This window comes from Gasterosteus aculeatus, chromosome 18 (genome assembly GCF_964276395.1).
Source record: "Gasterosteus aculeatus chromosome 18, fGasAcu3.hap1.1, whole genome shotgun sequence".
NCBI lineage: Eukaryota > Metazoa > Chordata > Actinopteri > Perciformes > Gasterosteidae > Gasterosteus > Gasterosteus aculeatus.
Genome location: NC_135706.1, coordinates 4,139,266 through 4,211,354, shown reverse-complemented (window position 1 = coordinate 4,211,354; position 72,089 = coordinate 4,139,266). Strand labels below are relative to the sequence as shown.

Below are 72,089 nucleotides of genomic sequence, written 5' to 3'. Positions count from 1 at the left end.
GCACTAACTTGCTCACAATAAAAAATATGGAAGATCTGGCCATAACGTTTTGATAGTTTGCCTTATTGAATAAATAACAAAATGAGAAAAGGACGACCACTTGTGTTGTCCTGTCTGTCCAAGAATCTACGCTGGGCAATCGAGGAAGCAGACAGAGGCCTTCAGTTTACAATAAGTATTTTGCAAAGACATCTTAGACCAAACACTCATCAGGTATACTTCTATATGGGCATTGGTGTAGTGCATGTTCAGTCAAAGACGTGCCTCTCTGTGAGACTGTTGTCCAGAATAACCCTTATAAACAGCCCATCCATATATTCAACAATGCATGAACCATTTAAATATATGCAGCTCTGACATCTTTTCTTTTGTATGCACTTCAAATAGATTTGAAGACCTTTCCGCCTGTAATTCCGTATGTAGAGGGAGAAGAGAGAGAGCACAGGGTTTTGGTGTGATGAGGCCAGTGAGGGACACAGCTGTTATTCTAAAGGAGGGTGATTTATCCATCCACTCTGTGTTGGCAAGTCCATCCCAGCAGCCACTACGTGGATGTGTATCTGTCCAAGTTCAAAATCAACTCAAAAGAGGACAGATTCAAAAATACACACAGTATGAAACAAAAAATAATGCACTGAACTCAACTCAGAACTGTATGATTCGCCTGGAGTTTGACGTAATAAGTTGGCTGGTATTCATTATATTTATTGTGTCAAGAGAGGTAGCTAGGGTGGGGAAGTGCACATCTATCTGAAAAACAAGGCGATATTAGGTTTAAAAGAAGGGGAAGTTTTATTCTTCCACAAAAAACGTTCAACTGTCAAGGTACTTTCTTTAAACAACAAAGAAGTCCATCGCCAAGGTAAAGTGTCCGAGGTAAAAAAACGATTCCTTAAAACAAAAATCGTGTTACTAGCTCCTCCCATTCTTTTCCGGGTTCCTTCTGCTTTTGCGTGTTCCCAGTCTGCTCTTCCTCCTCTCTTCCAGACAGCAATGTGTCCTTCTTCAAACTCCCCAGCCCCGCCTCAATAAGGTAACAGACCTGCCATTTCTTATTATGGATATCCCAGTGTAAGAATTAAATGGGACAAAGCACCTCCTACACGGTCAATTTAGCCTTAAACATGGAATTAACACCCCTGTGCGCAATCACTATGACGCAAATTATTAATCGCAGAAACTGTTCCTCTGGCAGTGGTATCAGAATATGAAGAAGGTAAGCCTTATCAACTCCTCAGGCCTGTGCCAAATGGACTGCCGTACTGGCAGCAGCCCAGTGCTGTCTGACTCTCCAGCCTGTTCAGCACAAGATTCCTGCTGAGGATATAGCCAAATAACAAATAAGAGATCACGTTGACCGCTGGCTAGAAGAGAGTTGCAGTGGGATTGGAGGAGTTTGGTTTTGTCGGGGGAATTTTGTGTACATTTTCTAGACAATTGGCCATGCATTTGTTGTACAGCGCAGAGCTACTTCAGAAAAGTGTGTTTCATGTTCAGTTTAGTATCTTCACTTAAGCATGAATAAAATGTAGCTGCCAACCACAACTGTAGAACTTTGCCTGGCATTTATTAAATGTCAGAAAATAACCCCTTTTTCATGTTAATTTAAAGCGAGGGTTCATAGTAACAAGCCCGAAATAATATCATCACCAATTCCGCAACTATCTTTCTCGCTTTATGGACAACTTATAGTTTGGGTTTTGCAGCCTATAACGTCACCGTTTTTGATTCAAAGTCTCATTGCATTCCTCCTCCCCATTTTCTTCCACAACAGCTAGAGGAACCGGTATTTTTCTCCAGAATTGTTGGAGGCCCAAACAGAGCAAAATCAAAAAAAATATTTGTCATCAACTTAAATAGCGTTACTACTGATGCTAGTGGACGAGTCAACAAGTTTTTAAGAATAACAATGTTTTTACAATAACCTCTTTTTTTATAGCATGAGGCTATAGTGTTGTATTCTCTAAAAGGTTGTAATCAGGAACCATAGTAGTGGCATCAAGCCTCAACCACTTGCTTTACCATGAGGATGGGATGGATATGCATTTCAGTCAGGCTTCTAATCCCCCGCCCCTCCTCCCACTCCCACTTCCCTCCTTCTCTGCTAAAATGTCACATTGCACGTGATCTCAACCCTCTTTATATGTTACTGCTTGGGCAAAAGCCTGGGCGGTTGTGTGCTATTTTGATGCTGGATTTAGTTTTGCAGGTGGTTGATACTGTAAATGGTGGCAGATGGGTGTACAGTGACTAGAAAGTCTGGTGCATCTCTAAGAACATAAAACGGTGTAAAAAGCAGGCTGTGTAGTGTCATGAAAAATGCACTTAATAATAAAGAATTAAATCATTGAAATCCTCACATGTGGATTGCATTCCCCCTTTTGCCACTCCCTATGCATGGTGTCAGTGTCTGAGTTGCCACTTGGGATTGTCTGAGGGATGAGTTTGCCCAACACTTTACCATATGGAGGTGAGGTGTGCCCCCTCTGCACCATCACTGGATATTTGATACATGATGGGCCGTGTCAAAAGGGTTAAAAAAAGGGGGACATTCAAACACAGTAGCTTCTTTTGAATACACATTTCGTAGATTCAACTTTCTGACAGAGAAAAAAAATAGCTCTGTGATATCTTGTGAAGTTTGTGATTATTAGTCCTGCTAATGTCTAATGAGAAACAAAAGGTTGAAAGCAAGGCAAGGCTTCTTTGCATCTGCATTCCACTCTGCCAGTAATAAATCATACCCTGAAAGACTGTCTTTATTATTGTCAGCAGCCGGTGAGATTTGACTACGGGGTGTGAGATTATTCCTGTGGCATTGTCAGTATCTCTCCCCTCCACCAATCTCCAGCTAAAAAAAAAAAGCTTTTCCCACAAACACCATTCAGGCAGAACAAAGCGGCGAACTGATCATTCAGAAGCGGCCCTCGCTTTCCTCAAGAGATCCGACAGGGCTCGATGCAAAAATCTGTTAAAAGAAAATAGTTTTTGAGACGCTGCTAAAGGTCAAGCAGATGGATTAAGTGATAAAAGTCTGATTAGATAGAAGTCAACCACACGAAAGCAATATATCTGGGGTGGAGGCCTCGTCTCCATACAACCTTCTTCGGAGTCACACAAAAGGACAGACAGGCACTCAAAAAAGTGCAATCCAGTTCGTCCTTATACAGAATGTTTTCTGCAGTTCATCAAAGTGGCTTACTTTATAGGTCGGCTGATAAGACTTTAGATTCTAATAGGGTTCCCTGTGCTCCTATCAAGGCTGCAGGAAAGGACCAGGAGAGTTATGCTCTGAAGATCTGTCCTCTCAATACTGAGATCAAGAGCAAGCTTGTCAAGTTGACAATTAAACGTTTCTACATGATTGAACCAGATTGAACCTCTCTTCAAAAAGGGGGACCAGAGAGTGTGTGCCAATTACATGGGTATTACACTACTAAGCCTCCCTGTTAGTCTACTCCAAGGTGATTGAAAGGAAGGTTTGACCAATAGTCGAACCAAGGATTGAAAATGCGTTTTTCATCCTGTTTGTTAAACGATGGACCAGCTCTTTACTCTTTCAAGGATCATGGAGGTGGGCTGGTAGTATGCTTATCCAGTCTACATGTGGTTTGTGGACTTGGAGAAGGCGTTTGACCGGGTCCCCCCAGAGTGAGTGGTGGTGCGGGAATACGGGGTGAGGGGTTCGCTACTTGGGGCCATTCAATCCCTGTACGTCCAAAGCGAGAGCTGTGTTCGGGTGCTCGGCAGTAGGTCGGAGGCGTTTCCAGTGGGGGTTGGCCTTCGCCAGGGCTGCGCCTTGTCACCAATCCTTTTTGTGGTTTTCATGGACAGGATGTCAAGGCGTAGTACGGGGAAGGAGGGTCTACAGTTTGGGAGGTTGTCCTTTTAGAGACAGTAAAGAATAGACAAAAAATAGGGGGAATATTCAAATCAAGGTTCGACGAGGAGACTGGTAAAAGATTCACTGACTGCTGCTTGTCTCACTGCTGCACAAACAAGAAATGTCCACCACAAATTGCGCTTATAACAACAGGTTCAATATGACAACTAATACTGCAACAAATTCCAGATTTCACACATCAAAAGTATCCAAGCTGTTAAAATGAAAATAAAAACTTCTGAGATATCAACAATGAATTGAATTTATATGTATATATATATATAGATAAATATTTACTCTCCTGTCACTTTTCTGTTTACACAGGGAAATGTGAAAACTTATTTTCAAACCCTGGTTGCATATGTCCTTTAGCTATGTTTACGGTTCCCTGACTTTCAGTTTTGCAGTCAAAGAGTGTTACAGGTAACACACTAATGCAAAGTAACAGGTGATTCAAATCATCCCCTGAGTTACACTCCAACAGGATGTCACTATTGTGAAGAAACACATGGGATTACATCTGAAAATCACTGATCACTGATCTCAGTTACACATGAGTCCAAAATATGTGACATTAAATTTGCAGTTGAAGCAAAAATCCTTTTCCACTGCAGAGTTGTGGGAAAAACACAATGTGGAGACTCACCATGGGACGCCGTTTGTAAAATGTTGCACGTTCTAAAATCCTGCTCAGTTTTGGTACATTTAGCATTATCAGATGAAATAAAAAAGACAAATATTCATATGTCACTTTTTCAAACACATATAGAGAAATGTACGTTTGGCAGTAACACACAGTTGTTAAATAATATAAATGTTTCATCGAAATGTAAATGTTAAATAAAAATGTAAATGTTACATTTCATCTAGAGTATGCTGGAATAGCCCCCACAGAGATCTCCCAGAACCCCCATAAAGCACTGATATGTCTCCATAGAATTGCATAAATCCAGCAAAGGTGTTCGGAATTCAGATCTGTGGTCTTCTGTGTGTGTAAGTATGTGTCGGCGTGGACTCACGCACCTGTTCTCCCTTGGCGCATCCTGTTTCCCACCCTCGTCTGCTAATGACTACTGGTTGAATGAGAAGCTCTAATGGAATTACGCTTTAATCATGTTATTACAATGGTAATTAATTAGATCAGTGTAACCTCCTTTTACCAAAAATATTCCCACGCAAAAACCATAAGCACCAACAGTGCTCTCACAGCGGAGGACCCTCAACCGTCGGAGATGTTCGTAGACCAATTACATGACGTCTTCCTCTGCATTTTGATTTAAACTCTTTAAACTCTTCTGCTTCCAGACTCGGCCTGATTAGATGTTCCCAAAGCACGTCTTGAGATTGAGCGCTGCACACAAATGAATACTCAAATGGGCTCTTTACAAGCTTTACGCCGTGTCGTCAAGATGGCAAAACCGTGAGATCATGAAAGAAAGCACACAGAGAGTTGGAGGAGAGGAACTATTTCCTGAGATTTGCAGAGAAATACAAGGCTTTGATGTGAGGCGACAAGGTTTGAAAGCACGGTTCTGTTTTGAAATAGGTCATAAGCCGACAAAGACTACAGTGACAAATACAGTATTTGGTCTCAGATTTTGGAGAGCTCTACGGGTGACTTTTCATCTGATTTCTTAGTTGGCGCACACAGGAGGACACATGGGCCTAAATGCGGCCATTGCATTTTTCCTTTTGATGGAAAACGGTTATGGTGATGATGATTTTAGATTTAGTAAGAAAAGAAAAATCTTGGCCTGAATAGTTTTAATTTTGTGTTACCGGCTACTTAGCGCACTTTAACAAAGTTAAACAGGTCAATCAACTGTAATTATTTAAATAAAACCGTTTTCAATTTTATATGAACACATGCTGATGGTGTCAATTTTTCACCTAATACCTGCATCATTGAACTAACTGCAACATGTACACGCTCGCCTCCTGCTAATTTCAACATTGTTGTTGAGTAGCATTGTGAAAAAATGGAAAAAGTTCTAGTTTTCCCGTGTGCTGTGTCAGGGCAGGATGTACCGATCCATTAGTGCGTGACGTGTGATGCAAATCCGTGCAAAGACCCATATCACTAGCATATCTGAAAGGGGTGTGGCTATTGGAACAACTCTGCCTTCTGTACTATTGGATAGTTTAATCTAAAATGTTCATATTTAATCAACTGAAAAGGAATAAAAACAGATTAAAGCTGTCAGGAAGGAAGTGAAAAGTACAACATTTCCTAGAATATAGTGGAGTCGGACTAAATCAGTTTTGTACTTTAGTACAATACCCAAAGATTTTCTAATGTTAAAATAGAGCCTCCTACCTCGGGGTAAATGTAAATACGTTTAGAAAAAATAAATTCACTCTTATTGAACTTTTATAAGCACAGAATAAATGTGATAAAAGGATTGACATAGCTGCTTTCTCAGCACTGGCACATATTGCGACTTCAGACATCCATACAGCGTGGGTATAGTAGATGCATAGGGATTCACGGTCTCCTGTTTTCAATTTGCATTTACAATGTAGCCATCAAGTAGATGGTCACCGAGGGAAAGTAGAATGTCTGCCCCTCATTCATGCAATTGACATTGCAAGTCCCGCGCCAAGGCAGGTGGAAACAAACACTGCAAATGAGCAAGACACGTGGTAAGAATGACCTTGCTTTATGACTTTAGTGCTTCCCGCCTTTTCCTGTCTGATCTGCCACTTCCATCTATCAATCTAATGATATGGCGAAGGGCCAGGTTAATCAAGCTCAATTACTTTTGCTCTCATTTGAGAATGACACTGATGCAGCAGTGCATCAGGTGCGTACAGGTTTTAGGGCAGAGGACCTTCAGGGTCAGGATGGTGGACGTTGGAAAGATTGCGCTCAGGATTTTTGGGAGTGATTATATACGTTAAAAAAAATCAATAAGTGATGAAATACATTTTTTCTGCCCAAGAAAACAAATGGCTCCATTTTGTCCTTATCATTAGAATTAGCTCGGCAAAAGATCTTGACTCACTAGTTTCGATTGTGCAAACTCCCTCACCCGATCGAGTAGGGCAAAATGTTAAAAATTTAAACAAACAAAGCGTTATTTTCCCTTCCGTGTTATGCTACATTCCTGATGATCTAGTATCATGATGATGATGATGATGATCTATGATCTAGTATCTAAGTATGGTTACATGTATGGTCAAAGCAACGGGAATCCTCCACCCTGAGCCTTTCTAACCTCCTATAGCCAGTGAGAGCATACATGCAATGATAAGAAGCAAGATCAATATCAAGATGAATGTATTACTTAAAAGAGGCGGTTGGAAGCTCGAGATACAGCAAGTAAGTGTACCTTGAGTCGAGGGGTTGTGTATTTTTTTTTAAAGAAAGTAGGTTGAAAAATGTGTCCTGTAGCTCTGCAGTTCTGTCAAGTCTGAGAGAAAGACCTAGGTGATGTCATTTGGAGGTGAGGGGGGGGGGGTCAGAAAGGATGGGAAGAAAAAGCCAATCAAGTTGCATTATTGGAAATTGAGGATTCAGCTTGTAATTGAATCCAACACTCCACTCCAGCATTCTCATGATGATCTTTCCATTATATCAATGTGCAAGACTTGGACACGCACTATTTTTGAATCTTTCAACACTCTGACACTGCTTTAATTTTCTACTTTTACTTTCTTCTCCTCCCGTTGACCTCATTAGTCACAGTAACGGGTGACCCTCCTAATGAGCATTTTGCTGCTACAGTCTGCAAGCGGCAAGTGCACCGAGGCTCCCATCTGATCATTAGTGAGCCGCTCACCGCTTTCCCGCCCGTACATCTCAAAACATCTCTGCCTCGGTCCTTGAGGAGGGCGAGACAAGGGGAGCATAAGGTTCAATAAATATTGCATTGCACTGTGGGAACACCTTGAAACAGAAACACAGATCGCGCTTCAAGCACCGGTGGTGGTCAACAGATGTTCATTCAGACACTGGAAGCCAGATAATCACGTTTTTTGGGACGACGTCTTTGGGGCGAGAAATTGTTGCCGTTGTAGTTTTGCACTTACCAGAAAATGTCCCATGTCAAACCATGCAGTCATGGCTCCACAGGGCTATTTCTTTATTTGTGAAACTTTTGTAGGTTCCTCTCTTCTTTCAAACCACAGTTATGGTCTGGCTGTCATTTTCCCAAATAAATCACCTTATAGTTACTTTGACATGAGGTCAGAGCATATTTTTGGTTTCCTGTGTAGAAGGTAGTGTACACCAGCGATGATAAGATTTGAAGCAGTCATTTGGCATAGCTTAGCACAAAGACTGGAAACAGTTACGCAAACTTGTTTTAAATATACAGCCATTTTAGATATTTTTATTTGCATGTTTTTTAATTCTATTTGTATTATTTATTTAAATTGTTTGCACGTTTTATCGTCGATTTGATCTCAAAGGATTGTGAAGGGAGTTTTTACAAATCTGATGACCATTTGGCTTTTGAATTAGTATTGCGTTGTCCTTGTGGCAGTAATACCCATTTTACCTCTCGGCCGTGCTGGCCAAATTTGGTGTCCTTTTTTTTAACTTGTCCATAGAAGAGGTTCACCTCTTTTATTGGGTTTTACAGATGTATGAGATCTCTGGGAGTACTTTTAGATTCATTCATTTTAGATCGTGTTTTATATTGAGTTTCACTGTAGTGGTGTGATGCAGAGTATAGATAAATTATCTTGCTTTTAAATTCATTTTGGTTTCGTCTGAATTTGTGGCACGCACACACTACCTCACTGAAGGACCCTTTACACTGGAACAGTTGCCAGGCAGTTAGAGTAGACTGACAGAACTTACCTAGTGAGGGGAGGAAGGATTCTGGAGATTGTCACGGGAGGAGTCAGGGCGCACCAACACGGAGAGTGGAATTAGTCCCCCGACGGGGTTAATTGACATTCGTTGAAAGTACCAAGTAAAGCAGTGTCCAACACATGCAGGAGGACGGTAGTGCTCCTCTTGCGGTCGTTCATCGGGTGGGTCGTGGGGTCAACGACAACCTTGAGCTTCCACGTTGTGCGGGCTGAGCGTCAGGCGCTGGTGTCTGAAGACAAAACAAAAGGGGTTAGAACACGTCTCTCTCACTCGCCTTCCTCTTTTAGTGTAAGCCTGCCGCTTAAATGGGGTTAGGTTAGGTGGCACCATCTGCCGGCATTCAATCCGTGATTGCCAGGCCATCCGTCTGGGGATGGTAAACAGAGGTCCGGAGCTGCTTCACTTGGAGGAGGTGGCAGAGGCCCTGGTCGGTCAGGAGCTTGGTCAGGATGCCAACCGAGGAGTGGTACAGCAGGTAGGGCATGCAGCACAGAACCTCTTCACATCTCCCTCGAAGGCCAGGCCAATGGAAGCGATCCCGGATCCTTTGGACCGTGCTCTGGACCCCGAGGTGGCCGGCCATTGGGTGGGCGTGCGCCAGTTCCAGGACGACGTCGGTTTTCGCTCTCGACACCACTAAGAGGTGTCTTTCCTCCCCCCGTCGTTCGGCGATGCAGTATAGCAGACCCTCTTTCACAAGAAAGTAGGGGAGGGGGTGAGGTCCGGGTTGTCGGGTCTCCTCTTCCACGATGTGTACCTTCCCCCAACAGTGCTTGAGCCGGTCATCCTCCCTCTGCTCACGACCAAAGGATCCGCCTGTAGAGACCTGTTGGACAAGATCGACAAACCTGTTAGCTGTTTCCAGGTAAGACTCACCCCCTCTTTCGCGGTGAGGAGTACCGCTCTCTGATCCCTTCGCTTCGTCGGCGTCCCAAGGTTGAGCGGGGGGTTTGCAGAGCCCCGGTGAGCTGCTGCTCCATCCCCAGCCAGTCATGGCCCAGTAGGAGGGGCAGGAACGGCAGATCCGCGACGATCCCGACCTCCAGTGCCTAGGTACCATGAGGTGTCTCGAGGATAGCCTTCCTGGCTGGCACGCTCCGGGTGTCGCCGTGTCTGTAGGTGATCGGGATGTAGCCCTTGCTGTGGGGTTCTGGGGGTAACACCTTGTGGTGTGCCAGGGTCACCACGCTGCCGGAGTCCACAATCGCCTGGACCCTTTTCCCATCGAGGTTTACCGTCAATAACGGGGCTCCCGGTGGGGTTGCGCAGTAGAGGATGCAGCAAGCCGACCAGGCCCGAGCGGCCGCTTTGGTTGGCTCCACCACCACTTTAATGTTCCGGTGGCATCCTTATTCCTGTCCTGCCCGTATTCTCCACCAATTTGTCAGGGGAGGAGTCAGGACGTAACAACACGGAGCGTGCAATTAGTCCCCCAAGGTAGCTGATAAAACCAGCCAAATGAGTCTTCTCCTTTTGCCGCGTTCACCCCAAACGCAGCGCCACAGAATTACATAAAAGGCTATGCGACCCGATTACACTGGAGCGGCACAAATCTGTGATAGCTTGGCAAGCTTGCGACAAAGTTGACGCAATTCATTAAATTTAATTAAATTTAATTTTAGATGTGATTACACAGTTGTGAAAACTTGCGTTAAACAGGTAAATGCAGCAAACGCGAAATTTTTCCACTTTTGGCGTGGCGCTGCGGCGCAATATCCTATTAGCGTTTAGATGCTCCCCCTTGCGTTCCTGATGTCCTGCAGTCAGTTTCGGAAACAGAGGAAATGGATAAATTAATAGTAACATTAGCTATATGTGTTACCATGAGCTACATCCTTGTACCTACATTACTACTGGTCCAGGAAAGACCTCACTCTTTTAACAAACTGGATACAACCATATGTACCTTTTACAACATCCCATTACTGCACTGAATACATTATTGTGTAGGATAACGTTAATTGTACTCTTTAAGCACACAATACTACTCAATATTCAGTAATATTGCAGGAAGTTTGCCTAATAATAATAACCTGTGAGTGGCTCTTAAAAGAGCCGTTTGGATGTGTCTTGCCATGGGACCGTTCCCTCAGCAGAGAAGTAGCAGAGGAGTATGATGTGAATGTCTCCGGTCTGACCAAACAGGTTATTAAACTGGCTAACGATTAGCCTCGTGGCAGTGATAAGCCACGGCCCGTATCCGTCGCGTCTAGCGTGAGTCATGCAAAGTGACCAGAAACGGTTCGCCCAAGAGTACACAGCTCGTACCAACTGGTAGAACCACGCTGGAGGGTTATATCTCCCAGCTGGCCCAAGAGCCCTCAGAATCTGCCAGTAAGAACTGTGAAATATTGCAAGTGAGAGAGTAGTCTGGGAGAACCTGCTGGGCTGCTGCCGCAGCGACCCGACCCCGGATAAGTGGAGCAAAACAGATGTATATAGATAGATAGAAGATCTATATATATATATATATATATATATATATATATATATATATATATATATATATATATATATATATATATATATATATATACACTCAAATGTAGAATAATAAGACCTCTAGTTCTAAAGCATTTAACAACAAATTGACTATCTTTGTAGAATCTTAGACAAGCTAAAGATGCGATGGCACACCTCGGGCCGGCTTTAGTACAGCTATGAACTAAGTTTCCGTTTGGCTGATTACTTAATACCAGGGTAAAAGAGCTCTGTTTTGACAAGGTGTCATGTAGAACGTTAACCGGTTTTTGGTGTTTCAGTTGCTCTTAAGCCTAATATTGAGAGAGATGGATGTATCTTAGTACTAGTTGAAACCATACTCAGTTGCTGGCAGCCTCATATTTATCCTAAAGACAGAATAATAATCATTCTGCTCTTTCAGAAAGCTTTAAAGCACTGTTCACAAAAATGTGAAATCATTCCTTTACAATAATTCCAACCAGGAAAATACATGCCGCTGGATTTAGAGGCACATGGGCATTTATAGAACAAATTTGACTTTAGTTATCTCAAAAGGACTTAAAGGAAACTTGTATGCATTTAATTTCGGGACATTTGGAGGATGTCAGTGAGGTCTCAAAGTGCAGGACGACCACATTAATCAAAATGTAAAGGTTAGACTCTTGTTGTTTCCGAAACATTAGCATCACCTTAGGTAATCAGTGTTCCTCCCACTCCACTTGCTGCATATATTTCTCATACTTAGCATTAATGAAGTGACCCTCACCTGCGACACTTCACATATACCACCATTTAATATATACCATAGGAGGGGGGGACTGCCTGAAAATACATGGGGATGGAGTAAAACATTTAAAAGAAAAAAAGAGCCAACTTTATTGCAGGTTGCCCTCATTTTACACGTCCTATTCTCGTCTGGTCACATTAGTTATATACATGGTTATGTAATGTGTGCTGGTCAAATTCTTCATTAAGGTTGTGCGCTTTTGAATCCCCTCTGTGCCTCATTTAATGGATGCGGTTGGAAATGATATAAGACTTATTCCAGCTGGGTCCCTGTTCCGTCAATTATGGCAAAAACATCAAGCTAAGCCTCTCCTAGTAGACAGTGACAAGACAAATAGAGACAGTTTAAAGCACTCATACCAAAAATAAGTTAATTAAAAATGGAAATCTTGCTGGGGATTAGGGAGGGAAAGCTACTGGCACTTTCTATGAAAACACTGTTTTTGTGTCAATGCTGTTAATTGCCGAAAGGTCCCTGTCCCGCTGTGTGTCTCTCAACTGCCTCTCAGCTCCAACTGATTAATCCACACGTGGTGTTAATCGGCGCCTCTGCAATGTTATAACAAGTCAAACTCTGAAAACCCACTTACAGAGATGACTTTATATTCCCTTTATATGTGCTGGAGCTCTAGAGGAGGAGTTGTTCAATTTAAATGAACCTAAATGAAGTAAATCCAGTGATGTGAACACAGAGACGTCAGAGACGGGTCAGTCATCCACTAGGTTATCAATGAGGCGGCTTTTCAGGAGCGCATTTCATAACATGAAATGTTATGATGTGAAGCACTTTGAGTCTGCCTTGTGTATGAAAAGTGCTATACAAATAAAATTGCCTTGCCTTGCCTTGCCTTGCCTTGCATATATGGATCAGATATTTAGGAATTGTTTAGGAAAGGTTGGTTTTCTCGATTGTCACTTTGCTGCTTCACTGCTGGTCTTCGCTGATATTTGACGGGTGTCAGGTAAAGGTAAACTGCCCTTCAAATGTTTAGGGATATGTAGTTGTTTTTCCAAACATACATAAAAGAAGTTCTAAATAGCAAAAAGTCTTATTCCATAAGTTAGAAAAAGGTAGACTTTTTTCTCTAAATCCTCCATTTACAGCAAATACAGACTTTGAGACTTGTGGCATTCTAGCAGTCACTTTGTTAAGGTTATTTGAAGATATTTCCTATGTTTCCTGAAGAACCTTCCACAAGTTGGATCGGCTTAATGGGAACGTCTTCTGTACCATTCGGTTAAGCTGCTCCCACAGCAACTCCATAGTGTTGAGATCCAGTGACTTCACGATAGATAACATATTAGCTTACTGCTTCGTTGCTAAATAGTACATATTATTTCGGAGCTGTGTTTTAGGTCATTGTCCTGTTAAAGGAGGAAGTTTGCTCCTAACAAATGCTATGCACAGGGTCTGTCACAGCGTTGCAAAATGGAGTGATAGCGCTCCTTCTTCAAGAGCCCTTTTACCCTGTACAAATCTCCCTTTTTAGCAGCAGCAGCAAAGCAGTCCCGGACCATCACATTGCCTCCACCATGCTGGTGAAGACGTTAAACTATCAAAGATACTTCTTTACATACTCATGCATGGAAAAAATGTCTGTAATGAAGTTATTTCAATTCAAACAGGTTGAAAAGTAGATTTATCTGACCGATTTGTGGCACTCTGTCCCATGCAGCTTGGCAGCCATAAAATAATGCTTCACCCCAAGAGAAAAGGTCACACCCACTTTGTGCACTCATTTGATTGGACACACATGTCTGCTGACATTATAGACATTGTTTTTAATTTTAAAAATAATGGGGTAGTGTAAGGTCCAAAAAAGACAAGGGCAACAGTATGCCATAGAGGGTTAGGCACTCAGCAACAAATATTCGTCTTTGTGAAACCTCAAATGGAGATTTGTTGGTCGATAAAACTTTTTCTTACTCTGTCCAGTGTTTGTGTTCTTTGACCATCTTACACATTTTTATTGGCAAGTCTGAGATATGGCTTTGTCTTTGCAACTCTGCCTAGAAGGCCAGCATCCCAGAGTGGCCTTTGACGTTGGTGTTTTGCAGGCTATGGTTGCTGGGAATGGGCCTCTGTACGCAGATGTTCACAGCTATAGTAGTCAAAACATTAACATTAATGTCCACAAAAAAATCTGATCAATTTGATGTTATTTTAATGGACAAAACATGTGCTTCTCTTTTAAAAAAACAAAAAACTTTTGAACAGGAGTGTAGGTACTTGACGCAAAGTGACCAAATTGATTTTCGTTTGTGACAGAGAATATCTCCCAGATCGTTACAATTCTTAAATATGATACAAAGAATCCATTCTTTTCTTTCAATGTGTAATTTATCAAACAGGTTTAGTGTGGGCTTAGTCATCATGTGCTCCAGTTAAGTGGTACGGGCCAGAGGAAAACAGATGTGCGTGTCCCAATATTATCAAGCAGGAGAAAAGGCATAGGAAGCCACTCGTGTGAAAGGGACCCTCTGCTGTATTACGGAAGTCAAATAATTCATCCCATTCTGAGCCAGGAACCATTTGTCAATGTCAGAGTTTATACAATGCTCCCAAACACTTTGCCTAGCCCCCCCCAACTTTCCTGTCTCCTAACCTTGAAAGCAAAATCAATCAAGCCCCCCCATGCAGGAAAGTGCGGGAATAAAGAGACAATGAAGTGGAATGAGTGGAAGCAAGATTGATAGCATTAGAAGGATTTAGGACGTATTGTGAGGAATGTTACGCTGAGGGGTTGTTTTTTTGCGGGCGGGGGGTGTAGTAGCATGATCCTGGGCCACACTGCTGAAGAAGAGGTATGCGGATAAATGGAGTCAGAGCGATGTAATCATACATTCACACCCTAGGAAGCGGTCGCTGGTCTGATGGATGATTGCCTATCTTCTTCTCTGGGAGCCTGAATCGATCACTTTTCTCTCCTCGCTTGCAGGGACGGGGCGGAGGCCCTCACAAACTGTGAATACAGATTGTTGAATGTTTCTTCTTTTAATCATGCTCGAGGGGGTTGAGGTTTCACTTTAAACTTCAAGACAAAGACATATAAAATGCATGTTTCTCATCAAGCTTTCATGTCGACAATACCGTGTTGCGTATCCATCAAATCACCAAACAAAGCTACAGTATTTGATTATATTGTGTATTTGATCAGGTCAGCTTGTGGTCCTACAGCCAAAACAGGCGGCAGATGGTTTATTAATTTTACATCAAAGCACAGGCCCATGATTTGCGACAGCAGCAAGTGTGTTAAAAGCATCTCTATTTCTGTCAATGTCACATTCGGCTCACTTAACTCGGGTTGAAGGGGCAGGCTCTTTTTCTAATATCAAGAGTCACAAAGAACCGGGGAAGATTAGAAAATCCAAGTGCTTTCTTGGCCAGCTTTGACAGTGGTCACGGCAGTCCTTGAATACCATTTGATAGACTCGTGCATCTGGACCAATGTCAAATAGTACTTGGCAACTGCAGATATTTATTATTTAGAGGTAAAAAGGGACTTTTTTCAGGTTTCTTTGAGAAACAAGCATCTGTTGTCAAGTTAATTTTTTTAATTGGTAGAAGGCGATAAGGACTTTTTCTAGAGAGCCAGTGCATTTAGAGCTGCCCTGTCGGGCTTTCAGATTTCAGCCAAGATTGGTTTCAGTAATGTGAATGGTTACTTTGATGCAAATCAGAAAGGAGGAGGAAGAAAAATATAAAAATAATTCTGACTTTGAAGCCGAAGGTGTGCAAAAAATCGTATTACCATTTTTCTTCAATTCTGACCAAAACAAAGCTTAGCTGTGTCCCGTCTCTCTTCCTCCCCGTATTACCGACTTCTATCTGTGGTGGTTTTTTGCCTTTGATCTCAAACAGTTAGAGGCAGACCGCTCCTCCATGTGAGCCTCTGACAAAATGGGCGAAGCATATGGTCACAAGGTGGGATTCACGGTGATCGCCCTGCATGGGGATGAAGCCTTGACAGAAGAGTTGAGATAACCGGGCGGCACTGACTCGCGTTGATCCAACGTGACTGTCATTGGACACCGGCATCCGACTGCACCGCCGCGACCTCCAACACTGTGCAGATCTGTAAACACACCGAGCGCTCCTCTCATTGCTCCATACTTACATACTTTTATAGACTTTTACATTGGAATGTTCAGAATCACCATCATCATTATCATCCTTACGAACAGTTAATGAGAACAGCTTGTGTGGCTCGCTGAGAAGGCAACAGGGCAAGCGAGAGGTCAATTTAAAAGAGCAATTGATGGCTCTTGAGATGGAGAACAGGCTATGGCGTTTATTAGATTTAGTATTCATATAAATCATTAAAAAAACGAGGCTTTTTTTCTCACGCTCAAATGATAGTTTGGATTTTAAACGAAATGTGACAGCTCTATTAGAGAGTGTTGTCCATGTCATGGGACTAACGACTAAACAACAAGAAAAACAGAATTACAACCCCCTGGGGGCCCCCGGCCTGTGGATGCTCAGTGGCCCGTGGATGGAGCAGGTGGCCACCGTCACACGTTAAGGAAACAGCTTGACTCCGACCTCAAGAGCTGGGAAAGTGTCACCGCAATCTGGATAAATTATACTCTGTTGCCCAGCTGTGATCTCATCCTCTCTCCTTTTCATCCCGAGACATATTTTTAAACAAGATATATCCTCTTTTCAAATGGCAGATTTTACAAAACGTTGTGGCATTGAATTGGCAAATATAATTCCAATTTAAATGCAAAGATTGTGTCTGGAATCGAGTGAAAGAAGCCGGATGCTACAAAATGTAGATGTTTAGGGGGAGATAAAAAAAATGGACTTCACGCTCATTACTTTTGTGTCTGTCTTTATCAATTAGAGCAGTAACATTAAGGCCATACATTGCAAAGCGTGACTGCGCGAATATTGCAAGAATGTTGCAGATCAAATCAAGTTCCAATGTAGGTACAATTTTTAAATATATCTTTTTCTATACTTTACTTTACTGACTTTTTGTTTACTTTTAGTGCTTTTTTAGAAACGTTACACATGATGATGCAAAATAAACCCAGTGGCTATCGCCTAACTTGCGCTGGGATCTAAATGAGAGGAATTGATTCACAGAAGATTCACTAGGAACGCTTTCAGCTCAGACTCCAGCAACAGACTCAAATCCGGATTTGCTGTTGTTTTTTGAGCTGTAAAGCAGCACCCACCCACCGTGCATGTAAAAACTGTTAGCGCTGTTGCTGCACTTTTTTCACTGTTAACTGCCCTTGAGAGGAAAAATATAAGCCTTCATATTCTGTATGACAAATTATCCCTTCGCAAACCTTGGTTTAGACTCCACCAGCTCCTGAGGGAAACATCTGTCTCTCCTACGTGCCCTGCTAAAGGCTCAACTGTGTTCACCAGTCAGTCTTTAAATCATTTCCGTCATGCTTTTTTGCGCCCAACAGGTAGGTTTGTCACTGCTTATTTCCTAAAAAACTGCTGCTGCTGGAATAGAGGGTTGACAAAGCCATTACATCAAAAACATATTTTATAAAGGTTCCAGACAAACCCCAGTCCAGGACATCAAGCCACATATTCCTGGCAGTGGTTACTCTGTACCTTTTGATCATACCAGGCCATCCCCATGTCCAGTGCACCTGGTGTTATCTTAACAAAATGCAGCGCATGCTTGAGCCAATTCTGCACCCCTGCGGTTGAGATGATTAAATATAGAGGTACGAATGTCAGGTCAGGGCTGATCTGGCTCTGCTAATGATTCCCAGGTCCCTGCTACAAAAGAGCTCGCACAGTTTTCCACACTAATCTAAACAGCAACCACAGCGAGGCGTTTACCGCCGCGGCTAATGACGTGTGATGAAGATGTGGCAGTCCAGGCCCGGACAGCAGGGTCTTCACTTCAGGACTCCAAGTGTGGGCCATTCATCTCTGAGAGGAAGGATCGACGTGAGGAGCCCTGGGATAAAACCCATCCATCATCCCAACTCACTGGACCGGGATTCCTGAAGCTTACTTAACCCAACACCACAAATATAATTACATTCTGCCTCGGCCAACTTGCGCTAAACTGACCCTAAGGACAGCCTCGTCTTCGGCCTGCAGGGCTCCGAGGATGTCCACAGGTGGTCTCCGTAAGGACAAATGAAGGGCGGCTGAAGACTTTGTTCTGCATACAATCGACTGCACTGTATGCTCGCTTGAACAGATGTTTTTACCAGCTGTGGGGCGATTGGGACCTGTTCAAATCAGGGCATCGTACGGGGCCTGCACGTGACAACATTTTCCAACCATCAGTCGGGCTATCTAAAGGCCAGACTTGCTAAGTAAAATCCAGCCGATACTGGCAAAATAAACTCCACCAACCAGACAGTACTTTCATTGACATTCATTAAGTAATTTCCTATATATGTATCCGCTGTTTTATCAAATAATAATAGAATTACTTAATAACCATTTTCTGTCTGGGTGAGCTGTGCACACCTCACCTTGCATAAGTTCACGTTTGTGGAGAAAAGAACTTTATTGCTCCATAGGGGGGTTTATGAGAGATAGAGTCTGGCTGTTTGGAGCCATCTCCAACTCAATCCCTTACCCAGACATGCACATGTAGAGCAGATTAGGTATTGATCAGAGCTTTTGTTGAGCACACTCTCAGCAGGACGGTTCAGGACTGCAAAGCCTGCGGATGACAGATTTCCACTGTGCGTCAACACCGCCTGTGGTTTTCTAGCAGAATGCAACGCATCATGGAGTGATAACAGATGCACACCTACACGTGGCCTTCCTGGCTGTGAGCCGGGTGTCACATCGCTCTGAGTGCAATAGAGGCCATTGATCATGGCGTGTTCTGTTTTTAAGACACTACGTTTGCTTAGCTTGGGCAACATAGTCAAAACTGTTTTGTTTGCTTGCTGGTAGTGAAAGGCGAGGGTTTGATTGTTTCTATCCCTGAAAATGCTTTCCTTCACTGACAGCCCATAGAGCAACGATTGAGGTGTTTATGTGCAGAATTTGTTTTATGAGTAGAGTTCCGCTTCCCCTCGGTCCAATAGGTCTGTGCAAACGGGATTTGGGGATGCACTCAGGCTGCTTTGGATTTGAGTTATTTTCACATTTTGTTTTCTTCCTTTGATACCTCCTTTGTCTCTGACTTTGCCAACTGTCTGTGTTGATTAAACTTGTCCATCGAAAGATGAGCAACACTGTTGCTGGTTCTTTGATTTTCGGAAGAACAAGCCTGTGTACTTTACAAAAATACAAAGTTAATTATGACTCCCAAGATGTGTTTCATAGGAGTCATCAATCACAGATTTGAAGATTGTGTTACAGGCAGAGAGCTAGCGATTTTACATCTACATATATACATAACAGATAGAAAACGTTGGCATTTTCAATTCCGTACAGCTCTGTTTGCAACATCTTATTCCAATCCAAAGGCTCATCATAAATATATAGTAACAAATAAAGGAAGGTTTTAAATAGTATAAAGAAAAGTTCTTACTTCACAAAACCCATCCAGGACAATCACTTGGGTCGAGGATACCTATTTTATTTCTAGCAATGAAGTTATGATGAAAATCCCCCCCAAACACCATGTACTTCAATACTGTTTTATTGTCTTTCTCACAGCGTTCATGAAATGCAAAGAATGAAAATCAATGGAACCATAAAACATGTAAATCACACAGTCCAATCGAGCGGTTTATTCAACAGTGGTCCAAATGTACCCTACATCCTCCATGTATACTAGCAATGTGTCACAGTCAATCATTAGTAGATGCCTGCAGTCTTGACATGTCTCCGTGAAAAGGGGAATTAACCCATGGGCTCATAAATATGTTGGCCGCGAAAGGAATTACCGATCGCATTCTCAGCAGCCCATCTTTTCAAAATCCCCTTTTCTCTATGCAAACAAGAGCAATTCATTTGAATAATTCTCACTAAACCTGTCTCATCCACTTGTTTTCCCTTTGAGAGGCAATCACCCGTTGTCTGCTTGTAATTTACGACCACGGGGAAAATCTGCCGCAGTTTTTACAGGGTTGCATTAGAACACACTCTCGTTATTGCAAAGCATCATAGTAAATGGAGAAAAATACACATTTTAATGGATAAAGACAGGTGCTTTCCAAGGTGGATCTTCCGCCGTATGCGTTTCTGAGACACTAAAAGGAAGATGGATCATTTTGTGATGGTACTCATTCATTATCCAAATTATGCAAATAGTTTATCACTGTGAAATGTTTTTAAGAAGCTTTTAAACATTCCTTCCGCACCTCTCCGATGAATGATGATCCATCAGGACTTGTTTGTTGCACTAAGGCTCCTTTAACAACTTGATTATTAAATAAAGTGAGTTCACAGTGCTGCGTGTGGTGAGCTTTGTGACATAATAAGGCCTGTTGTAAGTATCACTGTCAACATTTTTGAGTGAGTGCCAGTTGTGAGTGATTATTGAGCTGATGCGGTTGTCTGCAGCTGCAGATAACCAATGCAGTCACACATTTGTTCTGTCTTTTTGCTGCGTTCCTCTCCAACAGGTGGATCCTCATAAGGTTTCACTATTATTGGGGTCTAACAGCAGAACTTTTTTTCCGTCGCCCCGGCCAGAGGTGAAAGGAGTCAAAAGAATCAACTGGCTCGAGTTTAAAAATTATAAGGAATTTAATAACTAACAGAAGCAATACAATTGCAATGTGAAATACTTTATGAATATTTGCAAAATAGAGAAGTGCCCTCATCCAGTTTCATTTGACAATTAATATGGGTTTACAGGAGGCTTCTGCCTGCTCCTTCTCCAGCCCAACTCTTGCAAAATGCGAAAGAAAATACATCAAGGAAGCTATACACATCAAGGAAGCCGACATGTACATGAATATTATCTCTAAATCAACATTGAAGCCTTAGTACGTAAAGGACAGGTCGGGGCAGTTGCACAATGGAATCGGTGACCTTAGGGAGAACAGGTCGGGGAAGTTGCACAATAGGTATCAGTGACAGTGTAGGCGTCAGGACACCGGTGTGTTAATTTATTAGGGCCTTGACATCAAGATGAGACAAACAAGCATTTCACACTTTTCCCATTGTGTCAAGGGGACAAAAAAGGGTTGATCAACATTGATCGTGCAATATCTTTTCATATATTATAATTCTCAAAGCAGGTTGCTGATGTTCTACCCAGAAACGTTTGCTTCTGAAGAACCCTTGATTGGAGAGAGAGCTTTCACGGGTTCTCTGTATGATAAAGGATCCATTAGACCAGTGGTTCTCAACTGGTGGGTCGCGAGGTCTTTGTGGGTTGATAAAGCATGGGCTTAAAAAAAATCTTTTTAGGGTCCCCTGAGTGGCAATGAGAAATGACTATTGGTACCATGGTAGGTTTACTTTTGTACTCTGAGAACGTGGAAAGGTTCTGGATAAAACCTGTCTACGTTACTGGTTGGAACCATTGCAGCATGTAAGGTTTCTTTGTATAACCTCTCTCTGGGTGCAACCTTTCACTTACAGTTGGAGGCTATAACACTTCTAAACTGCTTCCAGGTGGATCCGTCAGGAGCACAGAAAAGAACCTTATATGGTTTAAGTTAGCACCTTCACCTTCTTTGTTAATGTCTCCATTTCAATTTGTTGCACATCCTAACATGCAGTACTTGTGGGCTTTTGGACAAACATTAAAGAGGCTCCAGAAGAGAGTTTTTGGAGAACACAAGCTGAGCTGGACACCTGATGGAATTCAGATTGTTTCTGGAGTTCAAAAATACGCAAGATATTTTTATTCAGTCAACCAATCTGTGAAGCATCCCCAGTGAATATGGTTCTGGCAACATGCATATCTCAAGTTGGCTATAAATATCACCACTTCAGTCTTGGATTTTCAAGGTGGTAAACATTTGTTTTCCTTAATAGATTATTTTGAAATGACACACATATGTCTCAACAGTGTGATCGTGCGATACTCGCAAATTCAGGACTTGTTGATTTCGACCAGAGTAATCGCATGTAAAACGCATCCCTGTCTACGGCTGAAGGCTATCAAGATTCTAATTGGATCTCCCTAAGGTCACAGATTCCATGCTGCTCACACGCTGCCCTCTGACAGAAACAGTGAGGGTAGCAGGAATACATATCAGAGGGATTGTAGGCGTACACACGACTAATGTAGAAGTAGCGCATTAAAGTTTGTGGGATACTGTCACACCAGTTTTCTAGTTGAGAGAGCGTCAGGTATCAGGAGGAAGCATCAGTGTGATTGATGCTGAAGTGTGTTTGCACCACCGTGTGGTGAAATTGAGAGAATACATTTGTTTTATTTTTTTTTAAAGCAAATGTATATTTGATGAACCTTTTTAAGTTTTAAAAAGTTTTAAGCTTTAATGTTTTAAGCTTTTATGAATTTATGAATTATAAAATTTCTAGTATTGCATTAAAGGCAAACTCCTTCACTGAAAAATAGGCTTTTGCAATATGAACAATACCTTGATTGTAATTTTACTTTTGTCCATATTGTCTGTAAATTGTATCAGAACAATTTATTCCAGTTTTATATTTGTCATTTTATTTGTGTCTTATTGTCTTTTTATTTTGCAATAATGTTTTTCACTTTATCTCAAGTTCATGTCCTGTGCATTACCTTTTGTGTGTATGCTCTGCACCACTATACCAAAGTAAACTCCCTTTATGTGAATTAAGATTTATTTATATAGCCCTTACTGCAAAAAAACAACACTGCAGTCTACAGTGTGAGATGCATTTTATTTTTAAGTCAAACTTTTTTGGAATGACAAAAACATATGTATTTTTATTCTGGCCTTTAATCCGACACTCAAGACAGGAGACACGTTGAGAGAGAAAAAGAGGTGTAAACATGCACATCAACATCAAAACTTGGCAGATTTGTCCTGTGGACATTGTAGTTATGTATTATGCACAGCTGTCAACTACCACTGCACCATGTGGTAGAATCTCTGAACCAAGTGTCTGAGTGTGTCACAAATAAGAAAAAAAACGAAGACGTCTCAGAAGGAGACATGCCCTGATGTCGTGAACATGGGACAGACAGAAACAATGCGAGTCGAATCAGAATGTGGAGAAACCTATAGCTAAAATGAAAGGTCAATAATGTGCAAACAGACCAAGATTGTGAGTCAGAGATGACAATGTGCAACATAAAAATGGCCTTAAATGGACAAAGATCCCGTGTAATAGAGTCTAAAGTGAGAAACTTTACATCTTCCACCTCCGAGTAGCAGCCCACTGGTGGGTCCGAGTGCCACCTAGTGGGCCCATGGAGGTATGGAGGACAGAGGTTAGATCAAATAAAAAATAAATCGATAATAGATCGAAATAAATAGATCGCGGTTTTGGGCAAATAATTCTTAAGTGAACTTTAGTTCAAGTTCATTTTTTACCTTCCAAATCTCTCTATGTATGACGTAGCTCACTTCATTTATAATAACAAGCTATTCAATTGCACTTCTCCAAGTCAAAATCAATGATAAAACATTGAAGTAAATATCAATCATTTAATCTTACCATATATACACAGGATAATTATAAAATACACTACAAACACTGTAAAAATGTCAAATTATGCTCATTGAACTTACCGCATTATATACAACTACTGGAGCATGAGATATTTCACCAGGCTCATACATTTGAGTAGTTGTCGTCATTAGATTAGTAGTGCCAGCTCTTCCATGGCGTAGATACATAGTCAGAAAAAACGTGGTCATAGATATGAGAGCAGCACTACCGCGTTTAACAAAAAACATGAGGGATTAAATCCAGTTTCACTTTGGTCAGGCACTGAGCAGTTATACTGGAAGTTCCCCACGTGAAAGACTAACAAAATGTATTCAACTAATGTACCCTCTTAGAGCAGAAAGGAATGACGTCACTGCAGCTTTGTGGGTATAGTGATACAGAGCTGGTTGAGACCAGTGACGAGCTAAGAGGGAATGTGACTTTGATCAGGAGGCAAGATATAGTCAAAACAATGCTACTGTTGCTCTGTGTAAGTGTAAATAATTGTAATGATTACAATCAGCAAGGATCAGCACACGTCAAACAGAACGGAGCTCACAAATAAAACACAACAACTCTAGGTACCTAGCGGAAGGAAAGGACAGAATGTGCGTTACGTGGAAAGCAGGAAGAACCAGTCTGGCCAGTTGGCCTCCACTGCTGAAAGAAGCCTCTTCCGATGGCAAGAGTTCGAAAGTGCGTTCTGCTGTGAGTCAGCACTTCCTCGCCGCATATTAAATCCGTCATGTCACCGGAAAAAAGGAGTGGCATTTTAAATCACATTTCAATCTGTTGCGTCATAAAGACATTATTGTACATTGTGTGATTTTGATTCAGTGCAAAAAGTTCAGTCAGATTTTTTTTCTGGTGTTCTAATAGCGGCTGGCATCGTCGTAGGAGGTCACGTCCTGGTCAAAGATCAAGTCCTCCAGCTTCCACTGCAGGGTCTCGAATGTGGGCCGATCATTTTCCTTCTCCTTCCAGCAGTCCGCCATGATGTCATACATGACTTTGGGACAGTTGGGGGGATTTGGCATCCTGTAGCCCTGGGGGACCTGATGGACGACTTGGTAATTTGACATGGCTAAGGGGGGGAGATAAAAGAAGATATTAAAGCTTAACTTGTTTTTTGCTTGAGACTTAATTGCTTCAGCCTGTTTAATAGCTACTTAAAACCCCTCAAAAACACAGTGCTTTGGCTTTACAGAAAACCCTAATGGAGAATTAAGTATTAAAGTAGCTGAAAGTCACCTGGGTAAGGCATCTGTCCAAACGTCATGATCTCGTACAGCAGGATCCCAAAGGACCAGACGTCTGATTTTATGGTGAACTTATGGTCGTTGATGGCCTCCGGCGCGGTCCACTTCACAGGGAATTTACTTCCTTCTTTGGCTTCATACACATTTTCATTCTCTTTCTGGAAACAGAAGAAAAAAGATATTTTTACTTTCAGTACAAAGATCTGGTGGCAGCCTGCAGGTGGGAAAGGTGCTACCAATGCAAGCTGCCTTCAGGCCTTTCCAAGCCAGGTGCCACGTCAACATTTGTTTTGTTGTGAATACTTTTACAGGGTACACAAATTTAACATAGCAAAAATATGTACATTTCTCTGAGCTTTTGCAAAGTGAATAAAGGCATCAACTAATCCCCATTCTACAAACATGCAGAGTTCTTTTGTCCATTTTAACTACATTGAGGCTGACTGACAACTGTACCCATCAACCAGAATGAATGCAGCACCAACCGGATTTTCAACCATGACATACGTGCAGTAGAGTATTTTGCATTTTTTGCATAGTAAGGAGATTTTTACATTGATGAAGGCTTTTGTGCAGGACTCGGCAGAGCAACAGAGAAACTAGCTCCGGCTGTGGTTGGGCGATCTGCCCCTAAACCCATGATGAAATGATCGATAGCTTCCTTAGCCGCTCAGAAGCCAAAACTGGTAGAACACAAAATGACGCTTGAGTGTGGATTGGTTGAAGGTTATTTTTTCTCTGGTGTTGGTAAGGTTTGTCTGAGAGAAATGATACATCACTGTATCCAGTGCGTCTCGGCTTGCTCTTCAGTCTCTCGCTTCCTTTGTTGGAATGTGGCTTCGCTGAAAAATGTTGCAAATTCACCACCGTGTGTGGACATTTTCTGGACTCATTTGGTCACTTCTGGTTCTGGAAACTAAAGGTTGACAGCCCAAATGCCAAACTTCAGAGACTTCAGAACCTCTGTATACAAACCAATGGCCAACGTCATGGTAACGATGTCCACTTCTTATGTAAAACAAGGGGCATTAAATAACCCTAACCCTAACCCCTTAAAAACATGGACAAATATTGGATCAAATTTAATTTTCTTATGGATTTCTTTAGTGTATAATTAGATTGTGTGTGTGTGAGGACTATGACTCTTGCTGACACATGCATTATGCGACACCACTTTCTTCGTCAAACCCACCATGAAGACCCTTGCGAGGCCAAAGTCGGCAACTTTGCAGACGTTGTTCTCGCCGACCAGGACGTTCCTGGCTGCCAGGTCTCTGTGAATGTAGTTCTGCAACTCCAGGAAAGCCATGCCCGCGGCAACCTGGGCCGCCATCTCAATCTGTTGGGAGATACCCAGCGTGACGCCCTTATCCTCTGTAATCGAGCAGAAAGGCACATAATCAGTCACAGTCCAACGATGTTCAAGTTATCATAGGTGGCAGAGAAAGAAATAGGATATAGGAAAAAATGTATATCCCCCCAGGCTTTCATCTACATATTCAACAAGATAAAGAGAAAAATTTTCAAAATCAATACAAAGAAACACAAACAAAAGATGACAAGAGACAAAAGACTAAACAATAACTTAGCAATGCAAAGAAGACAAAAATAGACTCACAACTTTTAAAAAAAGACACAAACTACAAAGACCCGCAACATTTTACCCAAAACATTTGATAAAGAAGATTCCGATTCTCAGGGAAGTTTGAGACATAAGCAGTATATTTTTTTTAAACATAAACTGAATAGGAAAGTGAGCAGAGCTGAACACTGGGGAGAAAAAAATTGTATACAAGGTAACTTCACAGGCTACTTTCTGGCACAGACAAAATAAAATGAAGAATATGAAATATGTGCAGCATATGAATATCATGAAGTGAGAATCCAACATGGCGTTGCTGCAGTGGGATAAATCTCCGCTGCAGATCGACCCTTGCACTGTAACGTTGGAGTCTAACCCTGCCATAAAAGCAATTACTAGTTCCTAATCACGTGGGGAAGTGGATGACAGGTTGTCTTACTATTGAGGTACTCCAGTAAGCTGCCGTTGTTCATCAGCTCTGTGATGATGTATATGGGCTCCTCCATAGTGCAGACTGCATACAGCTGGATCAGCTTAGGATGCCGCAGCCTCTTCATGAGCTGAGCCTCTCTTAGGAAGTCCTCTGCGTCCATTGTACCTGCAAAAGCACAGTGACTGTCTATTAAGAGTGGAACTTTTATTTTCTGTGACATCTTATATACGATATTTTGTACGCTCACTAATTTTTTCCACACTCAAAAAAAAAAAGCTTGCTTGCAAACCGACGATGCAATCAATTGCAATCAATGCAATTGGGTTTGATTCCGGCGAAAAAAGAAACTCCTGTAGTTTAGACTTCAGTGGACGGGCCCAGATCCTGATTTTTCCTCCACCGTATAAGAGCTTCTCCTCACTGATCTGCCTGGTTCCTAGGGCTGATATCAAATTGTTGTTGTGCGATTATTGCACCAACATTTATTGCAATATTATTGCAATTTTCAAACCATTTTATGCCACTGATAACATAATGACAATATAATAGCATTGTAGTAAAAGTACGCTATGTCAAAGTACAAAGAACGTTTTATTTATCAGAATAGTTAGACATTAGAATCGGAACGAACACAGAACGCATAGTAACAAAGGCGTGGGCTGTAATGCAGGCCCAGCTGGAATGAAGGGAGGCCCTGGAGGACCAGGACTACACGGGGCAGATTATAAAACCTTGCTGCAGTAAAATTAAGCTATCTGAAACACCAGCGCTTGCGTCCACAGTGAAAAATCCCCACCAAACACATATTGATGAACAGTACGATGCAGTTAAACACCTTCGGTGAGCAAAAAAGGAGGCAATAGCGTACCCGGTTTCAGGGTCTTCACCGCGACCGATGTGGTTTCGTTCCACCGGCCCTCGAACACTTCGCCAAACTGACCAGCTCCAAGCTTCTTTAGGAGCTTGATGGATTTGCGTTCAATCTCCCATTGGTCCACCGTATTGTAGGAGAGGCCGTGAGTCTGTGGAGCCTCCATCTATACGAACGGGAGGAGTTACGCTTTATTGAGATGGCAATGTGACGGAATACTGTATAAAAGGATGTATGGAATTTAGACATTTGCTAAGCTGACGGCGCGTCTGACCTTTTTGCAAGGCTCGCAGAGACGCACACAGAGGCCATCGGAATGGTTGGAGTAATGTTCCACAAGCTCCCTTATTGTTTCAAAGGATCGGTTCCTCGACACGTAGTAGTGACCGTTCGCCAGTTTTTTAAGCTTATAATGCTTCACCTTCCCAGCATCCAGCACTGAAAGACAAGTCAGAAAGCAGTGGCGCACTCAGGTTTTTGTCATGGGATGGGAGGGAGGGTAAATCGTTTTCATCAAAGGCCAAGGCAACAAACGTTTGTCACAATCTTGCACGATCAACAGAGACATTCTCACTACCTTTATCCACAAAGAAGTTTTCCATTAATTTCTCAAATATAGATAGGGAAGGATAAGGAAGTGCTGCACTGGCTTGAAAAAAAACATGGTGTTTGTCAAAGAAGAAGTGCTCTAACAGGATGGACCGAGTAGTTCATCAACAGTGGAAACAATAACAGAAGTTCACAAAAAAACTAAAAACGATGACTTATCAAAGATGCAAATTTGATTGCAAGTAAAACATCCTTTATTGATACCATATATTTGTATTATTCCTTTGACTTGCTACTTCAATATAACATAACGTCATGATAGAAGCTTGTTTCTATTAACTGTGATTTAATGCAATTCTTAGTGATGAGAGGTGCTAATGATGGCACAGAATACTAACAAGTAACATTGATAACAAAAGAACGAGGAGCTGTTGTAAGCTACAACTTTTTTGTTGTGGTTATCAGGAAGGAGAGGCCATGGTTGTATATTGCTACCCAAAATACTATTATGGGGCATTGAAATGTAATATTTAACATGGACACGGTCCCAAGTAATAAGCCTGACATTTGTTTTAAAGCTCAAATATTTTGGGCAACATTTTTTTAAAGGGTAAGCTGGTGTTGAATGACAACCCTTTCAGCTATTCTAACAAACTGTGCTCACACCATGTGTTATTGGTATGTTAATCACATATTAATAATGGACACAATTACAAAAAAGAAAATACTGCCATCATCATTATGCCAAAATTAGCACAATATGAATATGTTTTTGTCTGATTCACACCCAAACTCAGTGAATTAACGTTGGGTGAGTGGTCATCAACTGGTTTTGATAAATTATCATCGAAAGAACTTTGTTCCAATGGAAAGAAAGTGCAAGGCCAAAGTGAGAAGACAGATTAGAGAGAGATAAAGGTGATCACGTGGCTTTATGGAGAGCGCATAGGCCTCTAACTTAATGACTAGAGTCATTGGTCACAATGCCAGGGCTGTTTGGAAATATGTGTACACACACCACCACCACCCCCCCCCCCCCCCCCCCCCAACTGGCCAAGTAGCATGACTTCATCTAAGAAAGTAATATTGATCGCGCTAAATGATGCAGGAGTGTAATTTTAATTTTTGTTTCCGTCTGGCTAATCATTCCATCAAGGTACAGAGATTCTCAGGTAACTTAATTAAATACTGTGGCATCAAACAGGTTGTTAAGTCGTTATGGGTCGTACTTATGTTCTTTTTTTTTTTTTACAAATTTGTGGAATTGGGAGATACATAACTATGTATCTGGGTCCCTTCTCAAAACCTATATTTTTTTTTACACAATTTCTTATTGTAATACATCAGGAGTACATTTTTACACAGTTCCTGATTATTCCAATAACTGAACAAATTGATGCTCAGTAGATACATGAAACCCCTTGTTTTCTTTAGCCAATATTAGTTTCTGGCCCTCTATTTAAACCCCATATGTTTTGCTTCTGAATTGATGACGTTTCCTCACATCTGAATTCAGCGTTTTGAAAGAAAGATTGTGCCATTTCTTCTTTCAAAATAAACACAGACACTGTTTGGAGGACAATTTCTTCAAAGCTTCAGTTTCCAATGTAACATGTTTAGAGCTTACCCGAGAGGGAGCGCTCCCCCTGCTGACTTTCACAATTTCGGATGAGGAAGGCACCATGCTGATTCCCTTCTGCCAACAGCATCTTCTCGGCATCAAGCCTCTTCGTGTCGGGAAAATACCATCTGTAAAATCGAAAGCAATGAGAAAAGGAGCAAGCTAGTCAAACATAATCTTTCTGACAGTCCCAAACCTCCAATATATGGATCCACCAGCAGGTACTGTGTGCGTATCAATTCCAAATATATATATGTACATACTTCCTCTCTGCCATAGAGCTCCATTGTTGTCCCAAACTATAAAAACCACAGTGAGCAACAACCCACCGATGTTCATTATCATGACTTTACGCACAGTTCATTTTGACTCAAGTCTCACATACCGTAATCAGTCCACCAAATATGAACATCAACAAAATACTGCCCACTGAATGACATATTTCCTTTGGTTTAAGCAACACTTGTTTAAAAAGTACAGCTAAGACGTATACTTATAGGAATATGTTCTTGGGTTTGGGGTAGACAGTCAGGAAGTTTAACTATTGTTGGTATGGTCTTTTTATGAGACTTATTGGAAATGAATAAGATACAGGATAAGACCAGCTTTAGCCCTAAAATCTTGGATTATTTCAGTCGTTTGCTTTTAATGCTAAATAAATTTTCCAACCCTAGAAAAATAAAATTCAACAAACAAATCCCCCCATCCCCACCCCAGGCCCCCCTATGCAGTACACCTACATAGGTCTATGATGTTTAACTAGAAGCTTAACGGACATTCTTAGAATACCAAAACTGATTTATTACCATACTTATTATTGTTATGTTATGCAACCGATTGCGGTTCAACCAGTCACACTTATTCAGCAAAACTGTGACCGTAAAGGGAGGGCAATCCGAGCTATTCTTAACCCTTTCAACCAGACGGGAATAACCAGCGTGACAGCTGAGGAGAAACATGTTCCTCTGAGAGGGAAACGTAAGCTGACAGCGCATCACAAATACGGGTGGAACTTGTGACGTCACCTTCCCCCCAAACATTTCAGCGACGTACAGTGTTTCAGCTTCCATTTGTGAAAACAATGTGTGGAGGTATGTTGCCACATACTGCCACAAATGTGTTTGCAGTAAAACTAGTTTCGGGAACTTTCCAGAAGAATGTTACAGCTGATTGCTGTGTAGTTTGTTTCCTGGTCTAATGTTTGCTAATAATGCGTTACACTTGTGGGAATTCTTTCTATATTTCAATAATCGTAAAGGAATGCATTTGCTGGAAATTAATGTTAGGATCATACATTTTCTGCAATAATCCAAAAATTCAATGGAACTACAAGATGTTTACTTTCAAATTGGCCTTCAAAAAAACATCATCCCTGCTGTATTCTTTTCACCAAACAGCAAGCAAACATGCCTTTTAAAGTTTTTATTTTATGGAATAACAGGAAAGTTGGAGTTAACATAATATATCATTTAATAATATATTTGCTTAGAAAAGTTCATATTGATATTAGCAGTTCCTCGTGTTCTGTTTCATAGCCAAGTATCCTGTACAATTTAAAGTCACCCTTGAACACATGAGTTTTTCCTTGTGCCGGGTTTTGGGACAAAGGATGTTTCATGTGTACAGACAAATTTGCGATTTGGGGTTGTACAAAATAAAACGAGTGTGACTGATCTGCAAAGTTTTAAAATATTCTATAATATTTTTTTTAATACATTTTGAATATATGTTTGGTACTTTGACCTATATATTTTGCCTCCAGTGATCAATCCCCAAGCTACTTTTATAGATTATTTAAAAAATGTGTTTCCCCTTTGTCTTCCTCTTGCGTTTATGGGTTTAGAACCTCAGTGGGAATTATTAACCTGTAAGCATACATCCCCTAACCCGCAGACATACAATCATTAACTCGTTTAACCCTTGTTTACGTTACTCAGGACAAAACCAACTTGTACCCGGGTTTTACCTAAATAAATAACTTCATACTTCATCAGCGACCACTAGATGAATTTGATACAAATGACGGACTACTTACGCTTCAGCGTCGACGCTCTCCAGGGGCGCCACATAGTTAGCCGGGATGTATCCCTGGTGGGACGCGGAGACCCCGGTCATGGCTTTCGCCAACCACCAATCGCCGTGACTTTTATCGAGAGCCTCCAAAGTGTCCCCCGCGTGGAAGCTCAGGTCCTCTTCGGTGCGCGCCGAGTAGTTGTACTGGGCGATGTAATAAACGCCGGGAATCGCAGGTTCAAGCGGCGTTGGTTCATCACGACCGTCAAATTCGGGATTTCCTATAACTAAGTCTTCGTCCCCGCGGGTTTTGGCCACGGGCTGGTTCGGCTTTTTAAAACAACCCAAAAAGCTCTCCCAGCAGGAGGAAAGCCTCTTCTGGAACTCCATGCTGTGTGTCCGTCAATCACTGCGAGCCATACGGAGTGCGGGAGCGCGCGGAAGCGGTGCGTGCGAATCCCTTCTTCTCTGAGCCCGTGTTCCACATGGCAGGAAAAACAGGGAATGGTTTCACGGTCCCAGTGGGATGGAAAGGCAGCAACCTGCGACCTGGAGAGAGAAACACATTAGCGCTCAGCGCGTGAGGCTTCCTGCTGTGACTCGGCGCAGATCACCTGCACCTGCTGAGGAATGGGGAGGGGCGCGAGGCTCAGAGCGACGTCTGGTGCCTCCCTGGCGGTCATTGTGGAGGAGAGCATTTCTTATTATATTTTTTTTGTTTTTGTTTAAGATGTATTACATAACTATGAGATAACTGTGGAATTTTTCCTGCACGGAAAAAAACCTTGTTAGTTACTTATGAGTCATGGTGTCACAATTACATGGTAGCCCAGCAAACGGTTGTGGTGTGTAGAAGTGATGTCAAAGCAGGAACTATTACTTTACAATTCATTACTAAGAGGGTGTTTTTTTCTTCTTAATAAAACGCTATTTAGGTGGTCAACCAAAGCTGGTACGGGAGAATAAACTATGTTTTCATCAACGGTGATGGTGATTACTTGTCAGCTCATGCATTGCTCCACCCTAGCTGGCCGCAAGAACCGCCCGTGACCTTACAATATTTTAATATGAGTGATTTTAAATATACATGTCGTCCTCTTGCCTGCTCCTCTTGGTGTACACTCCTGACATCTGGGGGACTGGGGTCGGCGCTTCTTCATGATACTCCACATGAGAAGGGAGTGGGGGCGATTGCACTGGTCACAACCAAGAAAGGGCCATCTTCATTTTCTTCCTCCCTGTCCATTCCTTCCACCTCGTCGTCAAACATCATAGAGTCATACCCAGAATCGTCGCTCTCCCATTCAAACTCGTACTCGTCCTCTTCTTCCTCCTCATCCTCCTCCTCCACATCCACCTGTATCATCCTCGCCGCCTCCAGAGCCAATTCCCTCTCAAAGTCTAAATTGTGCGGCACCTCTTCATCTTCCTCCTCCTCCTTCTCCTCATCAGAAAAGGCCCAGGGAAGCAACTTACCTTCACCTACAGAATCCTGATGTTCCACACCAGAGGGGAGGGGATGAGACAGCAACTCTGTGTGAGAGGGTCATCTTCATCTTCTTCCTCCTCTTCTTCTTCGTCGTAGCAAGATCCTTCGCTCTCCCAGTCAGACTCGTTGTCTTCCTCCTCCTTGTCTTCTATATTTCTGTATTACATAAGCAACAATCAAAGATTTCATTTATAAAGTCGACAGCAGATCACCACAATAACTATGACTACACGACACAAGGAGTCACTAACACATAAGAAGAATGTCCTTTGAACAGTAATATGAAACAGCTCTGCCTCTGTCAAGCTGAACAGACATTACAAACCAACTACAAATATAACAATAATAATAAAAGTATTGTCCTCCCTACTGTTATTGTTTTATGTGACAAAATATGCGGTAGTGTTTATAATATAAAAAACCTTCTAATCAGCCAGTCAGCTCTGGACAGAGACGTTTATTCTGCATGTGTGTCATTGGTTTGTAATAAAAAGTGTGGACGTGTTTGATATGCATTGAACTAGTCAGTGAAACACAGCGGCATTGATCCAAGATGACCACTGGAACTTCTTTAATGTATCACTCTTTATTCTACCAACCAGTGTATGAGTTGCACATCGCAGCGCGTGGAGGAGGTGCAGCACGCGCACATCGCGCAATATCAGAGAAATAGTGTATGCAGCATGTAACAATACATTCATATAAGTTTCAACCATCGTGACGTGGGCTGACTACGGCTGCACGTCGTGACGTCAACCCTCAGCCGTCGCTATGGGCGTTATTTCTTTTAGATTTATTTGAACATTCCATGAAATGCGTTCTCAACGCCATCTTTTTTCTCAAATTTCAATGTTAAACTGTGACGAATTGACACCCTCAAACCAAAATAATAGTGTTTTAAAACTTCTACACTAAATGTTGACACATTCCACAGATGTCTTGCGACATTTAACACATCCCTAAAATAATCCTTCTACACGGAGAAATCATCAAATGAGTATCTTTGTCCACCAAATCATTTTTATTTCACCTTTGAACTCTTGTGTCATACTCATTTGTAACCTGGGTACCCTTCTAAGGATGTAAGTGGGTCAAAAAGTTGTCTTACTTGCACACCGAAGGTCCCAAAGGTCCCAATCACAGCTGACTTCCTCCAGCAGGTGCTCTTCCCTGATGCTCAGCCGCCTGAGGGCCTTTTTCAGCCTCGTCTGTGCTCCACAAGAGTTGTTAGTAGCTAGTAGTTCACTTCTCCAACAAGATTCGTATTGATATATTTCGTCCAGCTGTTAAAATCTCAAAGAGTTCGCTCTCAGCAGTTTGATTTCACAAGAGGTTTAAAGGTTTTTTCGTTTCAAGTGCAAATGGAACGATCAGCAAGTCCGCTGACCTTAAATAACCTCGGTCGGGTCATTGCTCTGTTGCCATGGCATTTAAGGAAGCGTGCGTGTTTGTACGTGCTCTCGTTTTTATTAAATATATATCGTTTTTATTTATTGCGGTGTTACGTCCCCAGAAATCTGGGTTAGTATAATTATTCCGATTCGGGGATTACTAGTTGCGTGTGTGTGTGTGTGTGTGTGTGTTTTTCAGGTAGGATTGGGACCCGGAGCTCCACCCCCCTCGTCAGTGGTTACAGCTGGCTGGGTTCTCTAAAAAGCCCAGTTTTGGACCAGTTCGGGGCGCTGCATGCTTTTTGTTTGTACCCTGTGTGAGGATATATTCAATTGTGATTAGTTTTAAATAACTTGTGTTCCTTTTGGAACGTGTAGCAGCAGGAGGAGGGAGCAATTGTTTGTTTGTGTCATTTGACTGATTATTTGTTTCCTCTTTTGTTCACAGGGAGTGGGGAGTAGATTTAGAGCTACCCCGGGGTATACATCACCCGTAGGTTTACTTCTCTGTCTAGAAACACCAGTTTAGATCTGAGCGGACCACCACCTGTGAGTTTGGTTAGGGCGCCTTGACCGTGTGCCAGGTAGAGATTGTGTTTTCAATTGGGGGTTAGTACAGGTTAGGGGTGGGGACCTTTTTGTTTATTTCTTTGTTTTGGTCTGGCCAGCCCTCCCCTTTTCCCAGAAAGTTATTGTTTATTTATGTGTATTTATTTTGTTAGATAAAAGCGTTCTACTGTATTTGGTGTTTGTCCTTTTCTAGCACCGCGACTCCATATCCCCAAAAAGTGAAATATGCCATTTCTACATGTTGATGTGTTTTATAATAGGACAGGTCCGTTGAACACAGAGAGCCAGACATTTTAATTGTTCATCATGCAACGTTGTGATACTCTCCCCCTAATTAGTAACACAATTAATTGTTATTAACCCTGCAGAAGATCATAAATATGATTGAACACCAAGTGGGAACATCACTGATTACATCAAAAATTAGGACGTTTGAATGTTATAAACTTGTTTATTAGAAATCTGAACTTGAGTGACATCACAACGTTTAGACTGTGTTTAAAATCATTCAATCAGAACTATATTTTAATGTGGATATTATGCATCCGAAATATCCGTGTTTTGTTAAAAAAACACAGCCCAAAACAATAGACTGATACATTAATGTGCTGAGACACAGTGGCACGCTGATGCAGTAGTAAAGCACTGTATCCTAAAAAATATATTTATTTATCTTTTTGAATACAGGCAAGCTTTTGAAAAGAATATAAATTAACTACAACTACACATTTAACAAACGTATTAAATATGAACACGGACTCCATAGCTACATATGTGTCTATTCATATCTGTAAACCATCAGCAGAGAAATTATAAACACAGAGTGAGGTAAAGTGCTAAGGAAACCTATACAGTAACTCCTCCAGTGGTTCAAACTGCGGACAAGAAACGTGGCAGGTGCCAGGTCTGTCCCACCAGCATCAGCAACATCTGTGTGAAGAATGCAAGAAATAAGTCTGCAAGAAACATGCACTCTCTGCACATTGTGTGTATATTAGTGCAGGGGTACCCAACCTTTTTTGCCTCACAGACCTTTTTCATGTTAGACAATATTTCGCGGACCAGTCTTGGCGGTGTGGCGGAAAAACACGACGAAATACCCGGCCGAGTAGAACACAAAATTAGGAGAGAATCAAATGGCAATTTATATATATATGTGGGCCTATATATCAGACAATTATAATAAAATTTTGTTAATTTTGGAAAACACTTGTTTACTGATCATATATCAACATCAAGTAAATGAAAGGATACCATCTAAAAAAGATGTATAACGTGCACCTTTTAGACCCTTTAACTTTGTTCGGAACAACACTAGGCCTATTCAATCTGATCAGAAAGAAGTGTTTGTTTATATGTGTGTGTGTGTGTGTGTGTGTGTGTGTGTGTGTGTGTATGTTGCTCCTTTCCCGCTACTCCTGTTCACTCCTACATTATTATCGCACAATTTAAACATTTGCACTTGAAAGCAAACCAGATGGCTCGTTAGGATAATGGATGCTTTGGGTTGTTCTTTACTATATTTAATTGACGAACAATATCCCAGTCTGTCTCGTATTGTGATGTCTTTAATAGTGTGTACAAAGTAGTCTTTTGACACATGAACCAAGGAAAAGGTGCATGTTTTCTCAGCAAAATACAGCTGGTCTAATACGCCAACTCTGCATTACCAGTAACTGGATTAAAAAACACGCTTCCGGTGGGGACTGCAACCTGATCAAAGCGTCTTGGACAGTTAATCCGTGGATAGATACAGAGCATTTTATCCATATTGGTTTTGTTTATTTCATCACAGATATAATTCCATTCGCTAATTATATGAAGTGATAGATGTGAGTGATAGATGCGTTCTGTATGTTCCGGTACAGTAGGTGGCGCTATGAGCCTCATAGGAGACGTTGAAGCCCGCTATTAAATTAGAAGAAGAAGAAGCGCTCATAACATCCAATTCTGAAACCGGTAGAAATGGGAGTCTCAAGGTTACCGTATGCAGCGCTTTCTCTGAAACAGGTAAATACACACGGCGATGAAAGGAGCGCTGCACTTTGTGTCGCCGCGAGCTGGACTGCTTTTCACACCAAAGACCTTTTTTGAATTGAAGCGTAATTCCACATGGCCGCAACCCCTGTGCTGTCCTGCTAGCGGGATTAGCCTGCTGGCTAACTTTACGCACGCAAACGAACAGCTGACCACAACATTCTCTCCATCTCAGTTAAGACATAAAAACAAAACATACTAATACGGAAACCTTTTGAATGCCCCAATTTCGAATGGGCGATTTGGTGTATGTGTTCGGCTACGATATGTCCAAGGCAGTAAGCAAGACACATTTCGTTGCTGCGAAATGGAAATAATGGCCTTTATTTCAGCCATTGGTAATATTTTGTTTTGATTTGATCAGCGATTCCCAAAGTGTGGGCCGCGAGAGGTCATTTACAATAAATAAATAAAATGTTTTTAATTTTCAATTTGGATAAGTTTGAAATGAATATAAAAATATTTATGATTTCAATTATGTGTTGTTCTTTTATCTGACCTATTTTTGATCCGTTCGGTTAATTTAATTTAATTTTTAATCGGTTAAATTCTTAAGGTAATTTAATCATCCCTAGTTTATGTTTTGATCAGAGTTGTGATTAAAGGTTTGGGTGGGCCGCAAAAGATTTTCAGATTTCAAATTTGTCCGCGGCATTCTTTTGTGTTTTAGCTGCTCTATTAACTGCTAATTCTTTGACAGTTCTTACAGAGACAACGGGTTTTGGGGATCTACAGAAACATGATGAGGACAATACGGAAGGTTCCAGATGAGGCAGACAGGAAGTACCTCAGTGACTGGGCGAGAGAAGAGTTCAAGAGGAACAAGAACGCCCAAGATCCGGTAAAGAGACAATGTGCTCCACTACGCACCCCGTCAGTCTGTTGGACAGAGCAGGAGTTATGTTAACCAGGACATTACCTGAGAGCTGGACTACATCGACACTAACGCAGGGTTTCAAACTAAACCCCCACATCCACACAGGCATTCATTCTAGCACGGTTTTCTGAAGGAAATCCATCCATAGTGGAGCGCCTGACTTCAGATATCACGTTGCCGTTCATGTTCGCTGGTCATGCTGGTGCCAGTGTAAATAGGAAGTTTGATGCTTGCTCAGATTTCAGTGAAATACGATGCGAACAGTGAAATATTTCGCAAAATAGAGAATTCTCTGAGTAAGCCTAAAGTGACTTATCAAAGCGGCTCCTTTCCACGCTTGGTCATTTGAAAACTCCTAAGGTCTGTCTTCTTGGGTGCGTTTGAATGTCATTGGCTTCTCCTTCAAACGTGTCTCCTCGTGGATTGTCCCCTTCACATCCAGGTGTGAAGCTGCTGCTGCGATCTGAGACCTTCTCTGTCTTATCTTTCACTCCCATTCCAACACATTCAATGTTGATACATTTGGCTTTATGCCTCAATTAGTGAATATAACAAAGCATGCATAGTTTGTCTTCGTCTTATAACTAGTACACTTTAATTACAACCCAACATAATGATCACAGTTTGTCACACTACATCATAAGATCTAATATGTGGTCAAATTCTCAAGACATTTGTCTCAATCGGCTGTCTTGCATTCAGTTGCTTATCTACTACCTGACAGGAGAAAAAAATCCCCAAAAACCCTCTTTGGGGGGAAAATTGGGAGAAATCCATAAAGGACGGCAATTAGCATCTGTCCCCAGGTTTTAACATCACATTGTGACAGAATGTTGATGTGTACAGTGTTTATATGATTTACATGACTATAAATTGTGTTTGATTCATATTGCATTCACTTCATCTAACACGCTAATGTAATAAGTAATATCTAACATCACACAAACTACAATTCTAAACTAAACATTTCTACATGTACAATAATTTCTATGACTAGGCGTGCACTTCTACTTAAATCCCTAACAGTGTTGACTCTTTTATCCATCCATCCATTCCATCCATCCATTGTCAAACCGCTTATCCTGCACACAGAGTCGCGGGGGGGCTGGAGTCCATCCCAGCCAACTTTTAGCAGACTCTTTTTAACAGAATAAAAATGGCAGTTCTAACTGCATAACAGCTGCCAGTGCAGACGACAGATCCAGCAGAGCCTGTAATTCGTTCTCCGATTTGAATTAACCTTTGTAACCAAGGCCAACAGTAGTGTGGATGTAGCTTACAGCCGTAAATGTTGTCTTCGGTTAATCCTGGCTGTAGATGTGTTCAGGAGGAACCTTCAGTCCAGGTGGGGAAATCCCTGATATTTCTTCTATTTCTATCTGTAAGGTGTAAAAAAATCAATTCTGAACTTATGGTCTGCTTACCTGGTGATGGAATATGTGTAGAGACACCGTACTCAGTTTCTTTCTCCTCATTGTTCATTCAGGATGCCATCCGCATGATGATCACACAAGCCAACAACCATTTGGAGGATCTGCAGAAGTCTTTGGCTCTGGCTGGCAGTTAAATACTTGGACCTACTGGGGACTTATTTGGATTAACACTGTGTGGACAGAGAAACCTTCTGATGACAGTAGTGTCGTTGTAGCGACCGATGAGATGTCTTGACACTGCTTTGACTGGACATCTTTTTAACGGATGGATTGATGGAACTATCCCAGAGGCCTCATCCTGGAAAACGTCCTGTGCTGCTTCTCAGCACAAAGCTATCAACCTATTTGCCAGACTTTTGTTTGTGCTGTATATTTTATATATTGTAAGTATTAAAAAAGGAACAAATTAACCTGAAGTCAGAACTGTTTTCTTTTTTTACAAGATGTGTTCAGGCATTATTCATATTGTTATTGTTATATGGTAAACATATCACCATGTATGAGCTTCACTTCATTAAGCATACAGCAACACAACTGAATTCTTAATGGGCTCAGGCCCAAAATTGAAGATAGATAGATAAATGCTGGTTTATTAATTAGATTGATTTAATAGATGTTTTCTTTTCTTTGAGAGCTTATAAATGCATATATTTCTTTAAATGGAATAGTTTCTCATAATAAACATTAACAGGCCTGACCTTTCTAAATTTGAAGGTAAATAGCAATTGTATGAAAGGCCTTACGACAATTATGAAGACATTAGCAGTATTTGCTGACTGCAAGTATTCTGTAAGAGGAAAATAAATGAGAATTAAAATTGTAGCTGTCTGTTGAAACGTATTATGACTGCACCTCGTAATAAGTGGTCTTGCATGATTATAAACACAAAGGGTTTTATGAAGCCCCACAAATGCATTATAAACATGACCGTCATATAACAATAATTTGTTATATACAAATGTTCATGGGCAAACTGATATTTTCACATAAATGAAAGCACTGTTGCCTCACAGCAAGAAGGTCCTGGGTTCGATTCCGCCCAGTGGCCTTTCTGTGTGGAGTCTCCATGTTCTCCCCGTGTCTGCGTGGGTTCTCTCCGGGTTCTCCGGCTTCCTCCCACAGTCCAAAGACATGCTCTGGGGATCAGGTTGATTGGGGACTTTAAATTGCCCGTAGATGTGTGAATGTGAGTGTGAATGGTTGCGTGTCTCTGTGTAGCCCTGCGATTGGCTGGCGACCAATCCAGGATGTACCCTGTCTATCGCCCGAAGTTGGCTGGGATGGACTCCAACCACCCCGCGACCATGTGTGCAGGATAAGCGGTTTGACAATGGATGGATGGATGGACAATGAAATGTGTATGCCAATTAAAACATACATTTGCTATTATTGTAATTTACTTTGATAAATGTTTTAGTTGTTTCAGTCACTGTTTTATTGGCTGTTTGTGTGCTTTTTTAATGCACTTATTGTTAGATAATCATTTAGTCAGTAAAACAAAAAATAGAAAATCTACTAAACAAATTCTCACATTGAAGCAATTGTACTTTGGCGTCAAAATAGTCAATTCATTTGCTGAGGTTTGAATAATTGATTAAGAACATAAATATTTCTGCTCTGGTGTTAAATGTGGTAGAAACTGTAAAACATCCATACAATTAAAAAGCCTCCAACTGTCCGTTTCAGTAGATTGTCAGGACACAGGGCAAAGCCACTCAAAATGAGGTTTCGTTGACGCTAAGGTTACAGATATCCAGGAGGAAATACAGCATTGTCTAAAACATCATTGGCATTTGTGGTTGTAATAATGTTTCTGACCAGAGAACTTGCAGGCCTCTGAAGAAGGGGCCCATTGCAGGGCAGGGTGAAGGGGAATGGACTCAACTCAAAGTTGGTGGGATCTGACTCTACATGATACTCGATCAAATGAAGCCCAAATGAAAGTATGGTAAAGCTTTCCGATGTGGTACATTCATTGTTTATGTAACGGCTTGAATAACTTTTATTCTGTATTACATCGTACATCCGTGTTTGGTTATGACAATAAGTGACCCTTGAATGTTTTAAAAAAGTACTACAGTAAATTGAAAAAGATATGATAGTAAGTATAGCATACTATTTTAAAAAAAGTTGTTTTAAAAAGTGTTTTACTTCTGCTGCTTACTTCTAGTGTATTGTGTCATAAAATAGTATAGTATGTTGAAAACCCCCACAAAACTAGCACTGTAGTTTGAAATGCGGCTCATTTACTCCAACCATAAACAATAACACACTGAGTCTCTTTAATCAATGCATGAAAAAATCAGAACCTCATTGAGGATTTTCATGTCACATGTTTACAGAGTGACATCCCAAACAGGAATTTCCTTTCAGTCCACATGGATAAATCACAAAAATACATTATCAGCTGAGTTAAAAGTATTCATTTTAACATGTAAAGGAGGTTAATTAACCCTCACTCCATCTCTGACATGATCAGTCCTCTGTGACGGCCGTCTTCCCCTGGGACAGCATCAGGTCTTTGAGCTGCGGCGTGAGTGCCGCGAGCTGCATGCGCACGCCGCGGACCTCCTCGTCCTGCTCCTCCACCTTGTCATCGTCGTCCGCCTGCAGCTTGCTGCTGTGACTCTGGCTCACCAGCTGCTTCACCACCAGGCTCTGGTAGGAGGCCAGCAGCTGCTGCTGCTCCTGCAATGGCACACGCACACAAACACGCAATTACAGACCGTCAACGAGCCGGAAAACTGGATGCCGATGAAGCCGTGGCCATCGTTTGCTGAAGCATTTGGACCAAACGGCGGCACACACAAACATGCCTCTCATGTTGTGTTCTTGTGGGTTTTCATGTAAATGCAAACATGTTAAAAAAAAGGGGCTGACGTGTGTAATGAAATGGAGAGAACACCTTTGCACTTGATGCCATAAGGGGTTTTGACTTTCAACTTAATATAAAAAATATTATTCCTGAAGTAGACACCAAAGATGCCACCAAAAGAACTTAGCTACTGTTTCTACCATTACATCCACTGTGACCCACACAAAACCATTTGGGCTTTTAGAGGGAGATCCTCAGTATCATCTCGCCAGACAGACTTCAATCCTTTCACCTCTAAAATACGTACGGTTCCTACCAACATAAAGCTCCTACCAGCCCTGCAAAGTGTTACCAGAGGAAGTATGCATCTTTAGTTATGAAAAGGTCTACAACTAGTAAAATGGCAATATGGATTCCCCTCACACAAAGTGGACCCGCAGTCTGCTGCAGTCGCTTCATCCATCGCGAGTTGTACCGAGTGCGACGTATAAACACGCGTTTCCTCAATTGCGTGGCGCCCAGTCGTGCGGCCCGGTCCATGAACCGGCGGAGGGTCGGGACATACCGTGGGTATTCGCCCGGTGAGCGTGCCGATGATCTGAGGCACGCAGCGCCCGGGGGCGTGCAGCATGCAGTGGGTGCTGGCCTGAAACAGCAGGACGCTGGTCAGGTGGAGGATCAGCGCCGGATCTTCTGCCTCCTTCAGCTGCTCGGTGAGAGCCTGGCGGTGCAGGAACAGCGCCTGTCTGGATGACACCCGGTTCTCCCACATGTCAAAACCACAACAACTTCAAAATGGAAGCATTTTTGAATCTGAACTAAATCCAGGGAAAAAAGCGTTGACCTTACCTTTCCCTTTTCTTGTCTCCCTTCTTCAGCATCAAGCCACACACCTCTGCGCAGGTCTCTAAGTTGGTCAGGAAGTCTTCAACAGTCTGCAGGGGACAAAGGGCAAAGGCCTATGTTCAGTGCGTCGGAGCCGGCGATGGAACCGAGCAGGAACGTACTCACTTTGCCATTAAGGCAGTTGTGGAGCTTCATGAGCGGTCCTTTGGTCTCATCCGACAGCTTGCCCAGAATCTTCACTCTGACCTGAGGCAACACAGAGATCTCGAATGAACCCCACAGTGCATATCAGACATTGGCGCACACACGCACAATTAGCTCCACGTTGATTTAAATGTTCTCTCGGCTCTCTGCCTCCCTGTCTGAAACTGCTATTTAAAGCTACAAGGCTACTAGCTAGGTGCAGAAACGTTTCCCCCGACCTCGTTGGTGATGGTTGCGGGGTTCTCCACGGACATCATCAGGTCGGCGGCCAGGAAGTTGACCAGGATGTTGGTGACGTCGGTGCACAGGGTCTTCAGGATGTGTTTGGCTATGTGGACCTGGGTTTCATCTGCATGACAAGACAAACTCAAAATAATACATATAATTCTGGCAGTTCTCAGTGCTAATCAAGTGGGCGATGTGTGTGGGTGACTTTCAAAAGATCGTGTCACAATCACTCAAATCTCACAAGCAAATAATTTTTTATGACGGGAGCAGACCTCACCAGAGAATAACTTGTTGCCTTTTTCAAAGAGTCGGATGTTGTTGAATAGATTGGTGATCTCCTCTTGCAGATCCTTCATGCTCTGCTTCTTGTTGGCCCGTGACGGGGAGCTGGAGGACGACAGGAACACCGCCCGCAGTACCTCCTGGTACGCTTTAGCTAAAGGCCTGGAGACATGTTCCCAGTGAGCGGACGTGTTGGAGGAGAGAGAGCCTAGCTTTGGACAGAGGGCCGGGTCTCACCTTACTAGATGCTCTGCCAGCTCAGAGAGGATTTCTTCGGGGCAGTCGCTCACTCTCTCCTCTAGAACTGCTATGATATCCTCCTGGGCCATAAAGGGGGCGGCGGACTGTTTACTGCGATCTTGGCAAAAAAAGGTAAAACACACGCTAGTTAGTCTCACAGGAAGACTACAGTTATCTTTGTCTTTAATGACTCTTAACAACCCAGGGGAAAGATTTGTTACGCTCTCGTTACAGTAAAATGCCTCACTGAACAGGCCAAATGTGTCCCCATGGAGACTAAACGGGACTGTACTTTGCTGGGACGGGCCGCTCTCCTCGTCGCTGTCCTCGTCTTTCCTCCCTTTCTTCTTGGTTTTACGGATCCGGATCTCTCTGGCGTTGCCTCCGCCTCCTGATTTTACACTGCCGCTGCCCTCTGGGACACAAACAGGGAAGAGATGAGGGCTAAGCGTCTAAATATCACATGTCACGTGACGGTAAGCGGTGGTGCCGGAACTCTGCTCATTGGAGAAGTGACTCATTCTGCCTCAAACGCACGTATCAAAAAAAGGAGCAGAAGCTAAACGTATGTAGAGTTTTTTTTTCTATTGAACAGGTATTAGTTGCAGGCTGGTAACTCCCAAATTAATCTTGTAGGTTAAAGGGAGTTTTAAAGTACGCAGAAAGAAACTTTCCCCCTTCAGTAGATGAATGTGAGAAGCCACGGCCCCTTGCTACTACTCCATCATACTGCCACAGCTACTAACTGCACTCCTAGAATAAATATAAGCGGGAAAAAAAGGGATTCCCATTTTAGCGAGTCATAAAAAACACACTGTGATGCGTCATCTATCTTGAGTGGTATGTTTTGATACTGTGAAGGTAATACAAGTGTAATGACTTTATTTAACCATATTCAACTTTCTTCAACAAAATTGCTGTTTGCTAAAGTAAATATCTAAGTATTTGAAAGAAACCTCTGTTGCGTAATATTGTACATTTCAATTTCAGGAATATATGTATATATATGAACCAGAAGCGACTGACAATGGGTCTTACGCTGTAAGTGACTTACATCCCTGCTACGAATCAGATAATGGAACGTACTCATTCACCAGCAACCCTTCCATATTATGTGTTTCATTATATGTTTTCCTTGGCGTATTATCTGTTGTCACAATAGTAATAATCTCAGTTTTCTCAGTCAGCTTTCATTCATTCAATATATATAAATAATTGTATTGGATAACTCCAAGCCCCGGTTTTAAACTATATACCAAGTCGGTAAATCATCTTGTTTTTTAACAGGACAATCCCACTGCCTTAAGGCTCCGTGACATGTCACAAGTGTAGGCAGCAAAAAAGAGGGACCCACATTTCTAACACTCAAATATGAGAAATTGGCCTGGCCAATTGGGATCGACACTTCTCTTTCGACACGAGTCTTTCTGTGTGTGTGGTCTTGAGTTGAGCATGGCAGACCCACCAGTAACCTTCTTCTTGCGCTCTGCATCTCTCTTGTCCTTTTTAGAGGTTGCTGAGCTCTCAGTCAGCATGGATGCTTGCTTTAGATCGTCTTCAGTTATGAGAAACACTGGATTGTTCTTCACCTCCTGAGAGGTTAACAAAACAAAAACACACTATGTGTTAACATAGTGAATGAGGGAGACTTTTGGTCTTATACACAACTTTCTCTCTCTGCATTGCTTTAGGTGTGATTGACTCGCACGCTAATCAGCTTGATCGATCCAACGAAGAGTTTACAGGCGGAACCACCCAGTGAATATCGTGAATATCCAAATTACCTGTTGAATTTTTTAAAATGTATTTGCATTTATGTTCAAAACGAAGAAAAAAGACTGACTGAAGAGAATTCCTTTTACCACACCGTAGTTAGGAGACATGCGACGGAGACGGCTGTACCTTCTGAGCTTTCTGCTGCATGGCGTCATCGAACAAAGAGAGGCAGTTGCTGAGGAACTTCTCGCTGACCACAACAGTCTCTCCCAGCACTTGGGCAGAGGACAGGACATTAGTGTTTCTCATTGCCTGCTTGATCAACATCCCGACGTCCTCCATGGACAGGCAGCTGGGCAAAATCGCCTAGAGGAGCGAGAGTCGGAAGTGAGTAACAGAGGCGACTAATATTTTACCATAAAACAGCGAGTTGGGTAAAGACCTGTATGTCGGTCCACGTGGCGGAGTTGACCGCTTCCTCCACGGAGGCCTCCACCTGGTCCACCAGGGTCTGACCCACACAGGCGGCCCTGAGGAACAGCAGCTTGCTGGACTTGAAGCGCTTCCTGATGTAGCTGGTGGGGTCCGGGATGCCCAGTCGGACCAATGAGTCAAACTCTGTAGGAGACGGATCATCATCATCAGTGCATCCACCTACCACTGTCCAATCAGAGGCTACCTCCAATCACGTTAACGGATCAGGAAACTTGTCATGAATCAGATAAGGACGAAAGACAAAAAGGAACTTTTAGAGATCCTGTCAACTTGTCTACAGTCAAACCCAACAGCCGACTGTGGTTAGCTGGTCTGCGATGGCGTAGGCTACACTTAAATAAAGAGAATTCAAAACCTGCACCTAGATATCCGTTCTGCTGCAGGAAAGCGTCCACCCACGCGTTCTGCGTCCTGGAGTAAATATCGGGGATGTACACAGCATTGTCCTGCCGACCTCCAACCACACTTCCCTTTAGGCGTCCTGTATTCACCAGCTCCTCCAGGACAGCTGGCGACAAAAACAAAACCCAGAGCTATATCAAAACACGCAGCAGCATCGCGCCCAGTCAAATGACCAAGTAAAGAGCCTCTCCTTACAGTACAGGAGATGTTCCTGGAATCCAAATGTTCCGATCATGCCGCTGACAGGTGTTGGCCTTCAGGGATAAAAATGAAAACAGGAATTTAATGTCACATTCTAAAAGCAATGCAATTAAGAGGAGCCTCAGGCAAGAACATTTTCATATTCTTATCCTAAATGTCCTTGTGTTTGTCAACTTATACGAGGGTTACGGGTTTGAGTCACTAATCTGTCACAACTGTGCAAAATTTGAGCAAAGGGATGGCGTGGAGAGCAGATTGACACCCCGGTACCACCTGCTGCGTACATGCTGCATTCCAGCTGACTCGGAATGCGCAAAACATCCAACCTCCTACTGGAAAACTACAATGAAACACCAAATAAAGTTGGAGCTTCCGCTTAACCCGTGCGAGAAAACGTCTTAAACAAAATTTGCACACATGCAATATAATCCCACTCTCAGTCCTTCAGTTGTGTGCTCATTGCTTCTCCGACACACGTTTTCTCCAGAAACGTACTGTAGAAAAGATGCGTGTGCAGGTCTCGCTGCTAATATATATACGTATGATCTATAACCCATTTACTGCATACAACAGCTGGCCAGACAACCTAACTACATCAAGAATCCAAGGTAACATATGGAGAGTAACTCTCATACAGATTTTTGAGGTGTAATGTATTTATAAACCAAATTGCCCCAAACTTTGTTGCACGTGTTGTTTGTGCGTGAGGCCCAATGTGTGAAATGTCTTACCTAGTGATAGCACTGAAGAGCCCACGGATTCTGGCTTTGTGACGAGCAACAAAAGCTGGAGTGAATATGATCCCCTTGTTGTGCTGGTCCAGTTCTCCCTGGATGAGCTTCCCGAGGCGCTTTGACAGCTCCTGAGAATGATCACAAAACATACATGCATTTATTCTATCATAGATTTATTTCAACATGTAAAAACCATTGATGACCATTGATGCTCGGGTTACTAATCAATACGTTTTTGCCTAATTCCTCTGATATGATAAACGCATGGAAGCTGCACACTGTGACTCACCTCAGATAAGAAATCTCCTGGGAGGTCGTAGTTTTTACAAAGTTCAGTGATGCTGATCAAACCGGCTTCTTGCAGCTTGTCGTTCACATTCTCAGCCAATCGGTTCAGGTACGTGCTACGGAAAAGAAAAAAGGAAGCAACATAGTTTGTTGCAAGTATACAAGTTGACCAGTTACTTTCCAGAGTATTAACGGCACAAGTCCTAATATTCCTTGAAACTCCTTTTTTATACATTTGAATCCTCATCATTCATGATCCTCATCATTCATTCATCATTCGTTTTGAATCCTCTATTTGTGTAATTTCCCTTTCATTTACGGTTATATTTTGAGCTTTGACACGCCATATTCTTTTGTTCCAAAATTTTTTTTGAGTCTATTGCTTTTTCTTTTCTTCAACTATGGAAATAATTCATCAATATCCACCACAAGAATTTCCTTCCGGATCACTAAATGTGTATCTTACATTATGCAAGACTTTAAATAAACATGTTCAAATAAAAAAATACCTTTAATTTCTAGCCATGGAACAAACGACATGTCTTTCAAACTTCACATCTTATAGAATCTATTTGCACATATTTTACTCCGCTTTATGGAGAGAAATATGGGCAAACTGACTCACATTGCCTTGAGGTTCAGCACTAGTGTGATTAAGGTATATTAATACTCACTCATCAATAAGTTGTCCCAGTAAAAGATGCACCCCTTTATCAGATTTGGCAATGTCCCCTGCTCTACTTTCAACATGGATCCAATCCACATTGATAATCTGAAAAGAAGGAGGGTACAGACCGAATTCTTTAAAAACCTTTAATATCACATTTTGAGAGAACATGTGTATATTCCTATCTATAGCTATATGATAGGAATATACACACGGGGCTCAAAGCAACTCTAAAACACACCTGCTGGAGATCCACGACGTTGATTCGGCCTGTGAAAGAGAACAACAGGCTGTATTCATTGTTATCTACAATTTACTATTATCTAGTTATTTCTCACAATTTCTGGAAGATGTGTTCCATTCAACTTTGAATGTGATGCTGACCTCCGTGCACGTAGAGTTCATCCCGGATCTCCCTGGTGATCTGTGCTGGAGTGATGTACTCCTTCCCATCAAGCGTGTGCACCACATCCAGCTTCTTGTCTTGGACCAGTTTCCCAATGATTTCAATGCAGTTCCTCTCCGATAGCCTGAAGAAAAGAGGTTCACGTTACTAAATTGTCACTAAGGCGGCTTCGCCCTCAAATTACAGACAATTGTGTTGGTTGTATTGTTGTTGTCATCGACAGGTGTAAAAAGAGAGGCGACAACTAGCTGGCTTAGCGGAGTTACTTCTAAAGGAAAGTTGCTAGCTCATATTAGCTTTGCTGCTAACAGCTGCTTAGGGCGAAAACTGCTCGTACCTTTGCACCGTGTCCGCAAACTGTGCTCTTTGGAAATCAGCAGCGAGTCTTCGGATTTCTTCCCAGTCAGCCGCCATCCTTAAAAGCTCAAGTGCTTGCGAAAGCAGTCAGCTGTCACTGGGTTTCCTCAACCATCCACAATCAGGGAGCAAGTTCCAGCTAACTGGCTAACGAGACAGCGCTCTGCTTAGCCACACGTCAACATTTACAGTGACGTATGACGGAGAGCCAAAAGGACCAAATCTCATCCACCCGAATCAAAGCGCGCAGAGCCAATGGTGTCCTATACTGTACTGCCACTCTGGGCACACAGATGCCGTTGAAACGAAGGAGTCCTTTCGAGGATCCAAGTACCCCAATGGGATGGGGCAGGTAGACGGAAGCAAGCGAGCAATTCAGGGCAGTGCTGATTTTTTTTTAATCCACATTTCAGCAACAAACCCTACATTCAGACCTTGTATTTCTATTAACAACATTCAAACAATTGGAGCAGAATATTGGCTGTGAATAAATAAGGAGGACATCGAATTTGAAATATGATACAATGAAAATAGTTGCATAAAAAGCATGTGTATACAAACATACAAGAAAAAATAGGGACTATAGAGTTACCATATTTATAGATATATAAATATATTTATAGAGTTTTTTTTCCGGATCCCATTTTCACCAGCTTCTTTCTGCGGTCAAAACCAATTCCATTTGACATTCCCAGACAGGGAAATATCTGGAAATCCCCTTCTTAAACTTAGCATTCCTGCCTTGCCAACAGAGTGAAACATGATATCAGAGCGAATGGAACTCAAGCTGCAGAGCAGGCCTGCTAACACTAGGGAGCAGTAGACCACAAGCAATTCCATTCCTTCCAGGACGCCTAACTGAAAGTGCTGTGTTGAACAAAGCACTCCATCATACCGGCAAAGACCCGGTAGGAGTGGAATACTGTAATTATATGTCATATGCATACTCACTGCAGGCTTGTATGTAATTAATTGCTAGTTAATTTTTCAAAAAGCACAATCTTGATGAGAAACTGTCCTTCTGTGTCTGCCGAAAGGTACTCACAACCATGGATTCTTTAATAACTTCTTTCAGAGGCCAACCCGTATAACCGTCCTCCATATGTGGTGCGTATATAGTGTGGTTGTAGTCGGATACTGTGTGACATACACACTTTCTATGAGAGTCAAGAAGAAAGAAATCAGCCTCGGGTAGTTTTAGAATGGGGAGAAAAGTTGTAAGTGGATTTGTTCAAACTTTAGGATATATTATGTGATCCTCTGCCTTCAAGCTCAGGTTTGAATGACCACTCAAGGTAAAGGAATATTATAAGATTAAAGTAACTCGTGGGAGGGGGGGTTTTGCTGGTTTCAAGGGAGAATGTGGGTGGGATACGCAGCGTTTCTGGAAGTGGAAAAAATGGAATATAGGAAGGTCCCGGCCCGACCCGTTTGACTAGTAGATTTTTATTATGTTTAAAAAACATAAACCTGGTCGGGTGGCGGCGTAAGGCTGGACGCACCTAAGTCAGATAGGATGGATGAATGTTTTACATTAAACATCTTGTTGTTTGTGGCTGTGTGGAAGTAAGCGTCCGTGTTTCGATGGCTACCAATGATGCCAGCACGATAGGACTGAATATGAGATTTGTTGTACATTAATATAAAAGTAAACAATGAAATCTACCACCACACGAAAAATATACACTTTTCTAGTCTGCTGCAGTTCTCTGAAGCAGCTGAGAGGGAAATTATTTTCCTTTATGACAGAAATGGAATTAATCTTTTATTAGCTTTATTACGTTTTACACTCTGCAATTCTAACATGAGGATGGTGGGGATTGCTGATGTTTACCTTTATCACTGACAAAAGTTATGAACAATTTAAAATAGAACTGCTCAGGGATTAGTCATGTATATGACAGATCAGCCACTTTTAATTAGGTTTCATGTTTTTTATCAACTGTTAGTGTTTTGTAAATGTTTTCCTGTTGTTGTGTGTTTGTTTAAAGGGCAATCCAAGGAAATGCATTGTTAAACTTGTTCAACCTCTGTGTTTCTGAATAATGTATATAGAATATATATATATATATATATATATATATATATATATATATATATATATATATATATATATATATATATATGAATTTCAACAATTGTGGGGCAGAACATTTTAAATCAATTAGCAATGAAAATATTTCAAATGTAAACATATTTTCTTAATAATCTTACCAATATTCAGCATAAAATGGAAATGATAAGAAACCGTTCCTCAAAATTGTACTTGATTAAATGAAGATTTATATTTCAGAGTACCGTTTCTCGTCTGACTCAAAGGGACATTTTTCCGCTCAACCCTTACATGCAGGAATAGTATTTTTATATTTTTATATTTAAAAATATTTAAAAATATTTTTATATTTATTACCAGCAGTGCTTCAGTACAATTACATTCACTGAAGAAATACCTCCAGTTCTACACGCTTATTTTAGTCCTCCTGACTCTGTGATTTAGTGAAGAAACTGCTGATTTCTGTATTGAGTATTCACACGGAAAGTATGCAGAGTTATGTACAAATATGACTTTGACTCTCTTTCTGTCATCCTACCCTGTGAACCTTACTTTATTCTCTGTCATGCTGGCTTTGCAGCAGTGTAAGCAGAGGGCTCCCTTAAACAGACTTGAGTCAGATTGGATTTATACACACACCCAATAACAGATGCTGCATGGTTTATGTTGCTGTGTGATGGCGGGGGAATCTTGAATGATGTCATTCATAGAGTCTCAATGCTCCATCCCTGACACAGACTATGAGATAGTGGGGAGAAGCAACTTTAACAGCCTGTTTACACCACAGTGCTGTCAGCAACTCTGGTCTCTAAGACTCTTTATTACATCTTAGTCTAAAGTAGCTTCATAACACGTTAATTGAGTCATCCAAAGCTTTGATATTGAGAATGATGAAAAATGATTTTTTTATATTGCCCGTCTCCTCAGTCTAATTTCAAACTTCAAAGCTTCCCCGATAAAAATGTAGGTCATATTTCCTCAGTGAATAAGAACTAAGGATTGCTTCTTTGAATTGTTATCAAGTCGTCGGTAAGTAAACACAATTGTTCCAGTAGCGGTGAAAATCTCTCTCCTGCGACTTCAAACAGCCAAACTTATGATGCTGTTCACTGTGGGCAAAAATTTGCTTTGTATACAGATATCAATGAACAACATGTACGATGTTTGTTAATAATTATCCTTTTTGTTTTATTAAACGCATGAGAAATGTGTTAGATTCAAAAAGTTTATAAGCCAAAAGGAAGTCAGGCTACCTTTAAAATGCCCACGTTATAACAACATGGATACAATACATGTATACATGGAGCAGTAATCAGAATTCTACAGACTATGATCTCAATTATGCGTGTGTGTGATGCATCAAAAACAAACAGAATGCTGAAAAAACACTTCACAATACATTTTTGATGAGGGTTAGGGTTATCCTCCCTGCAGGTTGTCCCTGCCTAAAGAAATCCAATAAACCCAGTTTGCATATCCTGCCTAGCACCAAAAGGCCGAAAGAACAATTAGCAAATTCTCTGAGCATTATAGGCCCATAGCATTTAGCAACAGGGAAACATTTTTTGGTCAGTAGCTGGTGGAGACAAATCACAGCTCAAACGAGAATGGATATTGGATTTACTGTCAAGCGGGCAGAAACTCAACCAAATGAATTTGAACGTTGCTCCGTGTCTGTTGGGTAGAAACATGTTTTCAGGTTCAGGTTATTAGGTGATAATACGTTTGTGTTTATAACTTTTTTGCGTCCTGTCCTCAAGTGGTGCAACATCAAACTACAGTATTAGAAGTGACATATTAATTCTGATTAATCTTATTTTTGTATCACCTCCAATGGATTTTATTGGTACTACAGTAGGCGCACAATGAGCCAACATGTAACCAGAAAGGCTGCAAGCTTTGGTGGATATTCATAACGGAGAGTTTGGTCTGTTGTCGTTTATGAACTTCTGAAAGTTCAGCAACAAAATCTGACTCAATCTCGGCACCATCTACTGAAAATCTCCTGAAAATAGAACTGGACTAGCACGAGGCCTCATACTGACACAGGGCAGCTGCAGGTGGATTCTGCCTTCCCGGTGGTGATGACATCTCATCTCTCTCTGATTCCTCGAGGTGGAGGTGGGTGGTGCCAGCTAACAGTGATTATAGCGGATGGTGGTGGTGGCCACATGTAGGTAGAACTTGTTCATTCAGTCTATTGCAGAACGCACACAAAACCGTATTCATTTCACCATCAAGTGGAAAACACATTTCGAAGCAATTTAGTGAGTGTTTTAGTCTCTGTTTCAAGAAAGACTGAGCTCTTATGCAAGTTAAATTTAGGCCCTTTCATATACCCACTTCAAAAGAACGCAGTGCAAAATGTTTGCTGCCCCACGGCTAAGAGCTCCAGTTCAGGGTTTGAAAAAAAAAAAAAGCTGCTGAGTGCCTTTAGCCCTCGGCTAATTTCACTGATTGCAATATAAAAAGGTGTGCTAAGGTCAGAGCACATTCAAAGAGAGCTATTTCAACAGAGACATTTTGTTGAATACTTAGCTAATCTAACAGTATTTCAGTCTGTGCAGAGAAGCCGCCGGATCAGGCGAAGCTGGCAAGAGAAGCAGCGAGTGGGAGAGAGGCAGGCCGACTCTGCGAGAGAGGGAAAGAGAGAGAATGCGTCAGCTGTCCAAGAGGTTATGGTCGTATGCGCTGCTGCCAAGTGTAATGAGGGTGCTGCACAATGACCAATCCACAGACACAAGCAGGCTTCCCCTAATTTCACTAAACTTTCTCTTTCTGTTTGGGAGCCCTTTGGGAACTTATAACACCAAGCTCAAGTGATTCTTAAAAAGGATCATTTCATTCTCACAAAGAAACAGCTTTCAGTCATCATAGCAGGGAGCGGCTGATGTCCTCCCAGCGGAAACAATATATCACAAGTTTTGAGGTCAGGATAACATTTCCGGGGGGATATTGTGTTGCGACCTGCTGAATTTTTTGGTGTTGCTCCGGCTCGGCACAAGACTCTGAAGACACATTGGATAGGTTGGAATTTAATTTTTATCCTTTCCTCCTTGAACAATGTGGAAATATGCTATTTCATCTGAAGTTATCCAGATTTCAGAACATTATTTTATTCCTCCTGTCGCTATTTTACACTACATTATCCAAGAAAAAGGGAGAAAAGGAAACATGCGGGAAGAAAAGTTAAGGCATAGAGGGAGAAAAGAAGGACAGGGCCACTGAAATTGAGGGAAAAGAAAAGAGTAAGAAGGAAAGGAAAAGAGTAAGGAGAGGTGTTAAGATGTATTTTGCCATTTCAGTCGTAGTTCATGAGAGGATGAGTCAATCATTCTCCATTGGCAAGGTCTATGTCCCGTGTCCTTGGGCTCCAGATTGCATGGATCTGTCATACTGGGCAAGAGACAAACTCCATCAGCAGATGTCATGGTACTGTGGTGGGTAAGGGACCTTGACATATTGCTCTGTTGCACCTACAGCCCACATGAAGGTGAGCCAAAATCCCATTGAGACTTTTGTGGGAAGAAAGTCGGAAAAGGAGCGAGCAGATTGTCTGAACACTCCACTGCAAAAGGTACGGCGAAGAACTACCCAAGGAAAAAGTATTGTGACCACCAGCTTGGAATATTACATCAAATAGCAATGAAAATCTAGTTTTGGGGCCAAATGTCAAGAGGATTCAACAAAGACATTCAAATAAATATAAACACCTGGTGTGCTCCCAGATTGCTTATGATTGCAACATCCATTGAGTTGTTAATTATATGTGTCCAGGGATCACAGGTGTTGAACTTGCTAATAAAAAAGAGTTGTTGTACAATGAAATACTGACTGACTAGAAGTGGATGCATGTGACACACACATTATTGTTTCTGCATAGTCCCCTTATTCCATCTCATCAGCGTTCTGGCTGACTGCATGAAAATGGATGACAACCCTTGTAAAGGGATTGAACTCAACCCCCTTGGGTGGCTGACTACAGATTAGGTAATACAACCACCGCAGCTTTACACTGAAGCGGATGAGACATGAGCCAGTAAAATGTGAGAACAAAGAGGAAGTCCTTACTTTTGGAATACCTTTGGCTTTTTTACATGCTCCGCTTAGTAGTTTGCCATGAAAAGTGTTTGTTAGCTGCCGAACAACACTTCTATGAAACGACAACTTCCTCTGTGCCACTTTCTACAATGTGTATATTCTTTGGTGAAAGGTTCGAAGGTTACGCGTCCGCCTGTCGTTTGCCAGCACGACCCTTCCCCATGAAGCTGCTCTGCTGATCCTGGTGGGCTAACTGTGCTGTCAATCTCATTTCAATGGGAATGGCTCAATTGTATAAGCTTTAACAATTCCAATGAGGTGTCAATCAATCTAATTGGCGAATCCGTTGTGGAGAAATAGTAATGACAAGCCATTTTGTGTAGATATATGATTATCTTTTTTTTCTTTGAATGCTAATATAGCGTAGCGTGAAGACATGATTAACAGCCTTGATTGACAGCTGCTCTTTTTACATTACATTACATGTCATTAAGCTGACGCTTTCATCCAAAGCGACATACATTGCATTTTTAACCTATGTTTTTTTTTTAATTTTGCCCGGGTAGCAGGGGTTGGCTGTCTTGCTCAGGGACACTTCGACATGGGATATGAACTACCAACCTTGCGGTTCTGGGCGCACCCTCTCTACTCCATGCGCCGCCGTCCCCCAGTTTGAAGCAATAGAAACTCTGGAAATGTTCTCAGAATAGTAACGGCCAGAGGAGATCTACTTCAGAGGAGATCTACTTTAACTTTCAACCTTCCACAACCGTCTGTTTCGAACATAAACTGGGTATAAAGATCCACGGTTAATAGAGTCAATGACCGTGTGGCTAGCTAGCTTAGCACCATTCCCACTAGTGCCTGCTCGGTTGGACAGTCGTCAATGTCCAGACACGCAGAGTTTGTGTAATAGAGCATGCGTCAATTGGACCATGCATACATTTATAGAGATTTTATGGATGGTTGTGGTGCCCCACTACTGTGCACATCTGCCTCCAAATGAACCAGGGCAATGAACCAGTGCAAAGTGACAAAGATACATATCAAAGATATATTCATCCTTGAAAGAAGTACATTTATTTTACACGTCCATGCTCACGTCAGTCATACTACGACAGGCTGCTGCAATGGTTCCAATAACGGCCAACAGTGATAGTTTAAAAGTGAACCCTGCTGTGAGACTTGTGTGATAGTAAAAGTATTTAGTCAGTAATGGATACAGATTTACTGCCTATAATTTCCCCAAAATATTTGAGTTTTTGTCCATTAGCATATTTATTACATGAACACCTAATAATGTATTCTAGCACTTGTCCCCGCTCATAGAAACTCATTAAGAGCTTAGTAATGTAACTGATTTGGGAGCACATATTCTAGTGTGTTTCTACCGCAGTGGTTCTCGAATGGGGGTACCCACCAAGACAGAAAAACATCGTCAGTGAAGAACAAGCTTCTCACTAAAATGTAAAAGCGCTCAATTCAATGCAACAAAGCAATCTTCAGACACCGATGGCACCATGTTATATATTACATATTTTTTTCAACACAAAATGCTTTGGACTTGGTGGTACATCGCTGAGAAATGGTTGAGAAACCTTTTGTTGGTGATAATAGTTGGTGAAAGCTGCAACCAGCTCTTCTCGTTGGCTCACTGTGATGCTGTTGCAATTGATCCAACCCTACGGGATCAATTAATTTGTCTTGTGATCAACCTCCCATTATTTGATTAAACTTCCTGTTTATATGGCTTGAATAATACCAGGTTAACACAGTTTAGTTCAATAAATGAGCAATTCAAGGGAAACAGTAACTCTAGCATCTCAATTGATCTCCTTCTGGATTGCTTTACATAGAGCTTACTAACAAGGACGATTTAAATGCAAAATTTGCAACACTATTTGTGGTTATGGGTGCTAAAGTAACTTTCCTAACACAAGGTAGTTAAGTAATAGAAGGAATAATCTTAAACAGATATTCACTGAGTCCTTTTACAGAGTTCCTACTGCAGAGAACACATTACTCTATGAAGATTAATTAAAAGTTCACATGAGGAGGAAAAACACTTCAGTGTCTGTTTATTTGTGTAGCTGTGTGCTGAGGTCATGGCCATGGATGTTGTTCAACCTCAGAACAGCTTTCAAAGTAAATATGGTTTTGTTTGAAGATGTGAAACGGTCAGACAGTAGACTTTTTTTTTCTCAGGCTGCACTTATAATCTATCTATCTAAATTAATTACAATTGATACCAATTTTGTCTGAGAATAATTTACTGTTAAAGGCTTTCCCACTCCCAATCTGTAAAACACGCCGGCTTGCTCACAGATCCCACCTGTCAAACTATGATTCCTTGCAGGACTGTCGTCATGATGAGAGTCAGGGAGGAAGTCAGATAAAGAGGGATGAAGTCCCCAGATGTTGGGTAAGGTGATTAGTTATTGTCGTACATACATTGAATGGGATTTCTGGAAAGTACTATTGTACTTTTGTTCTAGGAAAACCTCTTTAAAAGTTAAAAAACAGTGTAAATGGGCCATACCTTTCTAGTCTTCCGACCACTCAAAGTGCTTTAACATACATGACATAATTGGCCCATTCACACCCATTCATACACTGATGATACACAGTGCCACCTTCCCATCAGTAACTAACTCCAACTAACCATGCAATGTTGGGGTTGTGTCTTGCCCAAGGACACATCGACAGGGGTTAGCCGGGCCTAGGATCGGAACCACCAACCCTCTGATTGGAGGAGGACCGTGCTCCCCACTCACCCACAGTCACCCATGTGGTTCAATTAACATTACCAGTTCCATTTGCACTTTGCCATATAATCTTTAATGAAGCTAGCCATATCCAAAGGATAAATGTTTAACAACATTATGTTATGGAACACAATGATTCATAATTTGTAAACAACAGAAAATGATGACGTAATTATTTTAATTTCTCATTCCTCTCATCAACTAAAAAAACAGAATGTATGTCATCTTTTAATATTAGATTCCAGTTATAAGTAGGTTACAATTGATGATGAGGATGATATGACATCAGGCTCCGTCATGTGACTCAAAGATATCTCGTTAAATAAAAAAATGTTCGATGACCTTTATAAAATCCTTATCCTTAAAAAACATTAAAAAAAACAAGAATGACTAGACCAAAACCGTGAGATGTATATTTACTTGTTATTTAATGTAAAATAAGTGATTAGTAATATATCTTTTGAACAATTTGAGATGTTTTGGAGACATGAATTTTCATCTGTGAACTTCTGCCAAATCCCAAAAAGCAATAGCCGCTTTAAGATGTAAATCATTTTTCATTTACTTATCAAAAATGTAAAACCTGAATTTATTACAACTCATTTATTTATCATCAATAGCAATAGAAGTTCTTTACAAATTAATCACTCATGGTTAAATTCATAGATTTTTAAGTAATTACAGAATAAGAAATTCCATCTCATCAATTGAACACTTCTCCTACCCTCTTTCTTTTACAAAGAAATCCTACCTGTCAACTTTTTTATTAAAAATCCTTCGCTGGTTTACTGACAGGCCAGCATCAAGTGTTTATGTGGTTCTGTGGTTATTGCACACCAAGTCTAATCTTCGAAAGGCAAATGCAAGATTTTCCAACAGAAAGGCAGATTCATTCATTTTTTTGTCACCTCTCGGGTATGCAGTGATTCCATCTTTGTGAAAATCAGAGCTGAACTTGGTTTTGTTTCCCACACAGAGGGGAATCTGAGATGGTGTTCATGTTTTCATGTGCTGAGGGGATTTGACCCCGCTCAACTGCAAAATCTCCGGCGAACAGCTAGTCTGATAACAGGCTACACCCATTTTTTTATTGGCTCACAATTTACTATGGGGATGGGATGAATCTGGACCCAGGCGTTCATTAATAGCATTCCCGTGGACAGCAGGGCTCCGCACAACCTTGTCTAAATTCTGCAGATTGTTTGTATTTTCCAGTTTATTTAACCTTTATAAAATGAGGTAGACCCCCAAAGATTTTCCTTTTCGTCACGCTGCCTTGAAAGCCACATCAAATTCGAGAGCAGTGCAACCTAATCAAGAACAGAGTGTGTTTCTTTCAAGATACACTATATTGACTTTTGGATACGGGGCCTCAAGGCTTAAAGATTTCGCCCCTTTTGTGTGGTATACAGGTGAAATATGCACCTTGGATGACTGTCACGGGCATTTGGGTTTTGTGGCAATTTATTGAGGACAAGACTTTTCAGATGTCACGCTGGCATCTCCTGTGATGGCGCGATAGTATATGACCTTGCATGTCAACATATTTAGGTAGTTACTTGCTGAAGGATTTGCCATGTAGACAGTCAAAGGACCTTCTAAACAAACATCCACATTTTTTGCCTGTTAAGGTGGCAGTGCACAGCCTCGGCTTAAACCATGACAACTTGTCATATGGTTCTCTGGCTCGAGAGTAGGGTGGATTACTGATAGGTCTACTGGGCACAGGCGCTGGGGCCCAAGGCCCTGAGGGGCCCTTAAAGCCTTGAAGTGACTATTAACATTTCTAGCTTGACAGTCAATCCAAAAACTACAGAATCTTTAAGATGTGCCAAAGACACTAAATAAAGCGAACAGATAGAGACAAAAAAAGTGACAAGAATGATCAAAAACACATGCAAGACCACTAAAGTGATGCAAATCATTTACAGAAACACAAAGAAATATGCAAAATGGATGCTAACTGTTGACAGAGACACAAAGGGACAACAATCTACAAATATAAAGCTGCATACAACAAAGGGAAACGAATTGGCAACAAAGAGACCACAAATGGCCACAGAAAAACTACGTAGATACAAAAAAACAACCACAAAGAGATGTAAAACATGTAACAACAAAATCACAAAAACTACTAGTACTAATAAGAGACAACAACATCCACAGGGATACAGAAAAAAAGAAAGAAAGAAAGAAAATTCTTTTAAAAATAAATGCAAAATTACCACAATAAAATGCAAAACAACTACAGAGACACAAGGCAGCCTAAACAGTCCAAATTGAGTGTTGAAGCCGTTGAAGAACAAGTTTGGACCGTCTTCTCACAGACTTTGAATAGAAAAAATAAGCCAGTGCTCAAGCTTCATGATTACACCAAGAATCATTTACATTATGGAAAAGAAAACACAGATGGAGAATTGATAGAGAACTAGCATAGTCTGCACAGGTCAAATGTTCTATGTATAATTAGAGCGGTGAATCAATACCTGTAATTACCCTCACTGTGCTGCTTTTGACTCTTAGCCCTGCAGTCGGTCCTTTGAAGCTCTTGTTTTGCACCTTGTTGGATTGGTAATGGAATACAGACAGGAATGTGTTGCATTGCAGAGCCCTCAATAAATGAGGGTCAAATTTATAATTCACGGATTATTTTGAAAAGGCTGTTTTTTTTTGCCTGTGAAGTTTTGAAATCTGAATTTATACCCGCTTGTGGTAATGTGAATCCAAAGTCACAGTGTTCAGAATGAGTGGGTTATGCTTAGAGGACCTTTCCCCCTCATGGTCTAGGGAAAAGAACACGTTCACATCAAACCCCCCTAAATCCCCCATGCTTTACTCTACAGTATATTTGACATGTGGAGCTGCAGGCTAACCATCTGCAATGGAAGGGGCAGCTCACAGGAGCACTTTGTTTCTCCGCAACCGTTGTATCAATACATAAAAATGTGGCAATACTTTCAGGCTTCATGTTTATGCATGACTGTGCCTTAGCTAAGATCTTTTTTTCACGGTGAGAAAAGCTTGCGGTTCTAGAGTCTGTAAATAGTCTCTTGGCTGTCCTGTGTGGGAGGACTGGTGGAGGTCGGTGAACTCAAAAAGAATGTTGAGCATTACTAAATGTCTTGCCGGTACACCTGAATCGCATTAAACCATTATCTTTGGTCATCCACCCAGCCTGTATCTATTTTTCATAGCTGGTACATCAGAGAATGGACTGGAAATGGATCTGCCATTTTATTGTGAAAAACAAGTTTATAGAGAATCCTAATGGTAGGATTATGTGATGTGGATGTTTATGGAACTCTATTAGATGATATCTGTAAGATTCAACATTGATACAAGTCATTGTTTTTTTAAGCACAGTGGAAATCTGTAAAGAACTCCAACGCACTTACAAAGCATACATTGCCAAACCAAACCGTGACCCTTTTCTAAAGCTGCACTAATCAATCATTTTTAAATTGACTCAATGGTTTCAATATGTAGTTTTCATGCATCGTAACAATACCATACCCCAACTCAGCAGTTTGCCTCTGAGCTGACTTTTTTCCTTCTTTTAGTTGATTGTTTTGATGTTACGTCCCAAAACCCTTTTTTTCTTCAACCTCATTTTCATCCTTTCAGAAAAGAAGCTCTGATAAACCAGCTGTATTCTACTATTTTAGCACCAAACCAGCCAAAGAGGATCATATTTTTGTAATAATATGCCCCCGCCTACAAGGGAAACCTGCAGTGGCATGAAAAATGAGACACCCAACAAGAGAGTTTCAACCCTTAAATTATTAATTACTTTACAACCTTGGGGACACAACAGCTTCAGGTTGGCCTAAGTAAAAAAAACAAATGGAACTAAATTAATTCAACCTATAATCACCTTCCCATAAAATGAAACTCCTAAAACAAAACTTGAAAGATGAATGATTGCAAACTGCCACCCAGCCGTATAGATTTGAGGGCTGTTACATACTGCAGAATACCATATAATACAGGTAGATGAAATCCAGCGTTCTTATTTGTTGAGAGTGAGTCACGGTGTGTGCATTATTCAGCGATAATGTACATTACCTGTTCACATTGACCCGAGCGTTCCATATCACTGCTAATTCAAGTAACAGGTTAGATTTTGCGCAACCGTCATTTCAGTTTTTAACTCGGTGGCGATCGCCGAAAAAAGGCCGGAAACACCACAAACGATCGTTTTTGGGCAATGCAAGCTTTTGCAACCGGACAATTAAAGTGGAAGTTATGGGCGATGTCAATGAATGAGATGGTGCGAGATCTTGCAAGAAGACCCAATGCTGTTTACATGCACGTACGGGAGAAATTTTTCTCTCCTACTGAAATGCGATAGACAACGTTTGGTGGCCTATACTATTTTGTGCTGAAAGGCAGCTATTTACTTACTATTTATAATTTCGCTGGTAACCGTATTATGAAAGCAATAAGGTACTTGAGGCAGCACGCTGCGCTTTGGGCCTAACAACACCCCCGAACTGTTACATTATTGGACGATAAAGTACAACCTCTCGTACCTTATTGCTTGAATATATTCACTTGTAAATGGAGAGTGGGGAGATAGTCGGAGATATAAAAGCCCACAGAAGCCTTCCCACTCATTTCAAATGAGACCATCCGGTTGAATGGGCATTATCAGTAGTTATTGGCACCGCTCTAATGCTTCCCATGGGGCCAACCTACACCCACGTTTTAACAGTAGAAGTTGTAAATAAAACCAAAATCATTCAGCTTAGAAAAGATAACTTTTAAGATTTGAGAAAAACAATTATTGAACAGACTACTATTTACTACTCAGCAGAAGACAGAATTGACTCACACATACAAGTCATGTGTTAAGGCTCGCAAAGGTCTTCATCTTCAGTTTGAAGATAAACATTCAACACGTGGGGCGGGGGCGCTGTGGGCAAAAACTGTGCCGCGAGATTCTAAACCTCAACGCACAAACATTTCATGTGACCGAGCACAGAATGTGCCTCTGTGTGTGGTAGCACAGACGGTCTTCGAAGTAATACTTACTAAGGTTGAAACATTATTGCATTTTTCAGAAGACAGCCTTTCAAAAGTTTTCAGTGATACACAAGTAACTAGGTAGGTAGGAAGATAAAATAATCCTTTATTGGTCCCAAAGCGGAAAAATCCAGAAGTAGGCCGGACGGCATGAAATTATTGAACAGGATGTTACAGTACGGCCACAGTGACAGAAACCAGTTTTTAATCTATTTTTGAAGAGCATTTCATTCATCATATTGCTGTTGGGAATGAAATGAAAATTTTAACAAATCCAAAATTTCCTTTAATAAAATACATTAAGCCCTTTGGCTTTAAGTCCCTGCGTGGAAAGCTAATGCAATATAACAAGGAAGGGGGAACATTGTGAAGAGGTCAATGGCTTTTGCTTCCACCTGACCGCTTCGATTGATTCTGCCTCTAGAGACGCCTCCATAAAGTGTCTGCTGGACTAAAAGTCAGCCTTGTGTTTACTCCCCTCTAAGTAGAATCGTTTCACTCACCACCAAACCCTGAGATTACCTGTAACCTCAGCCTAATGCTATCGCCCTCTTCCATGTGACAGCGTGTACAATTAGCTCTGTGTATTCTATTCTCACGGGTGTGTTTGGACCACACAGACACACAAAATCAAATTGTCCACATGGCCCAAGCTCCAGAAATGGGAGTTTGACTTTACACTCAGGAATTCAGGTGGTGCTCAAAGGGAGTGTGGAGAGTTAATTTAGATTTATTAAAAAGAAGGAAAAAATATCTGGTGTGAAGTATAAAGGGGGGGGGGGGGGGGGGGGTGGCATTGGTATCTGCTACCTGGTTAGCATAAAGGTCTCGCACATCAAACGTCATGGATGCCCTCTTTAAAATATTGAAATGCTTGTAACAAGCTTGTAACAAGCAAGCTCCACCACTGCTCCTATCAAAGCGAGCACGATGCGGGGAGAGGGCTTTTTCTCTCATTCGTTTCTGGACTGTTCTCCTGCCTGCCAAGCAGGCCTGACGGACTGCTGTTCCATAGGGCATGCCTCCCCTTTCTCTTAGGAGTGTACCATACTGACAAGCAATAGCCAAAGTGAGCATGACAGTGGACCTGTTGAGAGAGACATACACCCCCCCCAACCCCGGCCCCACCGCCTCTCTCTGAAAGAAGCGCTGCTCTGTCCACACCGTATGGAGGAAAATCTGCTGCTGTGGCACTTCTGCCTGTTTGAGCGGTAACAGACCGAGCGGTCTGCTGGCGTCCCACACTGTACACAGCGCAGAGTTCCCCTGCAGCAGCTAGTGTGTCAAAATATTTAGAGGGAGCATGATTGACGTTGTTTGACTACCACGTGGGGTGCGAAACATAATCCGTCTAGTTCTGTTTACCGGTTTATTTGCGCGTCATTGTGGCTTGTGTGCAATTATATAAAAAAAAAAAGTATGTGTGTGTGTGCCAGGTGATTCTCCGTGTGGGTGTGGATTGTTCCAGACCTCACATATGCTCAGAGTAAAGCGCAATAAATCAAATTAAAAAGTAATACTTCTGCGGCGTTTCTAGGCAAAGCAATCTCTAGCATGTATCGTTAGCAAGGATTGCCCATTCATCATGGGCTGTTGTAGGTTGAACAGCATTGTCAAGTATGACAAATATCAGGTAAGGAGTGAAGTTAGACTGAGGCCTTCACTAATGAACACACATTTGGAGAAATAGATGGGCCTTGGACGACTCTCTGGATTATTACTGTCTGATTGGCTGTTGGGCCATTAATCACGTTGATTAATCAGCGGCAATTAACTTTAAAGGGAGAGAGTATTCTTTTTATGGCATGCTCACTTATATTCCTTATTGTTGGGAATACTAATGATAAACTCTTCCCCTATTTGTTCTCTTTTTCTTTCTTTCTCTCAGAGGATTATTAATGTCACCATCAAGTTAATTAACTTTGTCTTTTCCATTCAAGTGGGAAAAAATGTACGTTTGTGGTTATTGAAGCTAAGCTCAGGGATCGGCCCTTAAGAATAATTTAAAATTGTGAAACTCAAAATTTGTGAAAAAAAGATATCCTATATAGTCATATACATCTATATATAGATGAACTAAATTTGTGAATTAATAACCGGAGACCACTTTTGTTTCCGGTTGCTAACCACAGGTCATGTTTCCACAACATTGTTAAACAAGTTTTCAAAGAGAATATACGTAGATTTTACTTTTATGTGGATTTGTTAGAATGTAGATTTACATTTCAATTCAATTCAATTCATTTTGTATAGCCCAAAATCGCAAAATACAAATTTGCCTCAGAAGGCTTTACACTGTGTACACATGCGGCATCCTCTGTCCTGAAACCCTCACATTGACACAGGAAAAACTGAAAAACCCTTCCATGGGGATAAAAGGGAGGAAACCTCAGAGGAGGGATCCCTCTCCCGGGATGGACAGACTACAATGAATGTCATGTGTACAGAATGAACAATGTAAAAGATGTACAATACATTCAATTCATGTAACAGAAATTATTCAAATAATAATTTCATTGTATTATCAGTTTTCTTGGAAGCATTTTAATGTCCACATTGGGAAACACACCTTTTACATCTTTAGTGAAGGGGGGAAGGGCGAGGGGGGCGTGTTCCAGTAGAAAGCCGATTTGTTACAGGAGTCGCTGGAGTCGGTTTGCTGATTGGCTTCCCGTAATTTGCCACCAAAATGTAAACTACCCCTAGCTTTCAGTTTGGCAGCACTTGGAGCGACATGTTAGAGGTCATCATTTGATTCATTGATTAAATAGGTATGTTGTTTGATTACACATTCTAAGCTTGGGTTCCTCCGATCATGATTCCTTTGTTGCGGAACAAGTGAACCTTGGCAGTCAGTGTATTGCGCGGAACTAAAAATTGTCTTTTTATTCAGTATGTCATTTTATTATCAAATCAAATCAGCGACGGTATTTTCTGGACAATCAAGACCCTGATTTCATTCTGCTTACTTGATAAATGTCTGAAGACATCTGGCTGATATTTCTTTTTCTTCCAGTTAAATGCTGTGCTCACCTCATACCCCTGTTGCTTCACTTCAGGGTATACGCACCTTGAGGAGAGGGCAGTGGTTATTCAAGTTTAATTGAGGTAATATAGTATTGATTTCTTTTCCTCTTTCTTTCCGCACCGGTGCTTGGCTTCAGGCGTTCCAGTCCCCAACCAGCCAGGAACACGCAGGCTTAGATGCATATTATTGCTAATGACCCAGCTAATTATCTGCACTATAAACATTATCTGGCCATTTTTTACCTTGCACATGCCCAACAGCCATTGGCTTAGCCTGCTATTGATATCTGCAGGTGTTAAGGGAGTGTTGTGAGATAAAACATACAAATGCTGAAGAATTATCCTGAAAGTGAATTTCTTTGAACATGTTTTTTCCGTGTAATGTTGCCGGATTTGGATCAACATCATTCAAATCAAATTTTAATACCTACAGACACGGTTGCTCTCCTTCTTTCATGTAAGTGCGAACAAAATGAACAAGTCTTTAATTTATGGCTATGATATCCTAAAAAATAATCGACCTTCAGTGTGAAATGAGAAGGGCTGGGAGTGCCATTCATCAAATCCAAGTGAAGGGCACTTCCCACACTTGACTCTTTCGTCGGGGGGGACTGTGGTTTAATTGACCTCTTTCTCTGAAGTTTAATAATATGAAAATAATTATATATATATATATATTAATTGAAATGTTATATTTCTGACTACAAAGACAAAACCCAATAGTAACATTCTCATTGTGTATTTTATTAATTGCATGCATTATCACAGAATAATAATTAATCAAAACGAGCACTTTTCATGAAGGGAATGTAAATATATTGTTTGCGGACACTGAATGGGTTTTTAGTGCATCTAAAAATGTCAAGTTTAGAGGAATGAGTTTTAAACGTTTCTCCATCAGTCATATTTCGTGGCACTACAGTATTCCCAAGGCTTTGAATGCAAACAAGGTTTGTTTTTGGAACCCTAAAACCTGCAGTTCAGGTGCAGGGCAAGCATGGCTGCAGAGGGACTGCTGTAAACACCCTGTAAACTGATTTGGAGTACTGTACTGCTATATTCATATTTTCATTTCCATCATGTCCATGCTGGCTTTGACAGCGTGTCAAAAGAACTCTTCAGCACTCAACTTATGATTTCAAAGTTTATTACCAGGGCATAAATCCTAAACAGATCAAGAGTTACATAACATATATAGCCTATTTTTATCTATGTAATACATTCAATTGTTTTACCCAATCACAATCTATTCCTAAGCTTGACTAAGTACTTTTATTGCCCAAGTATGCAATAAAACCAATGTTGGAATTGGTACTCACAAATGGGAACTCTTTCTTGTGAGTACAACAGTTTAATCCTAAAAGTATTTGTAGTGTAACCAATTGAAAGTGACACGCAGGCCACTAACCAAGCGGCAGTAATTGACATGTTGGGTGAGAATGTGTTGTGATACGTGTGTGATAATTCTCTGTGGGTTTTGTTGCTGCGAATGACCCCTTTCACTTCACACATTTACGTAATTTGTCTAATAATAATAATCTTTTTTTTAAACAATTATATGTTCGGTTTGGCAGCCTATTTCCGTTCATTAACACATTGAAATTGCCTTTCAGAGTAAAATGTGTTTGAAATGATGGAAAAGGGTATGTCTTGCAGTAACCCTTTTTTTCCTGGAATAAAAACATTACAGTCACGTAGTGATTATTTTCTAATCAGCAAGTTTTGTCAGAGCTTTGGACAGCTCCACTGATTCTCTGCCCGTGGCATGCTCAGGTCTTTGAGCAGCTACAATTAGAAGCAGATTGAGATTTCTATTTCTGCATCCAAGGGGGATTGGCTGGCTCTGAGGAGCATTGAAAACCAGAAATCCTTTCTTGGCCAACTGCAGTGTGTCTGCATCTGAAGCTAGTCAACTGGGAAATATAATCATGGCTACAAACTCAGATACCAGGGTAAGGAAATACGTAGAATTCAAAAGGCACTGAAGTAATCATTCTGGAGATGTCTTATTCCAGGATGTTCTTCTCTGTGGAATGTTGACAGTGAAGCAACCAAAAATGAGGATCAGAAAGATTAAAATGTGTTTGCTTGAAGACCGTCCTTCTGTATTCAAGCCTGACCATTGATGTAGCTGATATGAGAAAGCTCTCAGACCCTGAAGTGGGGCATCTTTGATTTTGTGGAGTTTCTTATTACTTTGAACAGAATATCTTCTAATTATTCTGATTTTTAAGGCTGAGCAAAGAGAAGAATGAACTGTAGAGTGGAAAAAAGAATGTCATATGTTTATGAAAGGATGTTGAAGATAGGGATTGACAATTTCATTGAGTGATGAGAATGTTACTTGACACTTTCAGTGTGTTCATTTACTTTGAGGCACTTGTACTTTACTTATCTAGAAGCTAGTACAGCTAACAGCAAGTGCTGCACTGCAAACAGCGCTCACGACCACTGTTGACCCAACTATTATTACTTTTATTCAGAGCAATATTAATCCTCCGATTGTCATATAGAACTCCTTGAAAGCTGTCCTTATTGGAAAATTTCTGATTATTAATAGAACAGATAGAGATGTTATTTAATTACAGGTTAAGACCCCCAGCGGTACTGTATATACAATATTTAAAATCACCTTTTCTACTTGCAACTTTGAAGTGGTGCACACAGTATATAATAAAGTAATAATATGACATAATGAAATTGGTTTCTAATTTTACTTATTACACAATTATGCTAATACCTTTGTGCATTTACTGAATTACAATTTTCAGTTCACAGGATGTAAAATGAATTATTTAATGAATACAATGATGATATCATCAGAAAAGTCTGTTAAAAGTTTTTGGGGTAAATACATGTTAGGTTATGTTGCCACTTACTTTGAGTTTCTCCAATTCCAACACCGGTGGTGTCAGTTTCCGCCAGACAACGAGTCCCAAAAATACATCTCACGGTGAGTGGAAGTGCAATGAGCAACTCCTTAATGTGCAATCAACGACAAGCAACCTTGAATGTTTTAAACACAAAATACCTTTCATCTTGTCATGCCTGTATGCGCAATTTATATTTTTACCCACTGAGCCTCCTCAATGCAACTTGTCCTCACTCACTACTCATCAAATGCAGACACAACTACGCACTCTTCAACGTCCAAAGCTAAAACCACCTATGACGAATTTTGTTGTTGAAAGCAATTGTCACAGTAGGAAGAGTATCAAAGTCTGCTAAAACTCCATGTTGACTTACTAATGTCATCATTTTTTACACAACAAACTTAACCAATTTGGGAGTGTGTTGAAAAGTGACGAGTAACAGGTAAAGATCGAATCGTTGGGCCACTGACCAAGCGATGGTATTTTCTTTCGCTTTTACATATTTCCTGTGTAATTGCATGCGCTTGATTTTGATTTTTATTGTTTGGTGTGTGTGGAGCAGAACCGCATTTATGACCGCAGAGACATCAATAAAATCAATAAATTAATAACTTCTTAGTTTGAAGGAAAAATATTCAGTTTTTCTACTGCTATTGAAACTAAAACTGCTACTTCGTCTTCTACTGCTAGCTGTCACAAATTCTCCATCTTATTAGTTTTTCTCCTGCCTGCCTGCTTGCTCGCTTGTCAATTAACTGTACTGTCATTCCAGATCCAGTCATCAACAAGAAATCATCTCATTCTCTTTACCTGGTCCTCATGCCCTTCCCACCTGCAGCCCATTCCCTCATTGGTCCCTCACTATTTAGGTCTCCACCCTTCCACTTCTGCCAGATTGTCTTGTGTGTATACCAAGTTTTACAGCGTTTCTCGATTAACCTGATATCCCGTCCTGTCTGAACCCCGCCTACTCTCGTTTATGGATTCCCTGCCCGACTGATATCCTGGTTTTGACCCTGACTGCATTAGAAAATAACTTTTGATTGGATTTCGGTCTCAGAGTGCTTTTGGGTTCCAATACCTGTAACCGTTACACTAGTACTACCAGTACCACAACTACAACCAATACTACACTAATATTTCTAGCTGACTGTTAGTCGTGTAACAATCAATGTTGATACAACTCTATTTAATCACACTAAGTAGTCACATTTTGATCATCTAGACCTTTTGCTTCTAGAAATGTTCTCTAACTAGACCTCTTCACATTTTAGTTTAATACCCCTGATCGACAGTGATCAGATGAAGACCCTGTCAATTCAACAGTGGCCTGCCCTGAAGCCCGCTCTGCTTTGGATTTTAATCCTGCTGAATGACAATTTACGAATGAGGCTATATCTACGGTGGTCCTGAAGTGCAAAACACAACGGCAAATAGGAACGCGCAACAAAATTAACTTCTTACGGAAAGGGTAGGGCCTTATAGCAGATAGCAGAGGACGGACCCTTCTGATTGGACAGACGGACTGTCTGTCTTTTAACAGGAAATGATACAGGGCTCTCAAGTGTCACGCACTCCCGCCACACATCCAGTTCCTTACGCCACGGAATCGGACTCCGGTCCCCGAGCCGTGTCGGCCGTATCGTCTGCGGCACCCCTCCATTTTATTTACAACACTAAATACAATTGAACAACAAAACAATGGTGAAACACTAGGACACTTAAGACACATCGTCATCTCGCCGTGACTTTCTGCTGCGGCTCTCCTACTGCACTCATCACAGCCTCTCCCGCCACGGATTTCTTGATTGCCATAATATCTAGAAAGCGGCATTTCTCAGCTTTCAGAATCCGATTGTGCAAATAGTTACGGTAGTCACGGTAATTTGAATCCTCCATGTCACTTTCCATCGCCGGCAATAGGCTTCGGATTAAGAGGGTTAAAAGACAAAAGGGTCCGTCCTCTGCTATCTGCTATAAGGCCCTACCCTTCTGTAAGAAGTTAATGTCCTTGTGCGTTCCTATTTGCCACTTAATCTCCAATTCACAGGGTTCACTATAGAGGTCATTCATCTCTTGCTGTCTAGGCGAGTGGGCACAGGCTGAGCCTACTTGCTGCTTCGTCTGCCAGATTGTCGGCTCCTATGTGCCGAGCGTCCGTTGCTAGCCTTTCATTGAAAATGAATGATTACCATCGGCTGTTGTGTTACGTCCAAAAAAGGACTTGAAGCTGCAATATACTTCATTCTGAGTCTGCTGGGTGTAAATTTGTTTTGTCTACTGGATGGGTGCTGCAAAGAGGGGGCATGCCTGTCAAGGCAGCACACTCATCGCGCTGCAGCATTGGAAGAAAAGTTGGTCCTGTCCCTGTAAATAAATGGCAGCTCCGAAGAGCAACAAGCGAAAAGCCTCAACTTCACTGCGACCATGGCAACAAAGTTAGGATGAGCACACCGGGTTTGGTCTCAAAATGAGGAGAGGAAAAGGCGGAGAGGGAGCAACACTGGAGCGGGAAAGTGGAGGAAAAATGCAGGAGAGGACTTCTTTCATGCCACCGCCAGAATATGTGGGGGCTGAATAACACACACACACACACACACACACACTAACTGCTGATGACCTGAACTTCACCCCTCATTGAAATAAATTCATTCCCCACTGCAGAATTATTCCTTCAGTGACAGATCTATATGTGCCCACCGATGTGACATATATCAACGGTTTAATAAGTTACCGAGCAACTTTTTGCTCATCCGCAAACTCAGATTTCAGTGCTGTTTTCCTTCGCTGAGTTGTTTCACAATCACTCTCCACCATCTCAGAGTTTGCCACATAT

General features: G+C 41.4%; 3 protein-coding genes across 3 annotated transcripts; 1 reads left to right on the top strand and 2 right to left on the bottom strand.

Annotated features, from left to right (window-relative positions):
* Positions 1 to 22,670: 22,670 nt before the first annotated feature.
* On the bottom strand, positions 22,671 to 32,419 carry frk (fyn-related Src family tyrosine kinase). Its single transcript, XM_078093992.1, has 8 exons — positions 31,814 to 32,419; positions 29,785 to 29,906; positions 27,883 to 28,046; positions 27,606 to 27,774; positions 26,744 to 26,902; positions 25,915 to 26,096; positions 24,715 to 24,880; positions 22,671 to 24,547 (listed from the first exon to the last, which is right to left on the bottom strand). The coding sequence occupies exons 1-8, from the start codon at positions 32,179 to 32,181 to the stop codon at positions 24,336 to 24,338; spliced, it is 1,542 nt and encodes a 513-aa protein (XP_077950118.1). The 5' UTR covers positions 32,182 to 32,419; the 3' UTR covers positions 22,671 to 24,335.
* A 4,719-nt stretch (positions 32,420 to 37,138) lies between these two features.
* Positions 37,139 to 39,998, top strand: lyrm2 (LYR motif containing 2). Its single transcript, XM_040161430.2, has 3 exons — positions 37,139 to 37,251; positions 37,979 to 38,119; positions 39,642 to 39,998. The coding sequence occupies exons 1-3, from the start codon at positions 37,207 to 37,209 to the stop codon at positions 39,720 to 39,722; spliced, it is 267 nt and encodes an 88-aa protein (XP_040017364.2). The 5' UTR covers positions 37,139 to 37,206; the 3' UTR covers positions 39,723 to 39,998.
* Positions 39,999 to 41,848: 1,850 nt separating this feature from the next.
* On the bottom strand, positions 41,849 to 49,707 carry ufl1 (UFM1-specific ligase 1). The gene is made up of 19 exons (XM_040160928.2): positions 49,450 to 49,707; positions 49,091 to 49,236; positions 48,948 to 48,976; positions 48,714 to 48,811; positions 48,041 to 48,155; positions 47,749 to 47,879; positions 47,012 to 47,070; positions 46,776 to 46,922; positions 46,362 to 46,537; positions 46,106 to 46,285; positions 45,669 to 45,795; positions 44,496 to 44,618; positions 44,201 to 44,321; positions 43,959 to 44,125; positions 43,672 to 43,802; positions 43,415 to 43,495; positions 43,253 to 43,338; positions 42,969 to 43,149; positions 41,849 to 42,276 (listed from the first exon to the last, which is right to left on the bottom strand). The coding sequence occupies exons 1-19, from the start codon at positions 49,524 to 49,526 to the stop codon at positions 42,064 to 42,066; spliced, it is 2,388 nt and encodes a 795-aa protein (XP_040016862.1). The 5' UTR covers positions 49,527 to 49,707; the 3' UTR covers positions 41,849 to 42,063.
* Positions 49,708 to 72,089: the final 22,382 nt, after the last annotated feature.

What these genes read in the sequence shown, in the direction of transcription:
- ufl1 (XM_040160928.2), bottom strand. Translation starts at nt 49,526, where the DNA reads ATGGCGGCTGACTGGGAAGAAATCCGAAGACTCGCTGCTGATTTCCAA. An exon ending in TGAACTCTACGTGCACGGAG is followed by an intron (nt 48,977 to 49,090) that starts GTCAGCATCACA and finishes TCTCTTTCACAG; the next exon opens with GCCGAATCAACGTCGTGGAT. An exon ending in CTGGGACAACTTATTGATGA is followed by an intron (nt 48,156 to 48,713) that starts GTGAGTATTAAT and finishes TCTTTTCCGTAG; the next exon opens with CACGTACCTGAACCGATTGG.
- frk (XM_078093992.1), bottom strand. Translation starts at nt 32,181, where the DNA reads ATGGAGTTCCAGAAGAGGCTTTCCTCCTGCTGGGAGAGCTTTTTGGGT. An exon ending in GAGAGCGTCGACGCTGAAGC is followed by an intron (nt 29,907 to 31,813) that starts GTAAGTAGTCCG and finishes TCGATTTTACAG; the next exon opens with ATGGTATTTTCCCGACACGA. An exon ending in GGGGGAGCGCTCCCTCTCGG is followed by an intron (nt 28,047 to 29,784) that starts GTAAGCTCTAAA and finishes CTTGTCTTTCAG; the next exon opens with TGCTGGATGCTGGGAAGGTG.
- lyrm2 (XM_040161430.2), top strand. Translation starts at nt 37,207, where the DNA reads ATGGGAGTCTCAAGGTTACCGTATGCAGCGCTTTCTCTGAAACAG. An exon ending in CAGCGCTTTCTCTGAAACAG is followed by an intron (nt 37,252 to 37,978) that starts GTAAATACACAC and finishes ATTCTTTGACAG; the next exon opens with TTCTTACAGAGACAACGGGT. An exon ending in ACAAGAACGCCCAAGATCCG is followed by an intron (nt 38,120 to 39,641) that starts GTAAAGAGACAA and finishes TTGTTCATTCAG; the next exon opens with GATGCCATCCGCATGATGAT.